Source organism: Gracilinanus agilis, chromosome 4 (assembly GCF_016433145.1).
Source record: "Gracilinanus agilis isolate LMUSP501 chromosome 4, AgileGrace, whole genome shotgun sequence".
NCBI classification, from domain to species: Eukaryota; Metazoa; Chordata; class Mammalia; order Didelphimorphia; family Didelphidae; genus Gracilinanus; species Gracilinanus agilis.
Window position 1 is genome coordinate 480,712,984 of NC_058133.1, and position 69,923 is coordinate 480,782,906.

General features: G+C 37.2%; 1 protein-coding gene and 1 pseudogene across 1 annotated transcript; one reads left to right on the forward strand and one right to left on the reverse strand.

Moving 5' to 3' along the window:
- The first annotated feature begins 37,766 nt into the window (after positions 1-37,766).
- Positions 37,767-39,981, forward strand: LOC123247237 (C-C motif chemokine 13-like). The gene is made up of 3 exons (XM_044676055.1): positions 37,767-37,842; positions 38,636-38,747; positions 39,876-39,981. The coding sequence occupies exons 1-3, from the start codon at positions 37,767-37,769 to the stop codon at positions 39,979-39,981; spliced, it is 294 nt and encodes a 97-aa protein (XP_044531990.1).
- A 12,138-nt stretch (positions 39,982-52,119) lies between these two features.
- LOC123246778 lies at positions 52,120-60,076 on the reverse strand (annotated as a pseudogene).
- Between the last annotated feature and the right edge of the window lie 9,847 nt (positions 60,077-69,923).

Genomic DNA, 69,923 nt, shown 5'->3' on the forward strand with positions numbered 1-69,923 from the left:
CTAACTGTTTAATAAGTCCTTACTAGTTGATTAATTCATGTATCTACTTTAATACAATAATTCTAAAAGGAGAAAACTGAGTTCCAGAAAGATCAAGTGACCTATCCAGTTAATAAGTAGCAAAGTCAGGATTTGAATTTAGGGCCTTTGCCTTTAAATCCAATTTTTCCCAACATGGTTAGCATTATCTTACCATATCAATTCAACAGAATCGGTATGGATAGCTGTCATCGTGGCTAATGATTTTTACCTCAACCCACAGAGTTAAACAGTAGCCTTAACAAATTATTTGTTTATTAAGAGTCAAGCCAGTTTTTTGCTTCCTAAAATGTTTTAACAAATAAAAAAACTGATATAAATATAGAAGTTCTAATTGGCATGGAGTTTTGTATTCATCTTATTTGGAAATGGAAGAACTGAATCTCAGAGACTTGTACTCATGGATAGGTGACTTATTTAGGGTCTGAAGCCAAAAAATATTTGAACACCAGCCTTCTTGACTGCAAGAACAAGCATAAGTCACTTCACACTGTCATATCACTGAAAAATAACAGAAAACTCTAAATCTGATTTCTCCTGCCAACAAAACTTTGAAGACCAATGGAAAGAGACAATATAATTAAAGAGTACTGGATAGTGGGGCAGGAGTCATCTTTCATTTCTAGACCCTGATCTACCACCAACCAACTTGGATACACCATTTCATTTCATTGGACCTGTAAAGTGAGGGTTTGGACTACACAACCTCTGGGGTTCAATAGTCTATGGTTCTAGTTCTATGTATGTGTAATATTGAATACAATGAGATTTTTTTTTTTTACATTTTTTTAAACCCTTAACTTCTGTGTATTGGCTCTTTGGTGGAAGAGTGGTAAGGGTGAGCAATGGGGGTCAAGTGACTTGCCCAGGGTCACACAGCTGAGAAGTGTCTGAGGCCGGATTTGAATCTACCTCCCATCTCTAGGCCTGGCTCTCAATCCACTGAGCTACCCAACTGCCCCTTACAATGAGATTTGCAAAGATACTTAGTGAGTTAACCAGTCAATAAACATTTATTAAATGTACTATATGTCAGGCACTGTGCTAAGAACAGGGGGTACAAAGAAAAGAAAAAAATAGTCCTTGCTCTTGAGGAGCTCACAATCTAATGAGGGAAAGGAAAAACTATGTACAAACAACATATATAGAGGAAGGAAGGAAGGAAGGAAGGAAGGAAGGAAGGAAGGAAGGAAGGAAGGAAGGAAGAGAGGAAGGATGAAAAGAAGGAAGGAAGGAAGGAAGGAAGGAAGGAAGGAAGGAAGGAAGGAAGGAAGGAAGGAAGGAAGGAAGGAAGGAAGGAAGAAAGGAAGGAAGGAAGGAAGTTCCTTTGATGCTTGGTTGTATGATCCTGAACAAGTCACTGAAAGTATCTCAGCCTCAGATTGTTTTCTCATTTGGAAAATGGCAATACTAATAGCACCTACCTCAAATGACTCTTGTGAGGATCAAAAGAGATAACTTATTGTTAATCACTATGCAAATTTTAAAGCACTATTTAAATGGAAGTTTTTACTATTATTATCATGCTTATATAACATATAAAAATAATATAATACTATATAAATATATTACTAATATACTATCAAATCAAACTTTCAAAAGGTGTTGAGCTGTATTGGTAGAGGTAATTTTCTCACCTAGAAACTCCCTGTGTCGATCCTGTCTTTTCCATAGGAGCATGCAGAATGGACCTGTGATTTCACTGCTATTGGGAATCCCCCAGTGAGGTAATTTGGTTGGCACTTTCTCATCTTAGACAGTGCCTACAGCACTGAGAGAGAAATGCCTGCCCTGAGATCACATAGCCAGGTTGTTTTGAAGTTGGGCCTTCAATTCAAGTCATGCTGGCTCTAAGCCCAACTTTTTTTGTAAATTATATCATGCTGCCACTCATTTTCTGAATCTCATGGTTATTCTTGAGCCTGAGTCTAAAAAAGAATCCAGTTACTCCAAATGATTTTAAATTTCTGGGCCTGAATTAATTTCGTTCCAGGACACTGAAATAACTTGTAGTTTTAATCACAAATGTCATTTGGTAAAGGTTATGTTGCTTCCCATCTATGTGTCTCAGTGATATTTGAAGAATCATGAAGAAAAGAAGGAAGAGATATTAGAGTTTTGAAAGAGAATAAATATTTGTATGGTGCCTACTATCTCCCAGTGCTTAGCCTTTAAGCTGAGCACTTAAAAATATTACCTCATTTTATTTTCAAAAAACAAAACAAAACAGAATAAAATAAAACAACCAACAAACAACCTTGTGAGGCAAGTACATTTATTATCCCCATTTTACAACTGAAGAAATTAAGGATAGGTGATTTTCCCAGGGTCACATTTTGCCTCATAAGTGTCTGAGACTGTACCACCAATTGCTTGGAGTCAACCCAAGTCTTAGTTTCCATAAAGGAAAAGAAGGTAGGAATCATCATTGGAATGATGCACCACAAATTGAGGTCTGGTAGTAGAATGGATTATTAATTTATTTATTTGTAAGTGCTTTGAAAAGGAAGTGGTGCTTCCTAGGAATCAGTCATTTAATAATAATTTCATCAGCATCTACTATGTACTGGACAATAGAGGTACAAAGACAAATAAAAAATAAAATAATGCCTGTTCTTAAGGAGCTGAAGGACCTGAGTTCAAATCCCACTTTTGACACTCACAATCTTGGGACTTTGGTCAAATTATTTGGTCTCACTAGACTTCTGTTTCCTCCTCTGTATAATGAATAGATTGGACAAGCTGGTCTTTAAGATACCTTCTAGCCTTAGCGTTATGCTCCTCTGATTCTACCTCTGGATTTACTAAAGACAGGACATTTCAGATAAAGTTTATTAAAATGTAAGTTCCATATTGGTGGGGTCTCTTTCTTATTTTAACTTTGAATCTTCCCTGATATATAGCCAAGTTGTTTTTGTTAGGGGATCTTATAACAGTGGGTGGACCATTTTTAGATTATGAGATCTTTGAGAAAAGAGACTGTCTTTTGCCTTTCTTTGCTAGGTCAAATGCAGCCTCAGACACTTAATAGTTATATGACTCTAGACAAGTCATTTTATCTCTGTTTGCCTCAATTTCTCAACTATAAATTAGGGATAATAGCAGCATGTCTTAGGTTGTTGGGAGTGTTAAATGAGATATTTTTTAAATAATTTTTATTTTTTAGGAAAGTTATCCATGGTTACATGATTCATGTTCTCACTTTCCCTTCACCCCCCCCCCCAGCTTCCCCCCAAGGCTGATGTGCATTTCCACTGATTTTAACATGTGTCATCAATCAAGACCTATTTCCAAATTGTTGATAGTTGCATTGGTGTAGTAGTTTCAAGTCTACATCCCAAAACATGTCCACCTCAAACCATGTGTTCAAGCAGTTGTTTTTCTTCTGTGTTTCCACTCCTGTAGTTCTTCCTTAAATGAGATATTGATAAAAAGCACTTAGCATGTAATAGGTATAATACCAATTATTATTTCCCCTTCTCTTCCTCTCCTTTATATTCCTAGAACTTAATACTGAGAATTGGTACTTAACAGTTCGGTTTAGTTATTTTTCAGTCGAGTTTGATTCTCTGTGATCTCATTTGGAGTTTTCTTAGCAAAGATACTATAGTGGCTTCCCATTTCCTTCTCCAGCTCATTTTACACATGAGGAATTTGAGGTAAACAGGGTTAAGTGACTTGCCCAAGGCCACACAGCTAGTAAATATCTGAGACTGGATTTAATTCAGGAAGATGAGTCTTTCTCACTGCAGGCTCAATACTCTATCCACTGCATCACCTAGCTGTTCTACAGACTAGCGCATAGTAGGTTTTAATACATGTTTGCTTTTACTTGACATATTGATAAATTTATTAACTGGCTAACTCAGAGAAATGCTATAGACAGACATATGGAGTTCAGAAAAATATTTTGACTTTTTTTTCTTGCAATATTCTCCTGTAAAAATGGAGAAATATGGGTGGGGAAAACATTGTTGTACTGGAGTAGGTTCTATTGTACAGTGTATTGGAGTAGATGGACTGAATGCATTGAAGGGTCTCTGGAAACATCTTTATCCATGACATGGATAAAGATTAAAAAGGCAGGCTAATTAAATTTATTGATAACACAGAATTGGGAAGGATACCAAATAGGATGAAGGACAGAATCAGGATTCCCCAAATCCTCCTTGTCTGAAAAAATGAACCAATTCTAAGTAGATTACATTTAATAAGAATAAATGGAAAGTCATGGACTTAAGTTCAAAACATCACCTATTTGAGTGCTGGATGTAGGTAATGTGATTTAACTACAATTTAAATGAAAAGAAAATTGGGAATTTCAATTGTCCACCAGCTTAGTTTGACCCAACATTACCTCCCTATATCTTTCAAAGATAAGAAGAATCTGTGATTTTTTCAGTGTAGGGAACTTCAAAATTGGGAACTCGTTCCATCAGGAGACTGTTAGGTTGTGTAGTGGATTGAATGTTAGATTGGGAGTCAGGAGTTCAGATAACTTACTGGCTTTGTGACTCTGGGCAAGTCATATTTCTTTTCTGTTTCCTTATTTGTCAAATGGGAGAAATAATGGCACCTACCTCTTAGATTTGTGAAGATCAAATAAAATGACATGTATAATGTACTTTGCAAACCCTACATCACTTTATAAGACCCCATCTTTCTGTGTTGTAGGTTATAAATCCTCTGGAGTTGTTTGAGGTTCATAAAAAGTAAAAAAATTGCCAAAAGTCATAACTCCAAGGAGGTAGAATTTGAAACCAGGTCTTCGATTTCATGTTCATACTCTGGACAGCACTATTCCTCTAGGTTCTTAAGATCATAAATTTTGAACTAGAAGAGACATTGATGGAATCTGGTTAAACTCTTTTATTTTATGTTGAGGAAACTGAGGCTCAGGATATTAAGTGACTTTTGCTCAAGTTCACTAAAGATACGATGTCAAAGTCTGGAATTGAACCCAGGTCTTCTGACTCCATACCAAATGCTCTTTCTATTGCATTCTATTGCTTCTCTAGGACAGAAGACGCATTTGGTCTCTATTAACAGAAATATAGTCTAGGGAAGAGAAGTAAAAATTCTAAGGATGCTATGTGCTGGTCAGTATGTATCCAGATTAGTTTGCACTTTTCAGGGCAACCCCATTTAGGAAAGAATTGAAATCTAGAATGGGCCCCAAAGATGGTATATATAATAAATAGGAAATTTACAGGATGATTTATAGGAAGAGATTTTACAAGTTCTTGGAAGAACTAGAAAAGCTCTGTATAGACAAGAGAAAAATCAGAGGGGATAGGATGACTCTTTTCAATATATAGGAAGGCTACCCTCAATGGGATCCTTGAAGGCATAATTGGAAGATTTAAGTAATAGGGATGTTGAATTTGACTTGATGTATGAAAGGTCTTGAACTAGAATTCTGATAAGACTCAGAACTAGAAACAGAATTAAAAATATCCAGCACTATCTTTTAAACATATTTTATTTCCCAATTACATTTAATAACAATTTTCATCATATGTTTTCTGAAATTATAAGATCCAAAGTGTTTCCCTCCCTTCCTTCCCTCCTATGCAAAGATGGTAAGCAGTTTGATCTAGATTATACAAGTATGATCATAAAAAACATTCCTATCTTTTCACTGTTGTGAGACAATATTCATATAAAATCAAAACCCCCAAATAAAAACACAAGTAAAGTAAAAATTAGTAGACTTCAATCTACATTCAGATCCAATCAGTTCTTTTTCTGAGGGTGTTAGCATTCAGTACTTCAGAATTGCCTTGTATCATTTTATTGCTGAGAATAGCTAAATCTTTCACAGTTAGTCATTGTACAATATTGCTGTTTCTATAAACAATATTCTCTTGCTTCTGCTTATTTCACTCTGCATCAGTTCATGTAGGTCTTTAGGGTTTTTTCTTAAATCATTCTACTCATCATTTCTGATAGTGCAATAGTATTCCAGCACAGTCACAAACTATAATGTGTTCAACCATTCCCTAGTACAGTGGTACCTTGACACACAGGTTTAATTCATTCAATGGCCAAGCTTATAATTAAATTTACTCCTGTGTCAAATCAAATTTTCCCATTAAAATTAATGAAAATGCAATTAATCTGTTCCAGCCCTAAAAAAACCACATGGATTTTTTGTTTTATATGCTTTTAAATATGAAAATGTACTTTATAAATAAAAAATAAATGTTTATAGATAATAAGAAAGAATGCAAAGAAATAAACTTGCTTATGAAATGTTATTTACCTTTAAAGCAGGAGAAAATGCTGATGGAGAAGGTTTTCATTTCATTGCCAACTTACTCTCTATACACATAACACTACATTTAAGTGCAAAATTGATGTTACACATTAATTATGATGTGTAACTTTATTGTTAAACTTAATTGCTATTTTCTTACTTTACTTAATTATCATCATTTTCTTCATGAAATTTTGGATGTTTTGCCACACTTTCCTCAATTTCACTTAGAGGCAAACCTTTCCATGGAAGTTTGTTTCTTCTTCCTTTTCAGAATGTTTTGATAATGTATGAAACAAATGTCATTACACAGCTCCAACGTACAACCCGTTGCAACTTTTTCTGGGTTTGTCTTTTCAATAAACTGTTTAGTTCTTTCCTAAATCCTCAACATTTCTTTAATCTTGCTTGTCGCTTGTACCAATTACCTCATCCACCTTGGGCTCCTCCCCATTGATTTCCTGTAAAACCTCCATATTTTGCTGCTGCTGTAACTCCTTCAATTCCTCCATCCACAGGATCCATGGTCAAAAGTTAAGAAATTTGCCGCCAAAAACTGATAATAAAGACAAAAATAAAGAAGAAGGTAAAAGCAATTCAATACAGATGCTCGCACAGCCAGATAAACACTGAACTGAATGAGATAGCCTTGTGTAACTTGTGAAACCAAATTTGGCAGGGTATAGAGTGGAGCAGGGGTCGGCAACCTTTTTGGCCATGAGAGCCATAAACGCCACATTTTTAAAAATGTAATTTCGTGAGAGCCATACAGTGCTCACAGTGTGAGCTCCTGTAACAGTGCCTGAAAAAAAATTGACTTTATGGCTCCTGCAGAAAGAGCCATATCTAGCCCTCAAAAGAGCCAGATATGGCTCGAGAGCCATACGTTGCTGACCCCTGGAGTGGAGGGTGGAGGAAGCTCATGATTCAAATATCCGTTCATGACTTAAAGCAAACAATCCCAATCATTACTACTCATATCTCAAATTGCTTGTGACTTAAGGTGCTCGTGTATTGAGGTACCACTGTATATATTTCTGTCTTATGGGTGAGTTCATATTAGCTAAGCTGATAGGTGTGAGGTGGTACCTCAGACTGTTTTAATTTGTATTTCTCTAATCAGGAGGGATTTAGAACACTTTTATATGATTATTAATAGGTTTGATTTCTTCCCCAGAAACTGCCTTTTCATATCCTTTGGTCATTTATCAATTGGGGAATGACTTGGATTCTTTTAAATTTGACTTAGTTGTTTATGTATTTGAGAAATGAGACCTTTATCAGAGAGATTAGCTATAAATTTCCCCCCAGTTTGTTTCTTCTCTTCTAATCCTGGTTGCATTGGTTTTGTTTGTACAAAACCTTTTTAATTTAATATAATCAAAATTATTCATTTTACATCTTGTAATGTTCTCTATCTCTTGTTTGGTTATAAATTCTTCCCTACTCCATAGATCTGGCACGTAAACCATTGTACATTCTAAAAATTACTTATAATATCACTCTTTATGTTTAAATGATATACCCATTTTGATCTCGGTATGGGGCAGTGATGGTGAACTTTTTAGCGACTGACTGCCCAAACTGCATCATCACACTGCATGTGAACTGCCCACCTTACCCCAAATAGAGGAGGGGGGAAGTGTTCCCACTGGGCTGCAAACTTCAGTTCCATGCTCATAAATGAAAACCAACTACATTTTGGTATTACAAAAAATCCATCCATAGTTGACTCCTATTAATATACTAAAGTTACATCCTTAAACCACCTTATACCTTTTTACAATTTTTATAAATGATAATCAAAATTTCCCAGGGAAAACTCTTTTTAATATAGTGAACATTATTATGTGTTTTAAAACAAAATATACCCTATTAAGTATTTGTCTTCGATTATCTAATTTTATCTGCTCTTTAAAAAACAATTCATAATCTAATAGCACCCAGTTTTAAAAAAGCTTATTATTTTTAAATAGCATTTCTGATACAGTGATTTTCAAATATCACAATATAAGAGAATTTAGAAATACAGTAACATACATAATATCATATATCTAAACATAAAACAAAACTTATTACCAGTCAGATGATATCAGTTCAGCCAAATACTTTTCCAAATTATTCTACATAGAAATCATTAATTTTGTCACCTTTGGCACTTTATAGTAATCATATCTAAAACCATTTTATAGTAATCATATCTAAAACCACTTTAGTTATAATAAACATATCTAAAATCATATCTAAAACCACTAAAAATAGTCAGGTATTGAGCAATTATATTCAATTAAAAATAATAACAACAACAGTAGTCAATATTTATAGAGTGCTTACCATATGCCAGTCACTTTATTAAGCACTTCACAATCATTATATCATTTGAACCTAATAACAATTCTGGGAAGTGGGAATCATTATTTTCATCTTTACAAATCAGAAAACTAAGGCAAATAGAGATAAAATAACTTGCATAAGATCACATAACGAATGAATTTTCTGAGAGTGGAATGTAGTTCAAGTTTCCCAAATTTTTCCAACATTTTAAAAACACTTTTATTTGGGAACCTGATCTGAGATGAGAGGAGTTAATAGGGTAAGAGGGAAAGGGTCTTTAAATTACAGGAGGAGAATAGCAGAGGATAACAATACTTTCCTTTTTCATGGTCAAAAAAGGGGTAAGTATAAGGGAAATTTAAATGGAAAACTTTATATTTTTTCTTCACTTTGTATACCTTTTTTCCCCCTCTCATTCTGGGATGACTTCCAAACTAGCTTTCCTTTATTGCACTTAAACAATGGGACTCTCAATCTTCGGGGGGAGGGGGGAAATAATTAAATGTTATTTATCCCTAAAATATTTGTACAGAATTTAATTCTTTTTTATACTAATTCTACAGAGTAGTACCCCCAAAATTTCACTATGACTATCTCTGTAATTCTAATATGGCCAGGGTTACAATGACAAAGGGAAACTTGCAGGATTTTTTATAACCTATTTTCCCACTGAAAACCTAAGGTAAGAGTAAATTCTGCTCACTGGGACAATTTCTTCTGAAGTATGAAACTTCATTCATTTTTCCCAGCATATTAACTCCTTGACTGATGCTTTTTAGCTGTCTTTCTGACTGCTTGCATTTTTCTCTTTTAGAAATCTTTTGAAGTAACAAAATCTACAAATAACATGAAACAGGACACAAGACAAAGATTTTCCTATATTTCACAAAGATACAAAAATGCAGACAAAATGATGGCACATAGACATACATGGAAATACAGCTAAAGTGACAAGAGACACACAGACAGAACATGAGGAGGAATGCCCTTTAAGGAGCAGGTGGGTGGAAACCATGACTTTATAACAGCCCAGAAAAATCAAAAGTTCACATGATCAGGATAAGATTTTTCAATGATTATTCAATTTAAATTTTTAAAAAATTGCCATAATAGTAATAATCAAATTAACCAAAACAAATTATCATATGTGTTAGCCTTAAATTTTTCAGTTTGCAATAATGAAAAGAACTAATTTTAACTAAAATGAATTATCAGCTGAATTTATGACAAATTATGTCAGCTATCACATAATTCAGTAACATGCTATTTAGTCATTCCTATAATTATCTGGAGTGTTTCCTGGTTCTATGTTATCAAAGATCTATCCAATGGGAGATATGAAGGTACGATACTGTTGTTGGAACCCATCTTTTGTTGCAACTTCAAAAAACAAAACAAAAGAAAACTTCAACTTAATGTAGGCTTAAAACACACTTAAATCCAGGAGCCGATTCTCCAGGGGCAGATCTTTAAATTAAAACAACCCAAATCTTGGAGTTACCTCTCTAAGGGCACTAATCAAATCTTACTGGAAAGAAAAAAAGAAAAAACTAAACTAAACTAAACTAAATCTTACCTTTGCTCAGAATAACTAGAGATTGAGAGCAGGAGTCAGCCCACCAGAGGCAGTCTTCTGAGAAAAATCCTCCTGGTGAAAGATTAACTGGAGAGCCCTAGGGAGTTTCTCTGGAAGACTATCAGCAGGGACCATGCTCCCAACTAGACCTGATTGGCTCTGCCAAAACTGTAATGGGAATTAAACTAGGATTAAAATTAAGCTTGGCTGCAAGGAGTAGAACTGGTCCTCCACTTTGTGCCTTTCTACTTTCATTTTACTTAAGCATTTTTTTTTAACTAAAGCCAAATAATTTTTGGCTTTTATTTTACCTGTTTCTAATTGTCATTTGCTAAAAGCAACTCATTCTAATGGTTGGTTTTCTTTCTTGACTGAGCCAATTTCATTTTTATTTTTAAGAAATTAATTTTGTCATGGTCAAATGTACTCCTTGCTGACCAGCAACAGTGTGGGATTTTTTTAAAGTTAGATTATGCCAATTATTTAAGAAATTTGCAAGTATCCCATCCATGGACAAAATACTTGGTTTCCAAATTTCCCATACCATAATCAAAAGTGAAATCAGCAAAGGTACCTTTTTCCATAAGTCAAAAGACTTCACCAAAAGCCAAAAAGAGTTCAACCAATAGTAAAAACAACAGCAACCACAACAAAAACTTCCAAATTGAAGGGATGAGACAAAATCCTCTCTTCATAAGGGAAGGGACTGAAAGGTCCTCCCTTCAGTTGCAACATTCAACATCCTTTATCTTTAAGAGAAATAGGAAGAGTCAACCAAAAAATGTGGGGAGCTCAGGAATTGGAGAGGGAAAAGGACACTCACGAGGTCATGTGGGCATGAGTCAAGCAAGACACAATGGGTCTTTGTAGGTACCTCATTCCTAATCCTGGGTAGTGAACTTCCCTTCTTAGCCTTTCAATCCCACTTCTGACACCATTTACTGGAGAACACCCACTCAAATGCGACTGGAGAATAACCTGAATTATCCACCGGGTGCTTTAAAGTTTTATTCTGTTAAAGGATAAGGCCAAGTCATGGCATGAGGAGAGACTCTTTCCCAAGTCTAAGCCCAAAATGCCAATGTACAGCTCTGACACAAATAGTTGTGACACTACAAAGAAGGTAGAGCTTTAACAATGGCAAAGTTTGCTAAGTGACAAGACAGAATTTGTCCAGTATTAAAAAGTCTCTTCTTGCAGTTTGTCCAATATCAAAGAGAAAGACAATCATTTTCATTTGGTGATTGAAAATCTATTCATGAGAGATTCATGTTAGCTGGGACGTGGTTCCTGCAGCTATTTTCTATTATTCAGAGCTGATATGATTAGTCTGAGTTGACCAATAGTTCTGGTGTGTGGTTTCAATCGTAATAGTTTGAGAGCAACACATGCAAAGGACTATTGTTATGCCAAGCTCTCTGTATATCTTTATTGGGTAAGAGGATAACTCAGGGAAATGAGAGACATTAGCAAGGGGTTCATTTTGGGGTCCTGACGGCTATTCAGAATTCTGAGAGGTCTGACGCTTTCCATGCCTCTAATCTAGCATCTCAACTCTGCCCACTGCACTGTCTTTTAAGGTAGGGAACTCTTCATCACTGGAAGTCCAAGAAAAGCCAGTGTGGGATAGTGGAATCAGAGCACCAGAGTCTGGTGGAATTTTAGAACTGCCATTTAGCCCTTGTATGACCTTGGGGAAATGGCTTCAGCTCTTGGGGTCTCAGTTTCCTCTTCTGGAAAATGAAAGAGTTTAACCACATAATATGTCAGGTTTCTTCCTACTCTTAATTTATGGTCTTAAGCTAAATAACCTCCCATCAAAGATAGTATAGCATAGATTCTTTCAGAAGATGCACTCATTCAATCAAAACCCATGTATTATGGATCTAATTTTTGCTAGACATAGTGTTAGGCAATGGGCATACGGAAAGAAAAAGGTCACATTCCATGCTACTGTATTCTATAGAGAACACACCATTTAATGATTAATTGAAACATTATATACAAGGTGGGTTTATTAGAAAGGGTTATAGTAGCTGGAGTGGGGGAAATCCAGAAAGATTTTATGTAGAAAGTGGCATATAAGCTGTGTTTTGAAAGATACAAAGTATTTTAAGAGGAAGAAAGAAAAGTGAATTTTTTTTTAAACCCTTGTACTTCGGTGTATTGTCTCATAGGTGGAAGATTGGTAAGGGTGGGCAATGGGGGTCAAGTGACTTGCCCAGGGTCACACAGCTGGGAAGTGGCTGAGGCCAGGTTTGAACCTAGGACCTCCCGTCTCTAGGCCTGACTCTCACTCCACTGAGCTACCCAGCTGCCCCTCAAGAAAAGTGAATTTTAAATGTACTTCAAGCATGGAGTCTGTAGAGATGCCATAATGGGAAATGAAAGGCCATGATTGAGAAATATTGAGAAGGCAAGTCCAGCTAAATGTGGGAAGGGAAATGATATATAACAGGTCTGAAAGGGCAGGTTGTAGCTAGGTTGCGAATGACTTAAGAAACTTAAAAAGAATTTTTTATTTGATCCCAAAGGCAATAGGCAATTTATGGAGTGCCAAGATCAGGCTTGTGCTTTATGGGAAAAACAAAGCACTTTAACTTCTGTATCAAGAATGGATTGGAGTGGATTGAGAGACCTGAGGCATGAAGACCAATTAAAAAGTTATTGTAAATAAGTGAGAGGTGGCAGGGTCTCAACTGGGATGTTAGCTGTAAGAGTAGAGACCAAGGTTCAGACAAGAATGATCTTGTGAAGGTAGAGGCAAAATCTGGCAACTGCCTGGATATGTGGGGTGGGGGAAAGTAAAGAGCTGAAATGATATCAAGATTATGAATCTAGATGGATATTCTTGACAAATGAAGAAGTTTAGAAGAGTTGTGGGTTTTTGAAGCAATAATGATATCTGCTTGGTATCTCTACTTAGTATCAATTCTAAGACAGAAGATAAGGATTTATTTTTTTTAAAAAAGGTAGTTGACATGGCTCTGGAGCCCAGGAGAAGAAAATGGGGCTACAATTATAGATTTAGGGATCATCCTCAGAGAGATGATAATTAGAACAATGGACACCAATGAGATCATCAAGAGGTTACAGAGAGAAAAAAGGTCCAGAGTATGGCCTTGGGGTACAACCTCACCTTGAAGATAGGCAATAGATTAAGCAGCCAAAGGAGACAGAAAAGGAGCATTCAGACAGGTAGGAACAGAACAAGGAGAGCACAATGTCTTGAAAATCCAGAGAGCAGAGTCAGTACAGGAGAGATGGGCTAACAATGACAAAGATAACAGAAAGGATGAGAAAGAAGAATGAAAAAAGTTCATCAGCTTTGGAAATCTGTCTCTCTGGAGAGAACAGTTTTAGTATAATGATGATGTTGGAAACCAGACTGGAGAGTTTAGAAGAGAGAGAGGCAAGCCAGTGGAGGTGACAAGTCTAGACAGCTTTTTCCAGGAGTTTAGCTGATAAAGAGAAGAGAAGTATGGGATAATAGCTTGAGGGGATATTAGAATCTAGTGAAAGTTTTCTTTGTGTGTGTGTGTGTGTGTGTGTGTGTGTGTGTGTGTGTATGTGTATGTGTGTGTGTGTGTGTGTGTGTGTGTGTGAAAGTTTTCAAAGTTTGGAGAAGAGATGGGTGTAATTAAAAAGATTCACACTATGTTAGATGATTATTTGTGAATTTTTATTGCTTAGTTGAAAGCATTTTAAATACCATCTTCAAAGTCAATCAATAAGCATGTAAGTGCCTATTATGTAGTAGGCACAATATTATCTACTGGGGATACAAAGAAAGTCAAAAGACAGTGCCTGCTATTGAGGAGTTCACAGTCAAATGTGGGAGACAACATAAAAACAACAATGTACAAACAAGATATGTATAGAATAGTGGAGATAAAGTCAGGAGTCTAATCTTTCCTAGGCATAAGATCACTCGTGGTTCCATCTGATCTAATTGCTTTTGGTCCTACCTAGGAAAATAATGTGCTTGTGAGAGAGCTAATCTTTCTCCTTCCCATTTCCCCCATCCAGTAATGCAGGAACAGACTTGTTCTCTTTGGGAAAAGAAAATCACTGACTTCTCAGTTTGTAGTCAGTCCTAGAGCTGAGTGATTGTTTCTTCACTTCAGCAAATTCTAGGGATGAACATCAATTCTACAGATATGAGGATAGATAAGAATATGAGAGTCTACCTATCTTTCCTGTTCTTTTACAGCCTCCTCCCTTGCTTAACTTGTTTCTCTGAGTTTATTAATGTAAATGGAACTACCATTTTCCAAGTCATCGAGGGTCTTACCTCTGTAGTCACCTTTTACCCCTCCTTCCTCAACCCTCATAATTATCAATTGCCAAGTTCTGTGGATTCTATTTCCATATTATTTCTTCTATCAACAGCCTCTTCTCCATCTCTGCTGCTAACATTTATCAACTCTATATATTTTCTACAGGTTTTCTTAATCTCTGGCTTGGGAAATTGTAACAACATCCTAATATGCCTCTCTTCTTCTGGTTATTGGTGCTTAATTGAATTTCTTGATACACAGTTCTCTGCTAATGTCTTGCTTCACTGCCTTCTTGGGAAGCAGAGATGACTTTAGATTCTGGAAGCCTATGGAAATGAAACACAGGTTCTGGTAGCATTGAAGGTGAAAGACTGATAGATTTGGAATTGAAATGTCTGGGTTCAAATCCTGGGTTTGATATTTATGGCCTGTGTGACCTTGGGTAAGTTAATCTCTGTGAGTCTTAGCTGACATTAAAGAAAATATTTAAAATGTTAAAATATTCAATCACCTGCTGCTGCAAGCTATGAACCATGGAACTTTCAATCTGACTTGGAGCTGAAAACTTCTGTGTTGATTGTCAACCAATGGTGTCAAACTAAATTAGAGATAGAGGCTACTAACCTATATATAAGTATTTTTGCAGACCACCTTTATTGACTGAGAAAACTACAAATTTGTTTATACATTTTTTGTATACAAAACATATACACAGATATATATGTATTAATACATAAGCACATTAATATCAGATGGAAATTACATTTTAATCTAGTTTAGACTGCATTCAGGAGTGGTGTGTTCTGCAGTCTGCGTTTGACACTTCTGGTCTATGCCATTAGAATATGAGCTCTTTGATAACAAAGACTGTATCACTTTCCTATTTGTATCCCCAGCACTTTGCATATTATGAGCTCTTAATATATGCTATTTCAGGGGGCAGCTGGGTAGCTCAGTAGATTGAGAGCCAGGCCTAGAGAAGAGAGGTACTAGGTTCAAATCTGGCCTCAGACACTTCCCAGCTGTGTGACCCTGGGCAAGTCACTTGACCCCCATTGCCTAGCCTTTACCACTCTTCTGCCTTGGAGCGCAATACACAGTATTGACTCCAAGATTGAAATATATATATATATATATATATATATGCTATTTCATCGATCTATCCATATGCTTGTTTATTCATTCATTCAGTTTTCTTCTCTATAAAATGAGCTATAGGTTGAGCAAGATATCCTCTAATAGCCTATTCATCTCTTTTTCTCATTCCCATTCTTTCCAAGCTGGAAAAACTTTAAATATGGTTTAGAAATGGACTACAATCTAAAGGTCAACCTAACTAAGTTTGGAATGCCTCATCACCAAAATTTTGACTCTTGAGGAATGGCAGGGTTTCAACATGCTACAATAACAGGGCTACTGGTATTGGTGCTATTACAGACATTTTAAAGTTTTGATGCATAATTTTGATGTTACTTGCCTCTTCAGACACTTTTGGTGACTCCCTATTGCTTCTTGAATGAAGGCTAATATCTATAAATTGCAATTTAAAGCCCTTCAAAATCTGAAATCACTCCATAAAAAAAAACAAAACAAAACTCTTCTCTCAAACTTCTCTCTTTGACATTGCTTTCCAATCATTGCTCTTCAAGCTTCTTTCACATTTTCCCACCTCTTCACCTTTACTCAGGATGCTTTTCTCTATCTCTGATACTCCTTTTTTCAACCCCTCATTTATTTTTTCAAACTTTTTAATTTTTTCAATTACATGTAGAAAGAATTTTTGACAATTTTTACCTGACATTTTGTGATTCAGATATTCTCCTTCCCTTTCCCCTCTTCACTGAGGCATTAAATAGTCCCATATAGGTTATACCAATGCTGTCATGCAATACATGTTTCCATATTCTGCATGTTGTAACAGAAGATGCCTATCACATATACAATTTAAAAATTCAAGAAGCAAATATTTTATTATATTTATTTTTATTTTTTTAAACCCTTAACTTCTGTGTATTGACTCATAGTTGAAAGAGTGGTAAGGGTGGGCAATGGGGGTCAAGTGACTTGCCCACGGTCATACAGCTGGGAAGTGTCTGAGGCCAGCTTTGAACGTAGGACCTCCTGTCTCTAGGCCTGACTCTCAATCCACTGAGCTACCAAACTGCCCCTCAAGAAGCAAATAAAGTGAAAAATGGCTTGCTTTGTTCTCAAGTCAGAACTCCAACACATCCTTCTTTGGCTGTGTATAGTATTTTTCATCATGACTTCCTTGGGGTTATCTTTGGAATGTTGCTTGGCTGATAATTTTATTATTATTATTATTATTCCTGTTGACTCCTTAGTTTAGTCCTTCACAGTTGATCATTATTCTCCTGGTTCTGCTCACTTCACTCTGCATCAGTTGGTATGACTTTCCAGGTTTTTCTTAAACATCCTGCTCATCATTTCTTATAGCACAAAATAGTGTTCCATCATAATCATAACACAACTTATTCAGCTTTTTCCTAATTGTTGGACATTCCCTCAGTTTCCAATTCTTTGCCACCGCAAATGGAGTTGCTATAAATATTTTGTATATATAAGTTCATTTCACTTTTCTTTGAGTTCTTCAGGCTAGGGTTGCTGGATCAAAGAGTATGCACAGTTTTAAAGCTCTTTGAGCACAGGCACAAATTATTCCCTAGAATATATAGAACAGTTCACAACTCCACCAATAGTATATTAATGTCACTATATTTCCACATCCCCTCCAGCATTTGTCATTTTTCTTTTCTGTCATTTTAGCCACTCAGTATATCAAAGTTGTTTTAATGTACACTTCTCTGTAATTTGTAGCATTATTTCACATGACTATTGATATTTGATTTCTTCTGAAAATTTCCTCTTCATATCCTTTAACCACTTATCAACTGGGGAATAGCTCTTATTTTTCTGAATCTGACCCAGTTCTCTATGTATTAGAAAAATTATGCCTTTATCAGAGAAGCTGTAAATTTTTCTCCCAGTTTTCTGCTTTTCTTCTCATTTTGGTTGCATTAGTTTTATTTGTGAAAAAGAATTCATATAATCAAATTATCTATTTTATTTTCTGTGATTCTCTCTATCTCTTGTATCTTTGGTCATAAACTCTTCCCTTATCCATATTCTGGCAAGTACATTTTCCCATGTGCCCCTAATTACTTATGTTAACCTTTTTTCTAAATCTTTTATTCAGCTTGACCTTATTTTGGTATATAGCTTGAGATGTTGACCTATGCCTAGTTTCTGACAAACTGCTTTTAGTTTCCTCAACAATTTTTGTCAAAAGGTAAATTCTTTTCTCAAAAACTTAGATCTTTTCGGTTTATCAAACACTAGATTACTAGGGCCATTTACTACTATATATTGTGTACCTATTCTCTTCCATTGGTCCAACATTCTATTCCCTAGCCAGTTCCAAATTGTTTTCATCATTGCCATTTTGTAATATAGTGTTTTTTTAAACCTTTATCTTCCTCCTTGGACTCAATACTGTGTATTGGTTCCAAGGCAGAAGAGTGGTAAGGGCTAGTCGATGGGCGTTAAGTGACTTGCCCAGGGTCACACAGCTGGGAAGTATTTGAGGCCAGATTTGAACTTAAGATCTCCCATCTCTAGGCTTGGCCTTCAATTCACTGAGCTACCCAGTTGCCCTCTTTTACTATAGTTTGAAATGTTACTGCTAGTCCTCTTTTTATCATATTTTTTAATGACTTCCTTAAGGCAGAAGAGCAGTAATGGCTAAGCAATTGAGGGTAAGAGACTTTTCCAGGGTCACATATCTAGGGAGTGTCTGAGGCCAGATTTAAACCCAGGATTTCCCATCTCTAGGGCTGTCTCTCTATCCATGTAACCTTTAGCTGTTCCCCTTAATATTCTTCACCTTTTGTTCTTCCAGTTGAATTTGGTTGTGATTTTCTTCTAGTTCTAAAATAATTCTTTGTTAGTATGATTGGTATGGCACTGAATAAGTAAATTAATTAGATAGTATGATAATTTTTATTATATTGGCTCAGTCTTCCCATGAGTATTTAATTTTTCTCAAATTGCTTGGATTTGTCCTATTTGTTTGAAGAGTATTTTATAATTGTGTTCATATAGTCCCTGAGTTTATCCTGGCAGATAGACTCCCAAGTTATTTATATTTTCTTCAATTATTTTAAATGGAATTTCTCTTTGGTCTCTTGCTGCTGGACCTTGGTGGTTATATATAGAAATGCTAATGATTGATGTGACTTCATTTTATATCCTGAAACAATACTGAAGTTATTGCTTCAACTAATTTTTAAACTGATTCTCTAAGAATGCCATTATATCATCTGCAAAGAGTAATTATTTTGCTTCCACATTACCTATTTTTATTTCTTCAATTTCTTTTTCTTATTTTATTGCTTTAACATTTCCAATACAATATTAAATAATAGTAGTGATAATGGGCATGCTTTCTTCACCTCAATCTTATCAGAAAGGCTTTAATTTTATTGCCATTACAAATAACGCTTTCACTTGGTTTTAGAAAAGCTAATTATTTTAAGAAAGGATCCATTTATTCTCACACTTTCTCATATTTTTAATGTGATTGAATGTTGTATTTTGTCAGAAGCTTATTCTGCTTCTATTGATATGACTTTTTAACTTTTTTTCCTGTTGATTTGGTCAGTTATACTTTCCCTAAGGTTAAAATAGTCCTGTACTTCAGGTACAAATCCTAACTGGTCATACTGCATAATCTTTTTGCTATATTACTATAATCTCCTAATATTTTATTTAAAAGTTTTGCACCAATATTCATTTGGGAACTTGGTCTGGTTTTCTTTCTCTGTCTTTGTTTGCCTTAGTTTAGATAACAAAACCAAATTTATGTAATAAGAGGACTTTGGTAGGACTTCTTTATTTATTTTTCAAATAGCTTATATAGTATTGGGACTAATTGTTACCTAAATATTTGATAGAATCCACTTGTAGATCCATTTGGTCCCCGGGATTTTTCCATACAGAATTCAATCATGATTTCTTCAATTTCTTTGTCTAAAATATAATTATTTAAATAATATAGAGTTATTTATTCCATTTCTTCTCCTGTTAGTCTGGATGATTTATACTTTTGTAAACATTCATTAATTTCACTTAGATTGTCAGTTTAGTGCATAAAAGGGAAAAACAACTCCTACTAATTGCTTTAATTTCATCTTCATCAGTGTACATTCACCCCTTCAATTGTTACTGGCAATTTTTTTCTTTATTTATTTCATTTAATCAAATTAATGAGTGGTTCATCTATTTTTATTGTTTGTTTCATAAAACAAGCTCCTGATTTTATCTGTTAGTTCAATGGCTTTTTTGTTTTACTTTATTAATCTCTCCTTTGATTTTCAGAATTTATATTTTTGGTATTTGACTAGGAATTTTAAATTTGTTCTTTTTCTAGATTTTTTAATAGTTGCACGTCCAATTAATTGATCTATTCATTCTCTTTTATTTTTTTATTGCTGTATGCATTTAAAGACATAAATTTTCCCTTAAATACTGCTTTGACTGTATCCCACAAAATTTGATGTGTTGTCTCACTTGTAATTTTATTTAATGAAATTATTGATTGTTTTTATGATTTGTTCTTTGACCTCATTCTTCAGAATTAGATTATTTAATTTCTCATTAATTTTTAAGCTGTACTTCCATGGCTCATGACTGAATGTAATTTTTATTGTATTATGGACTGAAAAAGGTACATTTAATTTTTCTGCTTTTCTACATTTGGTTGTAGGGTGTTTAATGCCTTAATACAGTCGATTTTATTAAGCTTTCATGTACAGTTGAGAGACAGATATACACTTTTCTATTCCCAGTCAGTCTTTTCCAGAGATTTATCGTATCTAACTTTTCTAAAATTTTACTTACCTCTTAAGTATCTTTCTTATTTATCTTATGATTAGATTTATCTAGTTCTTAGAGAAAAAGTTGAGGTCCTCCATTAGTATATTTTTATTTTCTATTTCCTCCTGTAATTTAACTTAATTTTCTTTAAAGAATTTTGATGCTATGCTACTTGATGCATATGTTTAATATTGAGATTACTTCATTGTCTGTAGTGCCTTTTATTAAGTATAGTTTTTCTGCTTCTCATTTAATTTGGTCTATTTTTGGTCTTGCTTTCTCTGAAATCATGATTGCTACACCTGCCTTTTTCTTTTTAAACTTCATCTGAAGGTTAATACATTCTTCTCCCATCCTGTATTTTAACTCTGCATGTCTCTCTCTGTTTCAAATGTATTTCTTATAAGTTTTCTATTCCATTCTCCTAACTGCTTTCATTTCAGCGGTAAAATTATTGCATTTACATTCACAGTTACAAACTATGAATTTACCTCCATCCTATTTTCTGCTCCTCAGAATTCTGTCTCTCTCTCTCTCCCTTTTGATCTCTCTGTCTGTATCTATATCTTTATCTGTATCTGTCTCTCCCCACCATTCTCTTTCTCTCTTCTCTCCTTTAAAGTCTACTTGCTGATTCATGTAAAACCCAGTGGAATTGTGCATAAGCTATTGGGTGGGGAGGAGTTAGAGGGGAAGGAAAGAACATGAATCATGGAACCATGGAAAAATATTCTAAAAAGTAAAAAAATAAAATAAAATAGTCTATTTTGCTCCTTATTACTGCCTTCCTTTATCTAACTCTCCCTCTTATATCAACCTTCTTTCTCTTATGCCCTTCCACTCTGATTTCCATGTTGAGTATGATAAATTTCTATACCAATTGAATGTGTATAAATGTATCTGTATATACATTTACATGTATGTACGTGTGTATATGGATATATTTATTCTTCCCTATTTGAACCACTTCACATGAAAGTGAGGTTCAAACATTGCCTTTACACTCTACCATTTCCCCCCTACTAAAAAGCTTTCTCGTGTGCCTCTTTTATATAAAATTTCTTCCATTCTCCTGCTCCTTTCCTTCTTGTCTGAATACTTCCCTATTTCTCACCCTTCCATTTATGTCTAGATCATCCCAACATTATCAACTCACTCGCATGCTTTTTCTGTGTAGATTCCTTCTAACTGCCCTAATAATGATAAAGTTCTTAGGAGTCACATGTACCCTCTTCCTATATAGTAATGTAAATAGTTTAAAATTCTTAAGTGCCTTATGATTCCTATTTCATATTTACCTTTTTTTTTTTGCTTCTTTTCTTGAGTCTTTTACTTGAAAGTCAAATTTTTTACTCAGCTTTGATCTTTTCATTAGGAATACTGGAAAGTTCTCTATTTTGTTATTTTTTCCCCTGAAGGATATTTCTCATTTTTCTGGGTGGGTTATTCTTAGTTGTATTCTAATTCTATTACCTTCTGGAATATCATATCCCAAGCCCTTCACTCCTTTAACATGGCATCTGCTAAATCTTGTATGATTCTGGCTGTGAATCTACAATACTTTGAAGGTTTCTTTCTGGATTCTTGAAGTATTTTTTCTTTGATCTAGCAGCTCTGGAATTTGACCATAATATTCCTGGAATTTTTCATTTTGGAATCTCTTTCAGGTAGTGATCAGTGGATTATTTCAATTTTTTTTATCTTCTTGATCTAAGGTATTCAGGCAGTTTCCTTTCATAATTTTTAAAAATATGTGTAGGCTCTTTTTTTTAAAAAATCATGGTTTTAAAGTAGCCCAATAATTCTTTTTCATTAATCATTATACAGTTATTTTATTTTATCAATTATTTGTAATAACAAATTTCCACATAAATTTTCCAAAATTGTGTCCCTCCCTCCTTCCCTTCATCCTCCCAGAGCTAGCAAGCAATTTTGTCTGGGTTATTCATGTATTATTATGCAAAACATATTTCCATATTTTTCATTTTTGTAAGAGAATAATCATATAAAACTGAAACCCCAAAACAAAACACCAAATAAACAAGTGAAAAATTGCATGTATTCCAATTCCAAAAGTTCTTTCCCTGGTAATAGATAGAATTATTTTTCAAAAGTGCCTCAGAATTGACCTGGAAGGATCATTTTATTGCTGAGAGTAGTGAAGGATATCAATGTTGATTCTATATTTCATTCCATAATTCCATGATTCCATAATATTATTGTTGCTATGTGCAATGTTCTCCTAGTTCTTCTTATTTCACTCTACATTAGCCTCATGTAGGTCTTTCCAACTCTTTCTAAAATCATCCTGTTTATCATTTATTACAGCACAATAGTATTCTATTACCACCATATAATACAGTGTGTTCAGCCATATATCAATTGAAGGACAACCCTCCAATTTCCAATTCTTTGCCATCATGAAAAGAGCTGCTATAAATATTTTTGTACAAGTAGGACCTTTCCCCTTTTTTATCTCTTTGGGATATATAACTTGCAGTGGTATGACTTGATCAAAGCATATAAATTATTTAATAGACTTTTGGGCATAGTTCCAAATTGTCCTTGAGAATGTTTGATTAGTTCAAAACTCCACCAAATATGCATTAGTGTCCCACTTTTACCACATACCCTCCAATATTTATCACTTTCTAATGTTTCTTAAATTATGTCTCTTCCAGGCCAATTTTTTTTCAGTGAGATATTTCATCTTCTCTTCTATTTTTCATTCTTCTTTTAAATGGTATCTTGATGTCTCATGGAGTCATTAGCTTCCACTTGCCCAATGCTAATTTGTAATGTATTATTTTTTTCAGTGAGCTTTTATAAATCTTTTTCTACTTGGCCATTTCTGATTTTTTTAAGGTGTTATTTCATTCAACATTTTTGTGCTTCTCTTACTGTGCTATTAATTTTGTTTTCATATTTTTCTTGCATCACTCTAATTTCTTCACCCAATTTTCCTTTATCAGTCTTATTTGATTAAAAAACCTAATAACATAAGTGTTCTCATTTTATTTCTTAGTTTTTTTATTATATATTTATTAAACACTACCATTAGCAAAAAGCATTTAACTAAACAAATATATCTAAAAAAATTATGCACAAAATCACAAAATCCACATTGTTTACAATGTTTACAATATATAGATTATATATGTATGTAAATATAAACACCTTCTACTTTCAACTTCCCTTTGCATTTGTTTTACTTGGATACTTTTTTCTTTTGATTTTTGTGGCTATTTTTTTGTTAGTGTAACCATGTATTCCTCTCTTTTTTCTTTTTTTTTGTCTTTTCAAATATTTCTCTTATATTTTTAATATTTGTCATCTCTAATGAAATAATAAAGTGCATTACATTCAAATATCACAATCTTTTCAGCCATTTCTCCCATTCATTGCATTTGTGTTATTTACAGTTATTTTGTTATAACAAAGAAAGCTTCCATGTATATTTTCACACATACGTAACTTTTTACCTTCTTGGTGATGTTCTTCGGGCCTAATCTTAGTAATGTGATCTCTAGGTCAATGAGCATGAAAAACTTTGTAGCTCCTCATATATTTCCATCTTGTTTTCTAAAAAAAACCACAGGTGTTTTAGCAATGTAATATTAAGCCTATTGCTCCATGTTTCCATCAACATTTTATTTAATCACTTTAATCCATTTGGTTCTAAGTTAACATATACTAATTACTAGTACCATATTTTGCTAGAGCTGTCATTAGGCAGCAGAAAAAAAACCTGTTGTCAGGACTATACTTTTTCTAAATCATATCTTTCCAGTTTGATCATATCCAGTGGAACTTTTGTTTTAGTGCCACAGGGATGCAAGATTACCTTCATAGTATGATGAATGTTGAAGTAAGACTTTTGCAGAATATTTGTGCCCTCTAGGCCATTGTTGTCCTACCAGAAGCTATGTTTGGATTATTTATGCTCAGTCTTAGATCTGCTACTAGGGGTTTGTTTCTATTCATCTCCTTAAACTCTCCTTTGTTTGTTTGTTTGTTTGTTTTTGGTTAGATTTATCTGTTTCTGAAAGGGAAAAAAAGGTCTGCTGCTATTATTATTTTGTCACCTATTCCCATCTGTATCATTTAGTTTTTCCTTTAGAGATCTGAGTGCTATAATACTTGGTGCATACAGGTCCAATATTGATAATGCTTCATTATCCATAGTATACTCACCCCTAACATAACATAGTTATTCTGTTCATTCCTTTCAGTTATATCCATTTAGACCCATCTATGTTAGAAATCATGACTGCTAGTCCTGCCTTCTCTAGATCAGCTGAGGCATGGTATGTTCTGCTCCATCTCCTTGCCTTCACTCTATGTTTGTCTCTCATTTTCAGTATTTCTTGTAGACACCATAGTATCAAGTCTTGTTTTTTTTATCTTTTGGTTACCCATTTTCTTCCCATGTATGAATTCATCTCATTACACTCAATGTCATAGTTACTAGTTGTGCATTTCCATCTACTCCATTCCTCTTTGTTATTTGTCCCCTTCTTCCTTTCTTTCCTATTCCTTCTCACATGTCCAATTTCTTTTGACCAATACCTCTCCTATTCACATCCTTTTCCCCAAATCCTCTCTTATCTTTCCCCACTATTCTCCTATTTCCATGTTGGCCCGTCTTTCCAAAGACCATTCCATTATACCTTTCCCCTTACCATTTAATTCTTATTTTGTCCACCCATCCCTAAATCCCTTGTGTATCCTCCAACTGTGCCCTTCTGATTCCTGATCCTCTAATCCCCTCATCTTAGCCCCATACCTCTTGATATGTACTACCCTCTAAGTATCCCTCCCTTTACTCCTTTTTCTTATCCCTGTATCCTCCTTTTTCTTAACTCTCCCTTCCTTTTCTTATTCCCTCAGTCCCTCAAAGGGATTCGTGGTCCCTCCTTATTCTTTCTCTGCCTTTCCCTTTGGTAACTCTGTACATTAAGAAAATTTTTACCTTTCTAATTGTGTATATTGTTTTCTTTTTATTCTAGGTCTGATGAGAGTTGGGTTCTAGTGCTCTCAGCTCTCCTGCAATTCCACAGATGACATTTCCCCATACAAAATCAGACTATTTGAACTTTTAGTTTACTTATGATTAGTCTTTCATTACCTTTGCATGTTTCTTAAAGATCAAATTTTGTGCTGAGCTTTGGGGTTTTCTCCAGGAATAGTTGAAACTCCTTTATTTTGTTAAATGTCCATTTTTTCCTTTTATAATTAAGATCATCTTTGCTGCATATGTTATTCTGGTTATAAGTCCAGTTCTTTGCTCTGCAAAATGCTATATTTCATATTGTGCATTCTTTTAATGTTGCTTTTATAAAATCATGTTATTCTAACTGTAGCTCTACAATATTTAAGTGGATTTTCCCCATAGCTTGTAGTATTTTTTTCTTTAATGTGGTTCTTAAAAACTTTAGCAATAGTGTTCCTGTGAATTTTCATCTTTGGATCTCCTTAAGGATGTGGTTGATGAATTCTTTCAATTTCTATTTTACTCTCCATTTCTAGAATTTCTGGGCAGTTTTCTTTTATTATTTTTTGGATTATGATGTCTAACCTCTTTTTTTATTGTGACCTTCCAGGAGTTAACTCGTCTTATATTTTCTCTTCTCCATCTATTTTCCAGGTCAGTTGTTTTTGTGATAAGATGCTTCATATTCCCTTCTATTATTTTATTCCTTTTATTTTGCTTTATTATTTCTTCTTGTGTTTGGAAATCATTAGCTTCCCCTTGTCCAATTCTAGTACTTAATACAGTCAAACCTTGGCACTTGACAGTTTCAGCACTCATCAAATTTGGTATTCAATATATTTTGATGAGAAGAATTGTTGTGGTTTTCAATGTTTGCTTGGCACTTGATACAATTGCTAAAGTTGTTGGAATCATGATGTTTGGAAGCATATGCCCTCTCTTTCTAAAAAAAAAAAAAGGAGCATATGTTGGTTCAGGATCATAAAGAAGGGCTAACCACTGAGGAGCTGCAGGAATTTCAGAGGGAGCAACAACAGCTAGTTGTGGTATAAAGGTTAAATTTAGTGGTTGGACTTAAATTATATGAAATAATGTGGTCGCAAGTCAGAAATTTATTTATAAAATATAGGGGAAACAATAAAGTAGAGAAATGTGAGAGAGGGGGGCAGCTGGGTAGCTCAGTGGATTGAGAGCCAGGCCTAGAGACGGGAGGTCCTAGGTTCAAATCTGGCCTCAGACACTTCCCAGCTGTGTGACCCTGGGCAAGTCACTTGACCCCCATTGCCTACCCTTACCACTCTTCTGCCTTGGAGCCAATACACAGTATTGACTCCAAGAGAGAAGGTAAGGATTTAAAAAAAAAAAGAAAGAAGTGTGAGAGAGGTTAGAGAAAATACCAGCCAAGAGGGCTGGTAACTACGAAACCTCCTTCAAGATGGAAGCTAGTCTCTTAGGAAACTAGGAAAGTAGTCAGCCCTTTTCACTCGCCATCTTACTGACCTCCCACCCAGCACTAAGCAGGGTGTGAATTCACCAAGTGGTTCTAGGAGCTCCTCCACCAAGTTCAAGCTTGTGTTGATTCAATCAAAAGGTAGACAAAGGAGAGTTAATCCTTTTGGTTACCCATTTTCTTCCCATGTATGAATTCATCTCATTACACTCAATGTCATAGTTACTAGTTGTGCATTTCCATTTTTGGAATCTTTGTTATTTGTCCCCTTCTTCCTTTCTTTCCTATTCCTTCTCACATGTCCAATTTCTTTTGACCAATACCTCTCCTATTCACATCCTTTTCCCCAAATCTTCTCTTATCCTTCCCCACTATCCTCCTATTTCCTTGTTCCAAGGCAGAAGAGCAGTAAGGGCTAGGCAATGGAGGTTAAGTGACTTGCCCAGGGCTACACAGCGAGGAAGGGTCTGTGGCCAGATTTGAACCTAGGACCTCCCATCTCTAGGCCTGGCTCTCAATCGACTGAGCAACCCAGCTACCCCCTTTAATAATTTTCTTTATTTTCTTGCATTGCTTTATTTTCTCCCTGATTTTTCCTCAACCTTTATCACTTGGTTTTTCAAGTCTTCTTAAAACTCTTCCAAATGCTCTTTTTGAACTTGTGGCCATTTATTGTATTTCTTTGCTGTTTTTTAAGTAGGCTTGTTTATTTCACTGTCCAGAATTTGAACTGAGTTTTTTTCTGTCTTCATAATAGCTATCAATATTTGGGTTCTTTCTCATTTGCTTGCTCATTTTTATTTATTAATTTGTTTTTAAATTTTAGCAGCCAGGCCAATCACCTCAATTTTTTTTTCTGGAGTCCTAGGGTTCCTAGCATGATATTTTTTGTTATTTCAAGTTTTAGGAATTTTTTTGTGTGGGTTGGTTTTCTCCTGGGTTCCATTTAGTTATTATATTTTTTTATAGTCCAGAGTAGAAATGTACTCCCACTTCCCTGCTCAAACCTCAGTCCCTGACTGATCTCAGGTGCTCCAACCAGAGCCCACAGGGACTTCTGCTTCTGTAATTGTGTGCAGCCTGCCTGCCTCCCACTGTGGTAACAATCAAGAACTCCACTTTCCAGGGAGTAACCACAGCTGATGGACCCAATCTCTCTGCAAACACACTCACCAGTGCATGCTCCTTTCTCACTCCTCCACTCCTACCATGGCAACCTGAGTTCAGTCTGTATCTCAGGCCTCCAAAGTCCCTCATTTGTTGGCAATAAGGCTTGAATCCTTGTTTTTAGAGCCTAGTTCCCAGGGCCTTTAAGGTATCTAGCTATAGGCCAGTCAGTCTTCAGAGCCAAAGTGGCAGTAGACATAGCTTCTGCCAGGGTCCTCTGCCTAAAGATTCAGATCCCATTAGCATTCTGAGGGATCCAGGCTCAGCAAACAAGGTGAGGTTGCTAATCCCTCCCTCTAGGGCTGCTTTGTGGATTTTAACTGTTCTCTTCCTGCTCCTAAGGCCTAATTTTTTTCTTGAAAAATTTTTTTAATTAATTTAGAATTTTTTCCATGGTTACAAGATTCATGTTCTTTCCCTTCCTTCCCCTCATCCCCCTCCCATAGCCAACACTCAATTCCACTGGGTTTTACATGTGTCTTTGATCAAGATTTATTTCCATATTATTGATATTTGCACTAGGGTGATTGTTTAGAGTCTATATCCCCAACCATGTCCTCTAATTTTTGGTTTGCCTTTCCCTGTACCCTTGCTAATTATTATTTTTATTGCATTATGATCTGAAAAGGTTGCATTTATTATTTCTGCTTTTTTTGCATTTGTCTGCCATGTTTTTATGCCCTAGTTCATGGTCAATCTTTGTGAATGTACCATGTGCTGCTGAAAAGAAGGTGTATTCCTTTTTGTCCCTATTTATTTTTATCCATATATCTATTAACTCCAATTTTTCTAAGATTTTCTTCACAACTCTTAACTCTTTCTTGTTTATTATTTCATTTGATTTATCTAAATCTGATAGAGTTAGGTTCAGGTCTCCCACTAGTATAGTTTTACTATCTATTTCCTCCTTAAAATCCAATAGTTTCTCCTTTAAAAATCTGAATGCTATATCATTTGGTGCATATATGTTGAGTACTGATATTTCCTCATTATCTATACTACCTTTTATCAGGATGTAATTACCTTCTCTATCTCTTAACTAGATCTAGTTTTGCTTTGGCTTTGTCAGATATCATGATTGCATCCCCTTTTCTCAGTTGAAGTCCAATAGATTGTGCTCCAGCCTTTTACCTTTACTCTGTGCATGTCTATCTGACTCATGTTTGTTTCTTGTAAACAACATATGGTAGGATTTTGGTTTCTAATACACTCTGCTATTTGCTTCTGTTTTATGGGTGAGTTTATCCCATTCACAATCAGAGTTATAATTACAACCTCTATATTCCCCATCTTTTTTATTTCCTCTCCTAGTCCTGCCTTTCCTTCTTTCAGTATTTCCTTGTTTACCAGTGTTTTGCTTTAAATCAGTCCCCCTAATCCTCACCCTTATTTTACTTCCCTTCCCACCCCTCCCTTCTTATTACCCACTTATTTTCCTTTATGGTCTATTAAATTCTCTTCCTCCTCTCTTTCCCTCCCTTTGGTACTCCTAGTCCCACTACCCCACCCCTTGGTTTTTCCCTCCCAGTTTCCCTGTAGGGTAAGAAAGAATTTGATATCCCAGTGGATCTAGGTGCTCTTCTCTCTCAGAACTGATTCCACTAAGAGTAAGGTTTAAGTATTACCTATTAGCACTCTCTTTCTCTGCTTCTTATAATTGTATTCTTCTCCTTCCCCTCCCATACACCTCTTTAAGTGGTATACATTATCCTATTTTTCTTATTCCTTCTAGTTTCTCTTGGAGCCATCTTCTATTCCCCCCATACACACACACACACACACACACACACACACACACACACACACGTGTGTGTGTGTGTATAATCTTAACTCTTAAATCACTTTTTTTATCTTAAAAATATATAATCTTAAATCTTAAATTACTTAAATCATACACACACACATACCTACATATATATATATATATATATATATATATGTATATATATATATATATATATATATATATATATATATAATCTTAAATCACTTAGTACCCCGATCTTCACCTTTGGATAATTCTTCTAACTACTACAACAGTGAATGCAGTTTTGAGAGTTACAAATATTATTTTTCCACATAGGAATATAAACAATTTGACCTTACTGAAGCTCTTAAGAAAAAAAAAATTCCCCTCTTTCTTGTTTACCTTTTCATGTTTCTCTTGAGTTTTGTATTTGGGCACCAAATTTTCCATTTAGTTCTGGTCTTTTCTTTACAAATACTTGGAAATCTTCTATTTTGTTAAATGTCCACACTTTCCCCTAGAAGTATATAGTCAGTTTTGATTGGTAGGTGATCCTTGGTTGTAATTCTCTTGCCTTTCTGAATATCATATTCCAAACCTTGAAGTCCTTTAATGTGGAGGCTACCAGACCCTCTGAAATCCTGATTGGCATTCCTTGATATCTGAATTGTCTCTTTCTGGCTTCTTGTAATATTTTCTCCTTAACTTGGAAGTTCTTGAATTTGGCAATTACATTTCTGGGGGTTGTCTTTTGAGAATTTAATGTAGAGGGTGATTTATGGGTTCTTTCAATGTCTATTTTGCCTTCTTATTCAAGAACATCAGGGAAGTTTTCTTGGGTAATTTCTTGTAGTATGATGTCAAGATTTATGTTTATTTCTGGGTTTTGAGGTAGACCAATGATTCTCAAATTGTGTCTTCTAGATTGATTTTCCTGGTCATTCATTTTCTTGGTGAGAGATTTCATGTTTCCTTCTATTTCATCAGTCTTTTGATTTTGCTTTATTAATTCTTACTGTCTTATGAGATCATTAGCTTCTAATTGCCCAATTTTAGTTTTTAAAGACTGGTTTTTGGTTATAATCTTTTGATTTTCCTTTTTGTCTGGTCTATCCTGATTTTCGTGGCTTCCAGCAGGTCTTCAATTTGCTTATCATTTCATTTGATTCCTGGACTTATAATTCCAAGTGCAAGATTCTGTCTTTTAAACTATTATTTTCTTTTTGAACTATTTTCCACTTTTCTTGCCAAGTTTCTCCTATCTTTTTAACTTGGTTTTCAAATTCCAGCCTGTTTTCTTAGAGAGCTTGTGACCAATTTCCATTTTTTTAAAGTTTGAATGTGTTTGCTTGATTGTCATCCTCTGCTATCTTCTTGGTAGTTTGTTGTTTCTCTATGTAGAAATTATCCAGAGTCAAAGGCTTTTTCTTATTTTTTTTTGATGGTTATAGATTATAGTTCTTGGGCATTGCTAGGCATCACTAGGTTACTTTTCTCTTCCCTTCTCAGCCAGAAGTCTGCCTGAGGAAGGTAGGCAGCTTTCTGTGTATAGAGCTTCAGCAGTTTTGCCCTGGGGCTATTTTTCAAGTCTCAGCAGCATCTGCTGTGAGAAGCCCCTCTCTGCCTGTCTCTTTGCCCAGCCTCTGCATTTCTCAGCCTTCTGGGGTCCTGAGTTTTGCTGCTCTCAGTGGTAGGTGTCCTCAGCCAACCCCACTCCCACCCCCACCAAGAACTTAGTGATTGTACTCACTCTGACTCTGGTGTGGCAGGTGTAATGGGAGAGGGGTGATTAGTTTGCTCTTTGGTGTGAGTAGTTTTATCCCCTTATAGCATGGAAGTGCCCAAATCCTGCCTACCTTTGAGTCAGTACCCTGCAGTAGAGCTCCTTCCATCACCTGATTCTGCTCCTTGACTTTTTTGAGGCTTTTCACATTGGTCAGTGGTGAGGAGAAAGAGCCCCTTGCTACTACTCTGCAGCCATCTTAGCCTGGAAATCCTCCCAAGGCATTTTGCAGTGGGACTGAGGCCAGGGAAGTCACAAACCTTTGTCCCTAGTTGTCCTTAGCTGTCAGCCTTATTTTGGACTCCTATCTTTTTTGCTGCTTTTAGTGTTGATTTTATAGAATTATTTTTGGTTATTTTGCGGGGAATTTTAGAAGGGTGAAAAAGCTTCATATCCACAGTCTTCCCACAATGACTCTTATTTGATTATGAAAATAGTTTTTCAGATCTTCCAGGAATTTTTGTTTTGCTCATGTCCAATTTACATTCCTGCCTCTTGTTTGATCATTTTCCCCAGATTATTCTTGATTTTGAACTTATGTTAAAACTGAGCTTTGTTCCTGCTATTTGTGTGTGTGTGTGTGTGTGTGTGTGTGTGTGTGTGTGTGTGTGTTTAAACTTTCAGGCTTTTTTGAACTTCTTTTTTCAGATTTCATTCTGACAGTGTGGAAGTTTTTGGTATTTCTAAGGTAGTGCGATCCAGTATTAGGTGTGATCACTGCTTCATTTTTATACCTTTGTCTTCTGAGCAAAAGCAATTTTTTCTCTCCTCCAAATGTAAAAAGAATTGGGATATAAGCAGTGGAGTTGTCAATCATTTGTTCCTATAACTAGTGCTAGCACAGTGGTTTTTTGTAACCGCTTGCTGACCAACTGCTCACTCCCCTTACTGTTTCTGGCTTAAGAGTTCCCTAAACTGCTGCTGTTCCCACTACTGGTGTTGTGTTCACCTGGGCTCTGGGCCACTTTCCACCCCCATGTCATAGATCTCTCCTTTAGATTTCCTACATTGTCTTGGATTGGAAGAAAGTTTCACCCTGACATTTTGTTAACTACTGATTCAGAGTTTAAGTTGAGGTACTATTTTAAAGTATTTAAAAAGGAGTATTGAGAGAGTGTAGCAGTAGTCTCTCTGCTCTACAGCCTTTGTCTTCTCCTAATTTCTTGATGTTTCAATTTTATTTTTCTTTCAAGGCTTGAATCAGATGCTACCTCTACCATGGAGCCTACCCAGATCTCTCATTGTGAATAAATATCTGGTTTCCTGGAAGTTTGTGTCTTTCCTATATACTCATTACTTTATAACATGCAAGATAGTTGCTTGTGTACCTTTCTCTTCTCCTCAAACAGATTATAAACCCATTGAAGGCATGAATAAGGAATGCCATATTTACCTTTAAGCACAATGTCTATCATCTTAATAAAAACTTGTTATTGTTCCACTCATAGACTCATAGAATTTCTGAGCTAGAAGGGATCTTAGAGTTCCCCTTTCTCTTCATCCCACTCTTAGATTCATAAATAGTTAGATTCAAGACTCCCCATCATACTGTCTGCATGTCCATGGGTAAGTAACTTAATGTCTCATTACTTCAGATGTCATATTTTCTATGACTTGTTATATTAGAACTCCATTCTCAATGCTATTAAGCTGTATATACACTTTGAACTAGCAATACTGTTACTATGTCTATACCCCAAGGAAATCAAAGAAAAGAAAAGAACTCAAGTGTACACAAATATTTATTTAGTGGCAAAGAATTGAAAACTGAAGAAATGCCCATTAATTAGGAATAGCTGAACAAGTTATGGTATATGAATGTAATGGAATACTAGTGCTATAAGAAATAATGGAGGGTATGGCCTCAGAGAAACCTATGAAGGTTGGCATAAATTGATGAAAAGGGAAATGAGAAGAACCTATAGGGGGCCATGCCTCTATATGATTTTTTGGGGTCCTGAGTGGTGGCATAGGATGGTTAAGGCAGGAGAAAGAAAATATGAGAACAACTAGACTAGTGGTTAGCCCATGATGTTCTGAATTCTGCGGGCATGGAAGTTTATTATATACCTTTCTCAAGTAAAAAGAAGTCACAGTTGGTAAGGGGCAATAAGTCACGCATAATCCATTGAAGTCTAAAGAATACAGATGCAAAGACAAATGGTCAAATTCCAAACCCCAATTTCAGGAGGGGATAATTCCAGGAGAGGAAATATCCCTGGGAGATGCTCACCAGTCAAATCCTAAAGGAGCCAGTTCTAATCTGAATATGCACTCTTATCTAATTAACATTTGTTAGGAAAGGAATCAGTAGATGCTGGTCTGCCACTTCAAAGCTCTCCAATAAGAATTGTAAAAAAGGTGGGGATCAAAGACTGAGTCAAAAGAGGAGCCTCAGATTTTTATCTTAGATGGCCCATTCAGTCTGCATCCTGACATGCAGTGCAGAAAATCATACACACAGTTTTACTTGCCGATGATTTTGCAATGGGATCCAGATAAAATATCTGTTACAGACTCTGTTTCTCTAAATGACTCCTAATAGCCTTCTTGGAGGGATCAAGTTGATTTTGGATTAACCTACCTGCTGGTACCAGAGCCTTTTGGGGCTCAGGTGACCAGGACCAAACACAAAGACTGCCTCAGCCTGAATTGGTCACGTAGGGAATCCAGATAACAGGCCCTAAACTTGATCCTATTTCTCCAAAGGTTTTAATACATAGAACGGCTTCCCACAAGAACCAAGGGAATAGTCTACATAGTAACGACAGTATTGTGAAGAAGATTATTAACTTTGAAAGATGTAGGAATGCTGTTAAATATAATGACCTACCCAAAAGAACTTTTGATGAAACCTCTATCTACTTCCAGATGGAGAAATTGAGACTCAGAATGCAGATTACAGCATATATCTTTTCTATTTCTTTACCCTTTTCTTTAGGGGGGATGGAGTGGAAATATTGATATTTGAAGAGAGATAATTTTGAACTAAAAAAATAAAAAACTTCATTGTAAAATAAAAATAGTAACAAATATCAAATTAAGAAATAATAAAAGGTTTAAAATTTTTTTATATTTATTTAAAATCTGCTCCTCCCCTCTACCAATGAAACTGAGTTCTGTGGAAGAGAAAGACTTTCTGAAGGTACAGCAAGGAATTAGTGAAAGAAACTACTCTAGAACACAGGGTTCCTCTTTCCCAAGTCCAATTATCCTTTTTATTCTCTCTCCTTTTTTTTGTTCTGCCTTTTCCATTCCTCTTGTCTCTTCTCTTTCTTATATTCCTATATCCAGAAGAGAAGAGGCAGATATAGACCTGGAGCAGAAGTGAATTAGATCTAAAAAAAGGAATTAAATAAATATTTGTTACAAAAGGTATTTTAATGGAGATAGGATGGAGGAGGGATATATTTGGAAAACAAAGTGATATAAAAACAAGAGATTTATGTTTCAGTATGTAGCTTTAGATGAGGGAGTTAGGAAGAATCTTTATAATAATAAAATTTGTACAGCACTAGATGCCAGGCATTGTGCTAAGCACATTATAATTATTATCTGATTTGATCTTCAAAACAAGCCTGAGAAGTTGATGCCATTTTTATTCCCATTTTATAGATGTGAAAACAGAAGTGAACAGAAGTTAAATATTTTGAGGTCAAATCTGAACTTGCATCTTCTTTGTTCACATCAGGTGCCCTATCCATTGTGTCATTTAATTGACAGTGGGAAGGAGTTAGACTTGGAGGATAAGAACAAGTAGAACATAGCATCACTTCATTGATTCATTGATTAATTATTTCATTCATTCCCCAATCTACATCCCAAGTTTGCTCATCTGAATTTATATCTATCTACTCCCTCTTGTCTAGTGGCATAGAATATGTAACCTTAGGGAATGTATATGTGAATGTGTTCATAGGAAAGTAATTTCTGAATCAGTGTGGTCCATTCTGGCTCTAAGTCATTCATTTTTCCTATCACTGAATGGACTTCCCTTTCAAAGAAACTCCTCCTCTCCCAGATTTCATTTAGTTATCTGCTAGATTTCTTGTCTTTTCCCATTGATTGATATTGTATTTTCTTCCTTGAGAGCCCCTGACTTGGGACCACAGTAACCTGGATTTAGCAACAGAAATGTCTAATTTTTTTTTTACTCAAAACTATGATTTCAATATTACAGGAAACCCCCTGCCAGGAAACTCCCCCACAAATATAGATTAGCACCTGCTCTGCAATTTAGTCTTAGAGTTGCCCAGGGCACTGAGAGGTTAAATAGCTTGATCAGTTGGTATGTGTCAGAGTGAAGACTTGAACCTGTCTTCTTGATTCTGAGACCAATTCTCACCTTCAAATGAAAGGCTTAAGGCTAAAAAAAAAAGAGCCCAGAAGTCCAACAGTCCTCAAAGAGTAAGTAGGTAATGTTGGAATATAAATCCCTAGGTCATCTGACTCCTGAACATCCCACAGAGGCTCAAAGTACCCTGCTTCCCCAAAAGAACTCAGCATCTACTGCTTTAGCTCCTCTTCCCTCCAAAGAGCCCTACATGAAAACTGTTTCAGAGAAGGGAAATGGGGTAGGTTTTTATGCCCTCTAGTGCCCAAAGCAGAACTCTGCACCCAGTGAAACACTTTAGAGCAGCTGTGCTGGTATTCGATCCCTCTGATGGAAGGAAAGATGCTGGAGGGAATAGAGGAGAAGGAAAATCCCCTGAGATTATGGATGGACAAAAGAGGTTTAAAGCCTTAAATCCTCAGAGTAAAGAGTCATTGACATGAGGTAGTCTACAATAGTGCTCACCTCTCTGTCACACATACATGGACATATATGTGAATGGTGACACAAATGGGTGGAAACACACACATATTTGTGTACATACCCCAGGCATCCTCATCATCTTCCCAACTCTGCTCCCACCTAGAATATACTTGTTCCCTACCTCTATTTCTTAAGATTCTCAACCCTTTTTAAGGACAACTACGTGGCACCAGAGATAGTGTATGAGATCTGGAGTCACAAAGACTCATCTTCCAGAGTTGAAATCTAGCCTTGGATGCTTACTACCTATGTGACTCTGGGCAAGTCACTTAATTCTGCCTCAGTTTCCTCATCTCTGGTGCCACGTAGTTGGAGAAGGAAATGGCAACCACTCCACTATTTTTGCTGGGGTGGCAAAGACTTGGACATGGCCGAGTTGACTAACCAATAATCAAAAGCCCCCGCTGGAGATTAGCTCAAGAACCATTTTCTGCTTGAGACTTTTTCTGATCCCTCTAGTTGTGAATTTCCTTCCTCCCCATTACTTTTTTGTATTTTATATACTTATATGGACACATATGGTCTCCTCCAATAGAACCTAACGTTCCTTGAAGGCAAAATTGAATTCATTTTTATCATTGTATCCCAGCAACCAGAAAAGTGCCTGGCACATAGTAGGCACATTAATAAATGCTTGTGGATTGGTTTTATTCAATGTTTCACATATTGGGGTGTTGTGTCTATGGGATGGACTGGTGGTCAAGAATAGAGTACTAGAAGAAACCACTAGAACATTCCAATGTCTTCTCATCACCCCCAAATTGCCTTGTATTTATTTTATATATGTTTAGATGTAAATATTCCACCTAATCCAATAAGATACAAGCTCTCTAAAGATGGGGATGGTTTTATCTTGTGTAATTGGAAATGCTGTACCTTTGAACTACATTACCCAGGTATTATTAATTTAAATTTTTACAATCTTTGTGTACATTCAAATTCTAGCAAAGTGTGTGGTTAAGAGTAGATGCTCTGTATATGCTTGTTAATTGACTGACAACCTGAATTACACTTCTAATGGGAAGAAGAAAGGGGAGATTGAGAAGGAAGGGAAAAACAAAGAAGAGAAGGCAACTTCCATAGGTAGTTACTCCTTCCCACTGCCCCCCTCCCCCAGTGTTGATTCTCACCACACCCACTTATCTATACCCGGTACCTAACTGCATCACATATCTCTACAAGATCTTTATCTGTCCCATGTTGAGGGCAAGTTTTCCCCAGAGTCTTACTCTCCTCGCAGGGAAAAAGGAGTTTTCCATGTGGTCATTGCGTCATAAGTAACTTCCTTTCCTTTTGTCAGTCCCCCCACCCCTGCAGGGATGGGCAGGGAAAACCCCAAATACTGTATATAAATACCCCAGACCTGGGGAGATGGAGAGCCAGCAGAACTTGAAGGTTCAACATCTTCAGAAGCCACAGCTCACTCCAAGATGCGATACCCTGTCATGTGCCTGGCATGTCTTCTGATTGTTACAATGTGGTTGGAAGGTGGTGTCAGCAAGAGTTGTAAGTATGAGGCTGATTTCTTAGTTTCTCCCTGATTCTGTGCCACTTCTTAATGGAGCAGAACAGATCCCTACATCAGGGAGACTTCCCCAGAGACCCTTGAGTTAATTCCTGGTCAAGATTTCCTCTGAAGAGGAGAAAATCAAAGAGGAGAAGAGGGCACTTCTCAACTTGGGCTGGGAGTAGGTTGTGGGTGAGGGTCTATGACAGACATAAGGAGGAAGGGGCCACCTCCTAGAGAAAGGGGACCTCTTTGGTCCACTCTCCATGTGGCTGATGGACTTATAAATAAAGCTAGAAGGAAGAGTCTTAAGTTTTATACTGAGTCCAATTACTTTATTTTATCCTGAAGGTCTCAGAGAGGTTTGGTGAATTGCTCCATTTTCCATAGTTATTAAGTGAAAGGTGCTTTGCATGGTTAGAAGCTATATTTTCTCATTCCCTTTCCATGGCATCTTGCACAACATGAAACTTGCCATTTTGGTTTATGTAGGTGGTAAAGATTCACCCCAATAGTTTGGGCAAACGCTTGAGCAGCCCTGGGGTTCTGAGCCTCTTGTCTTATCTAGGCAAGGTGCAGGCAATTTCCCCTAGGTATTTTCTTTTCTTCATTTCAACTGCTTAATGGGAAAGGAAGCTGATTCCTTGTCTAGCTGCCCTTGTAGCCTGCCCAGAAAACCCTCAGTAGGGCGCAGCATGGGAGATGCCCACACCACCCCAATGTAGTTGGTGAAGTGAGCTAGCTCTTCAGAAAGAGGCAGGATACAGATTGTCTTCTCTGATTTCCTTACAGTGGTTGATTCGGGGACCACCTGCTGCTATGAATTCCAGACGAAGAAGTTTTCATACTCACACATCAAAAGCTATGAGCTCACTAGCTCTTCCTGCTCCTACAAGGCTGTGAAGTGAGTTTCCTGTCCTATCCATAGTTCCCCATTGATGACGATTCTGTCGATGCCTCCACCTGAAATGAAACTATCCTTGAATAAGGGACAGCCAAGAGAACAGGGAACAGAAGAACACTTTTAGTTGTTTAGAGTGTCCCTCAGCTTAGAATTAGTTCCTCTGCCCTGGAGATCAATGGGATCAAAGCTCCAGGATAGACACTGGAGAGTGGGAACAGGTCCCCCCCACCCCCCAGTACCCTGCTCTGAAGTTTACATATAGAACTCTGGGAAGCTGAGGAGCCAGGTGAGAGGCTAATGAGTTTTGAGAGAGAAGGGTGCTTAGATCTTCTGAATAGTCTCTTTGAGGTAGCCAGAAGTCAGATAAAGTGAAAAGACAGTGTAGAAGGAACATTAGTTCAGGAGTCAGAAGACCTGAGATCAAATCCTACTTCTGACACTTGCTATCCCTATGACTTTACAAAAGCCAAATCAGCTCTCTGAGCCTCAGCTTCTTCCTCAGTAAAATAAAGAGGCTGGCTGGGTTCTGATGTTCCATCCATATGTATGAGGCTAAGACATGGAGGTGGCATGAAGAAAGGAACTGATAGCAAGAGAAAAGGAAAAATCAAAAGGCTTAGGAGGACTTGTGATGAAGGTTGGGGTTTGGAAGAGAAGGCCAATGGGATGTTAAGTTCTGGGGAGAAATAAAGGACTTTGCCTCATATGTGGAGGGCATGAATGGGGGTGATGCTCATTTAGTCATCCTCCATTATTCTAGTGGGGGCACTAGCCCCCAAGGGCCCATCAGGGCATATTCTTGGGTGGGGGAGGGTTAGGTTCCCACATTGGTATCATTCTGTAAAGCAGATATGAGAGGCTACATCTATTAACTGAAACTGGGAAATTAGAGAATGAGAAGGGAGGACAGGAGAGGCAGGTGAGACCTATAGGGAAGGGTGGGGTGTGGGGGTGATAAGGAAAACATAAGAATCCTGTTTTATTGTTCAAAGATTAACTTTGCCTCCCATATATGCTACCCTTGAGGGATTTGATCTCACTGTCTTGTTAGGAATAAAGTCTGAGTATATATGAGGTTTTTCTTTTCTGACAATAGTCTTAAGACTTTCTCTTTGTATCCATTCACAGATTTACCCTGAGGAGGAAAGGCAAAATAATCTGTGCACGTTTTGAAGAAAAATGGGTTCAGGATTACTTGAATAAAAAGAAAAACTCAATTAAAAGCCACATTTGAGGGCTACTTCTAACCAGAAGACTATCCCAATTCTACCAGTTGCCACTATACTCCCCCTTCATTTGTAAATATTGCATATTTAATTGTCTATGTCCTTGATTTGTGTAAACTCCATGAGGAGAGGGAAGGCTTCCTCGCCTTTTTTGTCTTGTATCCCCAGCACCAATTTCACTGTCTGGTATATAACAGAGAAATGAGAAATCCTTGTTGAATTGAATTGAATTGAAAGTGGACTTCCACAAAGAATGAAGGTACCTGGGCATCCTAAAGCCCTGTTTATTCACCAGTCCCTTACTGATCATTTTGCCAGACTCTGAAGCTTAGCCTGGGTCTCAATAAGCTATTGTTGTGTCTTATTTATTGAGGGGTCTAAAACCTCCAGTTTCTGTAACATGTCTATTACTTGGACTATACTTGCAAATGGAAGTATAGCCTCATTTGGCCTCGAACTGGGTGTCAAGGCAACATGGGCCTATTTGACTTGGAATGCACATAACTTATCTAAATTAAGGCAAATAAATGTTTTAACTCCAGTTCCTTTGTCTTCTATGACTCTTATTGGTTCTTGGGCATCATAAATTATTGGACTCTTCTGCTTTAAGCCAAAGGTAGAAACCCTATATCTTCAGGTTGGTGCCCAACTCAGAAGATCTAAAGAGGTGTCAACTGGGGTACAAGGTGAAAGCACACTCCTCTTCACACTGAAAGGATCAAATACCAGAGATAAAATCATCACTCACTCTTCTAACCTGACGAGAGGCTTTATTCTTTCCAACTCAGCCTAGCAAACTCACATGGAAACACAGACAGAACAAAAGCAGAGAATTAGAATTTGAGAGCTAGAAAGGTCCTTAGTGAGTTTAGGGGAAATTATTTCTCTTCTATCAAGCCTCATTTTCCTGACTTGTCAAAGGAGATGTTTAGGTTGCATTATTTCCAAGGATCCTTTTAGTTCTAACATGCAATGAGTGAATGAGTCCTCATTGTGTGATGCTGACTATCCCAACACAGTAGCTAGGTCTAAATGTTCTACTGCACCATTCTCTTGCAGCATCAGGGAAGGACCCCTTCAGTAGTAGAATAATCCCAGGGTACTTCTTTGCAACTTTCCTTTTCCCATTCTGCTTCCAAAGGTTTGGATAACCTAGGAATAATTTTGATGTGTCAAAACATCCCTGAAATGCTGTGTAGTGTAGTCTGAAAGAATATAGAGAAAGAAAGGGTTGTTGTTTGACAGCTTTTCATTTGACCCATGTGCTGTGTAATTAGAAATTTTTTACCTCTGAACTACATTACCCAGAATCCTTTTCCCTTCATCCACATTGCATCTTCACATGTTGTTTATAAATTTGCCATAAGCCCACACTCTTTCCTCCCACGTGCATGTTTGGGGAAATTTCTTTTTCTTTACTGAGGTTTATACTTCCTTTTGCTTTAAATTATTACTAATAAACTTTAAAAAAATATAATACTTGGAGTATTAGATATTAATTTTTAATCTTACAGTGTCAAGTTGAAGTATTCTGATATATTACCTATGTAAAATTAAAATTAATATACAATAACTTCAAATATATTTTATAAGAGTTATTAATAATCACTAGAAATAAAGGAATAAAAAAGTAATTATCTAACAAAATAAAACCACATGCCCAAGCTAATCTACCTGTTCAAAAGCCACTCCACCAAAGCCACCACAAGAAGGAAAAAGAGCTAGACACAGAACTCCACCCAATTTATCTCCTGTCTACGTTAGCACATTACAACAGGAAGTGAGTGGGATTCTGGGAATTGTATGTTTGCTAGGGATTGCAGTCTTGCTGGGAATCATAGCTTTACTGGGGATCATAGTTTTTAGGGTAACAGATTCTAATTTCACACCTCTGTGAGGCCACCCCTCATATGGGGGCCTTTAGAAATGCTATGCATTTGTGGGTTAAAACCATAATCATGAGCCTGTACCTATTTATTTTTTACCAAAAAGTCAGATGGCATAGTAATTCAGAGCAAACAGCATTTAATTAAATAACATAGCTAACATAGAGACAAGAAAAGATTTCCCTACTTTCCTAAACAAAAACAAAAACAAAAACCACTCTTCTATATTGACTTTTCTATGGTGGACTATATTACTAGTGTGGAGAAAGTACACTTGCCAAGGATTTATGTGGCTATAGGAACATACATTTAGGGTGCATACATAAGATATATATTGATCAGAATCACATAGAGAAAGCATGCACTTTGAGGCATGTGTAGACCAAGGTTACGATAGGGTTCCTATAACTCATATTGCTGATTCTATAGTACTGCCAATATCCTCTGGTGGTATCACTTAGTTGCTCTCTCTGACTCTCCTTAGTCTCAGTTACATTGTCTCCTTAGTCTTGTGTCCCTTGACCATCCTTTCTGCCACCATCTATTGGACACTGGCTTCTTGGGTTCTTAAGGTCTATTTGTTGCTCTTTGCTACCATCTACTGGACTGCAGTGGTTAAAATAAAAAAAATCTATCTATGGCAGAGATAGTTAAACCTCCCAGCTAAGTATTCCATATACATCATCCCAATATTCTAGACTAAGATAAAGTTTTTACTACCTTTCTCCTCATCTAGTTCTTGGTTCTTGGTCCCTAGCCCCAGATGGCTACATAAGTTGGGATTGGATTGGTAAATTCCTTCTAACTGCTGTCTGTTTTTCATGAACTTTGCCTTCCTGGCTACTCTTCCACAGAATTCACAAGAGCTATTTAGGGGACTGGGGTTCAAAGGCTCACCTTACTGTTCTTTTTTGAATGGCATGCCAATGAAGGTAGAAGCAAGACTAAAAGGCTAAACATGTAACTATGGGAAAATATTCAAAATATAAATTTAAATTAAAAAAAAAAAGACTAAAAGGCTAGATGAACCAGTTATTACCCCTGTGTACTGTTATGTAGAGATTGCAGCATGGAATCCCTGCAAAATACAGGGTCAGCCTGGAATTCTGGGTGAGGCTGACCCTGTATTTTGCAGGGATTCCATGCTGCAATCTCTACATAACAGTACCTGGGCCACATTCCTTCATTTATTATACATATGAAGTCACTAATTATTCCTAGGTTAGCCAAACCTTTAGAAGTGGAGTGGGGAAACCAAGATGTAAGGAAGAACCCTGGAATTACTTTGATGATGAAGGAGTCCTTCCTTGATGTGGCAGAACATATTGGGGTTAGCTACTATACCAGGACAATCATTGTGTAATTAGAATCTGCTCCCCAGGACTCTCTCTCCCAGTATTCCATGTTCCTTCTCATGTTAGGTGCTAACTGATCACAGCAGCTAAGTGGGCTAGAGAACTTATTCACATGGGTTTACTTTTTGTTAGATAATTAGGTTTTAACTTCTATTTCTTTTAGTTTATTTTCTTTCTACTTTAAGTGATTATTAAAAACTTTATAAAATATAATACTTGGAGTCATTGATATTAATTTAAATCTTGTAATTGACTTTCTCTGGGTCTCAGTTTCCTTCTCTGTACAGTGATGGGGTTGGATGTGATATCATTTCTTTTTTTTTAGGATCTTTTTTTTAACATTTATTAATATTTATTTTTTAGAAAAGTTAACATGGTTACGTGATTCATGCTCTTACTTTCCCCTTGACCCCCCAACCTTTCCCCCCCCCTGCCCATGGCCAATGCTCATTTCCACTGATTTTAATATGTGTCATCAATCAAGACCTATTTCCAAATTGTTGATAGCTGCATTGGTGTGGTAGATTCAAGTCTACATCCCCAATCATGTCTGCCTCAACCCATGAGTTCAAGCACTTGCTTTTCTTCTCTTTCCCCTCCTGCAGTTCTTCCTCTGAATGTGGATAGTGTTCTTTACCATAAGTCCCTCAGAATTGTCTTGAGTCATTGCATTGCTGCTAGTACAGAAGTCCTTTACATTAGATTTTACCATAGTGTATTGGTCTCTGTGTACAGTGTTCTTCTGGCTCTGCTCCTTTCTCTCTGCATCAATTCCTGGAGGTCTTTCCAGTTCACATGGAATTCCTCCAGTTTATTATTCCTTTGAGCGCAATAGTATTCCATCACCAGCATATACCACAATTTGTTCATTCATTCCCCAATTGAAGGACATAACCTCATTTTCCAGTTTTTTGCCACCACAAAAAGCGTGGCTATAAATATTTTCATACAAGTCTGTTTATTTATGATCTCTTTGGGGTACAATCCCAACAATGGTACCGCCGGATCAGAGGGCAGGCATTTTGTCATCATTTCTAAGATCTTTATCAGCTCTAAAATTTTCTACTTTGAGATTTTCTGATTTTAAAATTATGTACATATATAAAGAACTGTAAAAAAAAGTGTCCCTAGAAGTTTTAAGGGACAACTAGGTGGCAAAGTGGGAGAATATAGGGCCTGACATTGGGAAGATTCATCTTCCTGAATTCAAATCTGGACTCGGACACTTACTAGATGCATGATTCTGGCTAAGTCACTTAACCTTATTTGCCTCAGTTTCCTGACTTGAAAATAAGCTGGAGAAGGCAATGGTAAATCACTTCAGTACTTTTGCCAAGAAAATTCCTTGGGGAGAGGACTCATTAAGAGATGGACATAACTGAACAACAATAATCTCCTTTCCTTTGTAATTATTCAAATAAATGGATGATCTCATGGGCATGGGTGACCCCCTTCAGTAATGCAGATATCAACACATACATGCCTTCTCATTCTGTGCAACTCTTGTCAATGTCTTTCTCAAAGTTCATCACAGGATATTCTCCCAATATGCTAAGGTAATTCACTTTCTCTTGACACTACCAGGAGACATCACCAGCAAAATACAAAGTCTGTCTCATTGGTCAGTCCATTAGAAGGGCAGGGGCTATTTTTGCTTGCATCCCTAGAGCTTAGGACTGTCTATAGCACTTAAATACTTGATGGTTGTCGGATTGATCTTTTCCTGTTGCCATGTTAACAGCCCATTTCTTTTTTATTGTATATTTCTTGATGGATTTATTCACTTTTTATTTGTTATAAATCTTAGAAATTGCACCTTTGTGGTATAGAGTGTGTGGAAAAAAGATGTGGAAGGGAAAGACATAAATGAGTGAAACTTGTGTTGGAAGAGACAGTGACAATCATTTAAACAATCAACGAACAAGCATTTATTAAGTTTTTATGACATGCAAAGCACCAAGTTTGATGTTGGGGATACAAAGACAAAAGTAAAATAGTCCCTGCTCTCAAGAAGATTAAATTCTGGCATAGGGGAGTCAGGATTAAGCATATATACCCAGCTGTGTGACCCTAGGCAAGTCACATAACCCCCATTGCCTAGCCCTTACTACTTTTCTGCCTTGGAACCAATACTTAGTATCAATTCTGAGACAGAAGGTAAGGTTTTTAAAATACATATATATGTACATATATTGACATATGATTATAAAGAGAACACATTCAAAATTAATACAGAACTACTTAGGGAGTGAATGCTCTAGCAATCGGGTAGTGCAGTGGGCAAGAACCATGAAACGATTTATGAAGAAGATGGTACTTGAGTTGGTTTTTCATGACAACTGGGAATTCTAAGAGGGAATACATTCCAGGTATGGAGACAGGAGATCAAGTGACTTGCCCAGTGCTATTTCAGGAGCTAGAAAGAAACAATTCAAGTGTCCTGGGGCCACTGTCAGGATCACATAAAACTTACTGGCTTCCATGTTTAAGGAACAGAGGGTTTGGGATATGATAGTTTAGAAGAGAAAGGAGCTAGGATTACAACCTAACAATAACCTACCCAGAAAAACTGAGTGCAATCCTTAAGGGGGAAAATGGATTTTTAGTGAAATAGAAGACTTTCAAGAATTTCTACAGAAAAGGTTAGAGCTGAAGAGAAAATTTGACATTCAAATGTGACTCAAGAGAAGCATAGAAAGAAAAATCATAAAGGACTTAATATGGTTTAACTTTATATACTTTAAGAAATGAAGATGATATTCATCTCCTAAGAACTTTATCATTATTAGAGCAATTAGAAGTATACATAGGCAGAGAGCATGGATGTTAGTTTACTGTGATAGGATGATCTCAAAAAAAATGAATAGGTAACAAAGAGGGAAACACTGGAGAATGGGGAAGGAAGAGGAAAAATGGGAAATTATTTCACATAAAAGAAGTGTGCAAAAAAAGAGCTTGTGGGCAGAAATGCTTGGACCTGACTCTCATTGTAATTTGTTCAAAGAGAAAATAACATACAATCAATTGAATTATAAATCTATTTTATTCAACAGGGAAATAGAAGGGGAAAGGATAAGAGAAGGAGGGACTTATAGTAGGGGTGTATTATTCAGAAGCAAAATAGACTCTTGAGGAGAGATAGAGTGGTTAAGAGGGAGAGACGAGAGGATAAATAGGAAAAAAAGGATGGAGAGAAATATATAATTAGTAATCATAACTGTGATTGAATATGGGATGAACTCACCATTATAATGGAAGCAGATAGCATAATGAATTAGAAACCAGAATCCAACAATATATTCTTTACAATAAACTTGCTTGAAACAGAGATCACAGAGTAAAAATAAGAATCTGGAGCAGAATCTATTATGCCTTAGCCACAGCAAAAAAGGCAGAGGTAGCAATCATTATCCCAGACAAAGAAAAAGCAAAAATAGTCTTAACTAAAACAGATAATGAGAGAAACTACATTTTGCCAAAAGTACCATAGACAATGAAGTAATATCAAGACTAAATATGTTTGCCCAAATGAAATAACATCTAAATTCATAAACATAAAAGTAAATGAGTTACAGGAATAAACAGACAATACTAATAGGGGATCTCAACTTTCCCCTTCAGTAATAGATAAATCTAACCCCATAGTAAATACGAAGTTAAGGAGATAATCCAGCAAAAATTACATTCGGTAAAGGAGCATGGAAGTATAGTTTACAATTAATTTGAAACCAAATAATATAATCCTAGAGAATGAGTGAATCAAAGAATAAATCATAGAAACAATCAATAATTTCATTAAAAAGAATGACAACAATAAGGTAAGATTCCAAAATTTGTAGAATGTAGCCAAAGCAGTATTTAGGAGATATATTGTATATTTAAATACATACGTCAGTAAAAGAAAAAGTAAATAAATGAATTGAAGATAAAATTGTTTAAAAAATAGAAAAAGTAAGTAAAAAATCTTAAATTAAACACCCAAACAAAATTCCTGACAAAGGTGAGATTAATAAAATTGAAAGTAAAAAATGGAACTAATAAAAAAATTAGAAGCTGGTTTTATGAAAAAAAATCAATAAAACAAATAAAGTATTGGAAATTTGATTTAATAAAGAAAGAAGAAAATTAAAAATCAATATCAAAAATGAAAAGGGCAAATGCACAATCAATGAAGATGAAATTAAAGCAATTATTAGGTACTATTTTGCCCAATTATATGCCAATAAATCTAATAATCTAAGTGAAATATATGCATATTTAAAAAATCTAAATTGGCCACATTAACAGAAGAAATACAATATTTAAATATCCTTGTCTTAGAAAGAGAAGTTAATTAGTTCCAAATGAGGTACCTAAGAAAAATCCCCAAGATCAGATGTTTTCACAAATCAATTCTACCAAATATTTAAAGAACAATCAATCCCAATAGTATATAGACTATTTTGAAAAATTTGTATGGAATGAGACCAACCAAATTTCTTTAATGACAAAATATTTATTTATACCTAAACCAGGAAAAGCAAAAGCAGGGAAGGAAAACCATAGACAAATTTCTCTCATGAATATCGATGAAAAAAATTCAAATAAAATGCTAGCAAGAAGACTAGAGAAACAAATTACAAAGACCATATAATATAACCAGATAGGGATTATGCCACAAATGTGTGGCTGGTTTAATATTAGGAAAACTACCAGTATAAAGGACCATACCAATTACAAAAAAATCCCCCATAAAAATCATATAAATATCTCAATAGATGCAGAAATATATCACCTATTCCTATTTTTAAAAACACTAAAAAAAGCATAGGAATAAATGGAACTTTCCTTAAAATGTTGTTAGCTTATTTTATTGTTTTTTTTTTTTAATCAATGTACAACTCTTTATGACCACATGGGTTTTCTTTGCAAAGATACTGGAGAGATTTGCATTTCTTTCTCCAGTATGTCCCCATTTCACAGATTAGAAACTGAGAGGAAAAGGAGCTTAGTGATTTGCTTAGGGCCACATAGCTTGTAAGTATTGTAGAATGGATCAGATCTTTCTAACTCCAGATACAGTGCTCTCTCCACTGTGCCACTTAACTGCCTCCTAATGAATATCCAAATCTATGTAAAACCATCTGCAAACATTATCTGTAATGGGGAAAAGCTAGAAGTCTTTCCCCTAAGATTAGGGATGAAGCAAGTATGTCCATTATCACTACTATTCAGTATTGTGCTAGAAATGCTAACTAGAGCAATAAGAGAAGAAAAAAAGAAATTATACAAATTAGGATAGGAAATGAAGAAATAAAGCTATGACTCTTCGCAGATGATATGATGATATAATTAGACTCCTAGAGATTCAACTAAAACAATAGTTGAAATAATTAATGACTTTGGCAAAGTTGCAGGATATAAAATAAACCTACATAAATATCAGCATTTCTATGTATTACCAACAAAGTTCATTAGGAAGAGATAGAGTAATTTTATTTAAAATAATTGCAGGCAATAAAAAATACTTGGCAGACTATCTGTGAAGACAAACCCAGCAACTATATAAACACAATTACAAAACACTTTTCTTACAAATAAAGACAGATCTTAACAACTGGAGAAATATTACTTGCTCATGGATAGGCCAAGTCAATATAACAAAAATGATGATTCTTTCTAAATTAATTTACTTATTCAGTGCCATATCAAAGTAGCAAAAGTTATGTTGTAGAACTAGAAATAATAACACAAGGACAAATTCAGAGCTTAGTTAACAAGCAGGAGGGTAGTAGTAGAGGTGGTATAGTATAATGGAAAAAGTACTGGTTCTGAAGTCAGGACTCCTAGATTCAAATCTAACTTTGCTTACTTAATATTTGTGTGACCTTGGGCAAATCACTTAAGTTTCCCGTGCCTTCTTTTCCTCACCTGAAAAATGGGTCATATGCCTTTGACTTCCCTTTTATATCTAAATCTAAAGATCCTATTTATTAAGGATATATTATAGTAATCAGTATGATGGCATTTATATTCTTTCCTCTGGGTATTAAAGGGCTCTGTTGTTTATAAATCTCCAGTGTCAGTCAACTATGTCTGTCTGTCTGCCTCTCCCTTTCTCTCATCAAATCATGGTACATGATCCATCTCTCTTTTTCCTCTAGGAAGTTTTCGCCTGATTAAGCCAAACTATTATCACCAGTGTAATTCCTGACTCAGCCTTCCCTTCATAGAGCTTTTGCAATTTTGGCACAGTTTACTTGTGTGTATCTACACTTATCATTTTGATCTCCCTATTATAGTTCCAGCTTCCTTTATTATGCTACTAAGCATGTGCTTTGTGGATACAAACAGGCTTGTTAACTGATTATACTCCTTAATGCCAAAGTACACTAGCTCTAATCTTGATCTACCTGCTACAATTAAATCTCTATTAGCAAATTGCCTGGGAACAAAGGCCTCTTGCCCAACTCTTTTCTTTTATAAGTATAAAAATCCCCACAAAATTGTCCTTAATACTAAGGGAACTGGCACAAGTTAGGATGTACTCAGTATTATGTTAGCAAGAGTTGAGGAAGAGGAGGAAAAAGATGAGGAAGAGGGAGATAAAGGAGCAGAGGTCACAGAGGACTGCCGCCTTATATTATTTTGCTGTCTAATGTCCATTAATCTTATCCAAAAACCCTATCCTAAGAATGCAGGAATAAGGAGGTGAGTCCTGCTGAAGAGATTCTAGATTGCTTAGAATATTTCTGGAGTACTGAGTTTATTTCTAGGAGTTTAATGGGATGTTCAGGGAGGACTAGCACCTCTGTGAGCCCTTTTCAGGGCTGTTCATCCATCTTTAGTGATCACCTTTCACCCAATTGTGGCTCCAAGGAGCACGCGTAGTATCTGGGAAGATGAGTTAAACCAGGTTGAGGGTAGTGGACAAGTCTCAAACCTGACAGTGAGATAGGGAAGTATCTACTCTAAGCATGTGAAGACTTCCCCTGGTAGAATGGGCAAATGAGAACAATTTGTTCCAATGACCATGAAGATGACTAAAGGAATACTTAGAGTTCGGTTAGACATTGAAGTCATCAAATTCATCCACTACATCCAAGGCCATCGCCAATCATCTTGAAATTTGTCCTGCCACTGGATTTTGATGACTCTGGAAGATAAAGTGAGGCTGATAATTTAACTCTCACTCAAATCCATCACACTAGCAAGTAAAGACATAGTCCTTGTGATAGCAATTGTTTGTGATATCATCTCTTTGACATGAAGGATTAACACCAACAACTGGACTCATTTCTGGGCACAATGGTTTAGGAATGTCACTGATAAGTGAGAGAGGGTCCAGTGAAAGATAATAGAAAAAGTGAATAGATGACATGAGGAGTTATTGAAGAAAGTGGAGTCAGCTTGGTGGATCAGTGAGTATGGCACTTGGCTGAATCTAGCCTCAGATACATCCTAAAGTGATCCTGAGAAAGTCTGTCTGCCTCAGTTCTTTAACTATAAAGTAGCCATAATAAGAGCACCTACATCATAGGATGACTGTGAGAATCAAATGAGATTTGTTTGAAGTGCTTAGCACAGTGCTTGGTACACAGTAGATGCTTAATAAAGGTATATTCCCTGTTTAGCCTGGAGAAGACTTAACTCGGAACACAGGATAGTTTTCTCTGGGTATTTGAAGGGATATCTGCTTCCTGGAAGGGGATTAGACATTCTCTGTTTGATCTAAGGGACAGAACCATGAGCAATGGGGGAAGTTACAAGAGGAATATTTCAGCTTGATATGGGGGGAGGGGGAGGGAATACAACTTCAAAACAATGAGAAATGCCCAGATATGGTGTTAAAAGGAAATTCTTTGTTTGGGTTTTGCTTTGATCAATGAGGAAAAAACCTAGACAAAGAGAATTAGAAAGAATTTATTGAAATGTGTCAAGGTAACAACATGCTAATGGTTGACACTAGAGATCAGATGGGGATTCAAGATGGAGCCAACTTTTATTAATAACTTTTGTAATGAGACAAAGACAATTCAGATAGATCCATATCAACAAAAGGGAGAGGTCACTGCATCTCGGCCCCTCCCCAAAGTAGCAGGTCTATGGCATTGCCAGGTACAAACAGATAGAGCAGGGGTAGGCAACATATGGCTCTCTAGCCATATCTGGCTCTTTTGAGGGCCAGATATGGCTCTTTCTGCAGGAGCCATAAAGTCAATTTTTTTCAGGCACTGTTACAGGAGCGCACACTGTGAGCACTGTATGGCTCTCACAAAATTACATTTTAAAAAATGTGGCATTTATGGCTCTCACGGCCAAAAAGGTTGCCGACCCCTGAGATAGAGGATGACTTACTCCACAATTGATAGCAGGTAGTACAAAAGCTACCCCCAACAGAGTATCTCTCAACAGAACCTTCCTCAACACTGATTAACAAACAGGGCTGGGAACAATAGCTTACTGAGTTAGTATAATTTTCAATAATGGAATGAGTTGCCTCAGAAGGTAGTGGGTTGTTTCATTTTTTTTTTTCAGCTTAGTCCATTTTAATGTGGTTAACATTGCTGCTGGAGCAGGAACTATGAGAAAGCATTTGCCTTTTTCCTTTAGAGTAAAAAAAAAGATAAAAACTAAACAAAAAAAAACTACAGATATTTGTAGGAAAAATGATTTTGTAGATGGGGTATAACATTATAAACTCAATAGACTTATAGATAAAAAGATTAACTTCCATATCTATTACTCATCTCTGCAAAAAGCTTATACAGAATACCTATCCAGTCAAAACCAATATATTTTCTTCATGGAAATGTCATCTGGTTTTTTCCTGGACTGCATGTTTCTTTTGAAATGTCCTCAGAAGATTTTGCTAATGTCTAGAATAAAGGATAAAACCTCAGAGGAAAAGAAAATGAAGGAGAAGTTATTCAAACTTCCTCTTCTTTCCTTGTGGCTTGTTGTCTCCTCCTCCTTAACCTTCTAAGAAACCACTCTAACCTTTGAAGTTTCCTTGGCCTCTGCCACCAAAGCCTCCTCAGTTTTCTCCTCTGCCTTCTGGGCCACTAAACTCACAACAACCACCCCTGCCACAATCATCACTATGGCTTACAAAGATACTGGATTTGGTCCAGTTCAGAATTACTTTGTTTCTACCAGCCTTACTATCTAGCCTCTTTCACAGCTTTAAGCAGCTTCTGAATTGAAGTCTCCCAAACCAAACTTTTTAGACAGACCTGTCTTCTTGTTTGTAACTCTCCTGGCTCTAGCAGAGCTGTCAAATGAATCTTTCAATGTTTCTTCTGCCATGACTTTGAACAGACCTGTGATGGACAAAGGACCAGCTCCTTGGTGCTGCATCAGTTGTCTAATGTCCCTTTAGCTCCTGCTGAATGGATCTGCCTTCAATTTCTGTATTGTCAAAATATTTCAAAGCTTCTTTTGTATCTTTCACAGAGGTAAATTCAATGAATGAGTTCCCCTTAGGTCAGCCTTGCTTAGTCTGGGGCAAGCCTATCAACACCTCCTTTTCAAGCACTTTCTGCAGACTTTCTCCAGTGGCATTGAAATCAGTTATTCAGCACCAATGTCTTTGAGTCACCTGGCTTGCAATTATTCCCATTCTAGAAATTATCCTTCCCACCTCTTGAATTCTCTGGATAGTCCTGAGTGAACACTTGATAATCAATCTTTGTTCCTTGTTTCTCTTTACGACTGTCTGCATTCTGCTTCTGTCTTAACTTCAATGTAGGTGATTCCTCGGTGCAGTCCAATATAACTTTAATAGCATCTTCAAACCCTTACTGAGTTACTTTTGTTAAAAAGGAAGGAGGAGTATATATATATATATATATATATATATATATGATCTTCTTTCTTCTTCTTTGTATCCTTCCTTTTACTACTATCTCCCTAGAGATCTTCCTTCTAGATATTAGAGGATGGCTGGTATGTAGATCTTAGGGATAGTATGGATGGTATGGATGAAGGAGGGATCAGGTCCCCAAGGCCTAAGCCAGCTATAGCTTGTGAAGGAGGAACACCCATTTCTTTCACAATAGCTATTGATTTGATCTATCCCTCTTCTCTCTTTCTGACAGGCTTGGTTGGTTAAGCTTTTCAGTGGCTTCCTTCTAACAGTTGCCCAGATTGGGAACTCTTGAGAGGTTAGGTAGATGGGTAACCTCTCCTAGACCCAAATTGAGGTTGGATTAGTTGTTAATAGGCTATTGATTGGCTTTGGAAACATTGGTATCTAACTGCATATTGATTCTCCCTTCCTAAGAGCTGTGATAGAATAACCATTCAGGAAGGTACTTGTTGGTAAATCACTGTATAAGCTATTAATGGGGAAAGAATAACAAGGTAATAGGTTTGGGGATTGGAAACCCTATCGCTATTGTTTGGCTACTACACTAATCATTGAACAGAACTGGAAATTGCTAGGCTGGTAGAGGCTTGAGGTCTTCACCCTCTCACTAACTCTGACCTGACCTGGCCACAGCCAAGTTAGAGAATAGGGAAGGCTATTGATGTAGACGTTGATTGATGATCTGTATATTCTCTCAGCTCTACTACCAATAACATTGATGGATCACTAGCTCTCTCACAGTCAAGCACAGGTTACAGGTTCAGGTTCAGGCCTCTTTGTCTTCTACCACCCTTCACCCTTCAACTCCTCTGTCCCAGTTCTTACTCCAAGAGAAGTTTGCTCAAGTCTCAGCTCTGAGTTCTGAGCCCCAACTGTAGTTCTTAGGGGGTATTCATAGGGTGGAGCCAACTGACTTTTGGCCCTGGCTCACAGCATCTGGGAACATTCCGAATCTCAACTGCCATCCCTGTCAGTCAAGGTGGCATCCATCTTTTCCCAGTGCTTGATGAAGAACATCTTTAAATATCAATCATTTTTGTTTACTTTTGCCTCTTTCAGTTTCATTTCTGAGCCATGGACTTTGGAGCCACATATGTTTTCCCATCTTCAGCTAATTCAAATTCCACATAGCCAAACTTCCTGCTGGTGCCAATGTAAACATCCACAATTCTAAGGTATTTTTTTTTTTTTTTGGCAAAAAAGTTCTTAAGGTCAGTTTTTAGTTCAGAAGCAAGTTCAGGTTATGAGAGAAGAGACTGAAATTTAAAAATGCTTAAGCTTCCAATTTCTGTTTCTTTGCTTTGAAGTCTTTCAGTTTGCCCATTTCCTTTTTCCTTTTCCTTGGGTCTTCTTTGATGGGCATTTACTCTTCTTTCTACTCATTTTCCTCCTCCTCTTCATTTTCATCTTCCTTCTCTGATTCCTTGACTTTCCCAGCTTTCTCTTGTGCAGCTTTCACAAAAACAGCTTTCCCTTTTGTAGGTGTAGTAGCAATAGTTTCTTCAGAGCTATCCTCATCTTCTTCATCCTCATCATCAACTTCCTCCTCATCCTCAGAGTCTTATTTGACTAAAGCTGTTCTCATTTTTGTGGCTTTGGGCGGCCCTTACTCTTCTTTCCCCTCATCTTCCATGTCCTTCAGATTCAATATCCTCTTTTTTGGGATTCTTCCTACTGTTTGCTAACTTGGTTGGTTGGGTGGTTACACTGCTGCTTTTTTATGAGGAGGCTGGAGTGGTTCCTTTCTTGCCTGGTGTGATGACAGCTTTGGCTGGGGTACCCCTTTTCTTAGCAGAGGCCATGGCTGCCTTCTTGTCAAGAGTCATGACTGCTTCTCATGGCAAGAGTGGCTTTTTGACTGGTAGTACTTTCTTTAATGGTGTAGCCATAATCTCTTTCCTTGTCTTCTGAGGGAACACAAGCCCTTCTCCTTTCCCTTCTTCATCTTCTGACATATCTTCATCCTCATTTTCCTCTATGTCTTTTGGAGAAGGAGTCATTTTCTTTGGTTCACTTTGATTTTTAGAAGCCGTCCTAAGTTACACTATGATAGTGGTGTGGGACTAGGAGGTGGAGGATGCAGATCTAATGATAGAGATCCAGGCAACATTCATGGCAGAGGAGAATGTGGGAGGAGTCTATGACCAAGCAGTCCTTTGTTTGTAGATACTGAGACCTCTCCCTCACTTTAAAATGAAGAAATTGGATTAGATGTCCTCTGACATCTCTCCAGCCTGAGAGCTTTGAGCTTGGGAAATATCAAACTCACACCACTCTTCCTACATGAGACCCTTCTTGCTTATCTCAGAGGCTGATGATTCATTTCCCCTTCACCTTGATTTTATTTTGACATGGCATAGTAGTTTGAAAGCTAGGTTTGAGATAAAAAAGACCTTCGTTTCCTGCCTCTGTCATATACTATGCATGTGATACTACCCAAATCACTTAACTTTAGTGTTCTGGACAACTCTTCTAAGAAAACCAGTAGAAGAGAAGGTATCAACCTGAATTAGTGAAGGGAGTTTCCTCACCTGGAACTTCCCTAGAGTAATGAAATCATACTCTCAGTCCCGGTCACTGTTATATTTTATATATATTTACATATTTAGCACATGCATGTTCTGGAGGTCTCTCTAAAACTCCATTCATATTGACAAACATCCACTCTAGGACTTGGTTATTATGCTATATACTCCCTCAGAGTTCTTGGGGTTTCCTTGATACCTTTCTAAGTCTGATTATTAATAGATACCAATGAATTAACCGGATTTAATTAACTTTGAGAAAACAGCATTTACTAAGATGGACAGTAAGAACAACTGGTAGGAAATATTTCTTCCCTGAAGAGTATTTGATACATTCTTTCACAAGTACATACAGAATCCCAAGGAAAGTGGGCTCAAACTTTCATAGCCCATAGTAGCAACAGTGGTCATTCACAGATCCCAAATGCCCTTTTGCTTGAAGATATTTTTCTTAGTTATAATTTATTTTCCCGCTGGGTTTCTTTTAGAACCTTGAATTTGCTAATCATCATCACAGGTAGTCTATCATCAGATTTCAATAAGGATACTTCCATCAGTCTTTCTCTCCCCTCCCCCCCATTCCCCCTTCCACAGGGACTCTAATGGGACACCAATGAAAATTCCTAATCCTCTAATCTCCTGAAATTCAAAAAGCTCTTCTGGACTAGGTGGGAGGGGAGATAAGGTAGGAGATCAATATTTTCCTCTCCCAGTTCCTCCAAGCAATTCCTTCTAAAGGGCTTGCCTAGAGGCTTCCATTAATTGTAAGGTTCAGAATTCTAAATTACAAAGGAACTTGTGTGTTTATACAAAGGCCACAGGGTATTACCAAGTTCTCACACAATAATAATAGATTTCTTATTGACCAGCAGGACATAACCAGTTCTATTGTTCTTTGAAGAATCATCCACCATGGTATATTCTCCCAGGGATATTCCACAGAGTGCCAGGGTGTTGATTCTGTGTAGTTTGTGGCACTTGGCTCTGTAGTAGGGGCCCACTACTGGACCTATCTCTTTCCTGATTAAAGACTTGGTTTTTCTAACTAGTTTAAAAAGAAATGTATCTCCAAAAGGGGATATGTTGGTAGGAAAGGACCCAGATGGATTGGTGATGAAAAACCCACCTAGGGACCTTCCAAGGGCCAGTGAAGCACAAACCCCTATATGAAAGCAATAGTTTATTTTGCTTATTAAGGTTAGGAACTGATAGATAAGATCCAAAGGGTCCCTGTCTCTACAAAGCTCAATCTCTACCCACTTCCTAAGGTCCTCTCAGGAGCAAGCCCTTCTGTTCTTCTTATGCCCTTCTTATCAGTTCCCTGATCTTTCTAAACCCCAAAACCATCTGACTAACTTTCTAGACTAGGAATTCTAGGTTTTAATCTAACCTTAGTTGTCTCTAAAGAGGCTAGGGAGAATTGACACCCAAATGGTTGAGTCCTTTCCCAAGCCTGTGGTTGGCTTCTTTGTTAATGTCGACATGGAATCTAGAGTTCCCAAACTTGTAGCTTAGTGAAATATGATGAACCCCAAGTTTCGAAATAGTTTGTAGGTTGGAGACCCCCAAAGCTTGTGCTTGTTCCCTGTTCCCGTGGGAATCCACCCTGAAGGGAATCTCAGGCTAGCAGTTGCAGACTGAATAATGGACCCCAGGGTAAATGCTAAATACCCTTTTGTCCTAGGTAGTCTTGCCCATTGTATCAGAGGCCCTGTCCCAGGAAGGCATACCTGGGCAGGAACTGTCCTTTAGTATCCATTGTGTAAGTAGCCCCTTCCCCTACACCCTAATGTCAATCATCTCTCCCAGCCCCTGGATCTTCCCAAAAGGTATATAAGTTCCCCAATTTCCTTTGTCCCTAGGAGTGGTCATCTAGCGCGGTGTCACTCCCAGGGGGATCAGGGAGCAGAGCGAAGCAGTGTTCCTTTAGACTCTGCACAAGGCGCAGCTCTGCATAAGAGGCCAAGCAGCCCTCATCCCCCTTTCCCTTGATTAAAAAGTGGTTTTATGACTATTTAATAGTCCCGCGTTTTTTCTAAGTTAACATTAAAAAAGCCAAAGTTCCAGATATTTAACCCTTTGGTTTATCTTAGGCAAATTTGCACAGCTAAATTGTCTATAGCACAGCAGGGAAACCTCCTAGGTATTTTCTAAGCCCAAACCCTCCAACTTTCTCCAGGAAATTAGTCAGGTTACAGGAGTTGATGGAACAGATGTTCTCTCTTCCAGCTCCGAGACAGGACAGTTGTTAATAGCAGTTAATCTCAGTTAACTCCCCAAACCCTCCTCTTCAATGCTTTCTCCTTCTAGAATCTTTTCCCAGGGTGTGGGAAGCAAATAAGAGAAACAGTCTCAAATAGATAAAAATCTGAGATTCCTCTTTTGACTCCTTTTCTGATTCACATCTTTCCTTCATGAAAAGCTTTAAGCTCCTAGCAAGCCAACAGTCAAGAGGTTAACATTCTATCCTTTGGTCAGAAATACAACTGTTTTTGTTTCAAAAGTAGTTCAGACACTCAAAATCAAATTCCTCTAGGAGGGGCATTTCACCCCTGAGAAAATATTCCTTGTCACAGCTTTCTGATATGGACCCAGCCCAAGTTCAACCTTAGCCTTGTTCTATTTTGGAAGTCAATTAGTCAATTTGTTTTGATATGACATAATTTGTGTTTCTGCACAAAGGAGAAGTTTTTTGTTTTTTTTTTGTGGGGGGTGGGTCATGTGAAATGAGTCTTGAAGTACATACAATAAACTCCATGCTGCAAGAGACACAGCAGCAGCATGATGAGCTGACAGAAAGACCTAGAAGTCAGAAAGAAGTGTCTGCCATTATCAAATTATCTGGAGATGATAAAAAGATCTCTTGAGACCAGGGTTCATGGCTAAATTCTCCTCTCTCCCTTTTAAAGACAATTTTGCATTCCCCCCTATTCCTTATCCCTCTATCTTTACATATTTAACAGATAGGATACATGACCCTGAACTCTTCTCTCCTTCTATATGCATGCTCATTGCTTCCTTATTTAGCAATAACCTCTTGGAGGGAAAATAATGTTTCATTTTCATCTTTGTATAGTTATCACTATTAAACTGGACAAAACACTGTAAAACTGAATTATCAAATAGTCAGAAAAACCACATTTTTAATTAAGGTGAGGGGTTCAGCATAATTCCTCAAGGCCTCCACACAAAGTGGTGTGCTACAAACCCACACACAGAATCCCAAGACTAAGGCTGCTCTGGACACTGATCCCTGGGAGTGCCAAATGCTTGAGATTGACAACTCCTACACACTATGGAATTTGGGCAATTTATATACCCTTGTGGGGGAACAGGTGACTAAAGATAGGAGAGAATAGTTGATTGGCTTTACAATGGCAACAAAGAAAAATGAGGAACCCTAGATGGGATTATCTGTGAGAGGCTGATGCTTTACAATGGATACAAAAGGGAAAGATCAAGCCAAGGGCTAAGCTTACCTAGGTAAAGGTCTTTGACCTAAGGGGAGAAACCACTGGGACAAAAGGATACTTAACACCTGATGGGATTTGCTATGTCCAGCCCAACTACTTTAAGGTCTATTGTTAATTTGAACTTGTGAAGTTGGGCTTTCCCTCAGGGAGAGACTCTCATGTGACAAGGTCAAACTTGAGGTCTTCACCTTCAAGCTAAACTAAACTGGGGGGGCCATCAGATGTCTTGAGGCTACAAGTTTGGGGGTTTCTAGATTCCATGTTGACATCACCTAGCACAGAACCTAATATATAACAGGTATAAAAGGAATAGAAATACTCCTGGCTGCTAATTCTTTTCTATCTCCAGCATCACCTTACATAGAATAGGGACACAGAAGACCCATATTCTCTTTAAATGAATAATGAGACTTTCTGAGTAGCTAAAATGAGGCTCAATTTGGCTTCAAGTACTTGGTGATGATGGAGTTCTTACTTATATCTTTCTGAGTGAGCACAAATTGGGTATCTGGAGACTTGGAAAGGAGATCACATCAGTGGTGCTGGGAGTATGTTTTATAGTACATCAAAACAGGTGATTTTCCCAAGGATAGTGGAATAACTTGGAGTGAAGAGATTTCTAAGGTCCCTTCCAGCCCTTTTATTCTTTGGTTTAAAAAAAAACAACTTTGTGTCTGTAAGCCATTCTTGCTTAAAGTGTTTGGAGAAAGTTACCTGACAATTGTGCTCTGTTAAGCCCATCATTGTGTTGGAGTTCATCTCTGTGAATATTTGGGAGAGAAAGCAACAAATAGCCAGGGCAAATGTGTGCCAGGACATGGCCTGGGGAGCCTTGGCTCCTTCTAGTTTTTCATTCTTCAGGTAGGTTATCAGTAGGTTTATAATCAGCTCCAGCAACTCCCCCAGCCAACCAAAAAGATCCAACAAGCTTATTTTGCTGGATCAGTTCTTTTTCTATCACCCACCTCCAACTGGATTCTCATGGGAACCAAAGGCATGCTTTGGGGTCGCCATCTTTCAAGCTGACTAAACTTGGGGTTCTCTTAGATTCCACATTGACAAAGCAATGGATTTAGAAACTAAGTACTTAGTTTTTAATCCCAGATCAGTCTCTTACTGCATATATGCCTTTGGGGAAGTAGTTTCTCACCTTTGGACCTCAATTTCATCATCTATAAAGTATCTTCTAGATCTAAATCAATGATTTCATTCTGACAATTCTTTTCTGGGATTCTTTCACATGGATTCAACAATCCAATATTTCTATTGATAAATATATAGATAGAGGTTGGATTTACAATTTCATCAGCCTAAAGAATCTCAGATGAGGACAATTCCTAAACTAATGCTGGCTGGCAGTTCTTTTGCAACTTATAGAGAACTGCCACTTTGTCCCTTAGTTTCTCATCTGTGAAAAAGAGTCAGATCTGATAGCCTTTAAGGTCTTTTATAGTTCTACATCTATCATAATTATCTTGAGGAGTTTAGAGACTTGCCAAGGTCATGTGGCCTTTCTGTTTCAGAGATGGGATTTGTACCCAAGTCCATGTATGTTTGTGTTTGTGTGTGTGTGTGATAGAATGGAGAGAATTACCCAGTTAGGACCAAAAGCTGGTAGAAAGAAGTAAATTTAAGGGACATGGATGCCTCTTCCTGATCTCCATCTTACATTCCCTCATTCCAAAAGGTCTTTCATTACATTGGTTTATGTATATACATATGTATATTACATGTATACACATAGTAGAATGTAAATCTTTGAGAATAGTGATATCACACTTTAACATGTGAACCTAGTGCCCTCTATACCATAGGAGCATAACAAATGTTTGCTTATTATTGATTTCTTGCTCAATCTCATTCCCCTTAGTTTTGTTAGAGTGAATTCTAAAACCAATACCTCATTTACTCTAACATATGGACTGAATTTAAGATTGATATTAAGGTAACTCAGGCATGAAAATTTCCCAGAATAGTTCAGTAAGTCAGATTCCTGATGAAACACTTCCTCCTGTTTCAGTAAGCAGGATACAAGATATGAAAGCATCACAAAATTCCATGGCCAATTGTCTATCATCATTTCACTTCGTGTCTTTCAAAGATTTTTCACAAAGTCTAAGTGGCATGGGCATTGTACCCCCAAAACCCAGGCAAACTGTAAGCAGAGAAATTCCTTTGCTCCCTTACATCCTCCAGACTCCTCACCCAAAACATCAGACCCTGAGAGGATTATCATCCCTAGATTGTCCCTTAGATTTGAAATGGACAGAGAGACACACCTCCTTGATATCATCAAGTTGCATCTCAGGCATCCATCTGTCCTCCAAACTATGAGGGTCATCCCCTATGCCTTCAGGCAAACCTCCCCAACCCCTTGCTCCAGTGTATACCACCCTGGAGTCACATCCTCACTGTTGAAAAGAATATAAAATCCCCAGAATTGATTGCTTGAGGGACTGGGGGGTGGAAAAGCTTTCCATCCATGCTGCTCCACCTAGAGGAGAATCTTTCACTTATGCTGTCCTCCTGGTCAGATCCAACATTACCTTCTAAACTATTAAATCTCTTTTATTTTTAAGCTAAGTTTCAGAGTCTTGCATTCTTGTAAAAGCTATCCTTCCCAAACCCCAGGGGTTCATTTCAAGCCTTCCCCGCCCCATCACCACCACCACCACAACATAAGAAAAGATTTCTTCCCCCCCCCCCCGTTTTTTTTATTTAGAATATTTTCCCATGGTTACATGATTCATGATTTCTTCCCCCCTGCTTTCTCCTCCCCCCTCCCATAGCTAACAAGCAGTTCCACTGGATTATATATGTATCATTGTTCAAAACCTATTTCCATGCTATTCATATTTGCAGTTGAGTGATCCTTTAACATCAAAACCCCAATCACATCCCTATCACACTATGTGAGAAATCATATTTTTCTAATACATTTCCATTTCCACAGTTCTTTCTCTGGATGTGGATAGCATTCTTTCTTATAAGTTCCTCTGGATTGTCCTGGGTCACTGCATTGCTGCTAGTAGAAAAGTCTAATACATTCGATTGTGCCACCACATATCAGTCTCTGTGTAGAATGTTCTCCTGGTTCTGCTTAAGGAAGGATTTCTTAATATGTATATGTAATGAATGCCTTTGGTAATATGGTTTTCTTATTTTGGTCAGAGTGGGGTTGACCTGAAACTGAGACAATTTCAATTAAACCTAAATGCCTTTAATATCCTTCCTTTTCCCTCTAGTGTCTGCTCTCCCCTCCAGCCTTTCACCTTGGTATCTTCCCAAACTGGATATTTTATTCTCCCTGTATACACATAAGAAAATGCAGTCGACAGATTTTACAAACAAAACTATATTTTCTATGACAATCCAATCATCATAGTGTTGCAGCCTTTCTCATAACATTTTTCTAAAAGGCTCAAACATCATTCAAACACATTCTTACAATTTTTCCTTAAATTAAGGAGGAGAGGAATTGCCCTCATTTTTAAATAAGAAGGCTAAGAGGATAAATTACTTGTCTAAGGGTTGGTTTAAAAAAAAATAAGGACACATATTTATAGCACATTAAATCTAACAATAATAATTTCTATAGGATTAAACAGATTTAAATAACAAAAAAAATGTCTCTGAGAACAGCAATGGAAGGCTAGAGGGAAATAAATTATTCTTCACTCCTTCTTTGGTGTTGAGGTCATGTTGGAGGTCACATTGGAGGTCGTGTTGGAGGTCATGTTGGAAGTCATGGCGGGTGTCATGGTGGAGGTCATGGTGGGTGTCATGGTAGAGATCACAGTGGGGGTCACAGTGGAAGTCATGTTGGAGAACACATTGGAGGTCATGTTGGAAGTCATGGTGGGTGTCATGGTGGGTGTCATGGTGGAGGTCGTGGTAGAGGTCACAGTGGGGGTCCTAGTGGAAGTCATGTTGGAGAACACATTGGAGGTCATGTTGGAAGTCATGGTGGGTGTCATGGTGGAGGTCACAGTGGGTGTCATGGTGGGGGTCACAGTGGAAGTCATGTTGGAGGTCACATTGGAGGTCACGTTGGAGGTCATGTTGGAAGTCATGGTGGGTGTCATGGTAGAGGTCACGGTAGAGGTCACAGTGGGGGTCACAGTGGAAGTCATGTTGGAGGACACATTGAAGGTCATGTTGGAAGTCATGGTGGGTGTCATGGTGGAGGTCATGGTAGAGGTCACAGTGGAAGCCATGTTGGAGGTCACATTGAAGGTCATGTTGGAAGTCATGGTGGGTGTCATGGTGGAGGTCATGGAGGGTGTCATGGTAGAGGTCACAGTGGGGGTCATGGTGGAGGTCACAGTGGAAGTCATGTTGGAGGTCACATTGGAGGTCACATTGGAGGTCATGTTGGAAGTCATGGTGGGTGTCATGGTGGAGGTCATGGAGGGTGTCATGGTAGAGGTCACAGTGGGTGTCATGGTGGAGGTCACAGTGGAAGTCATGTTGGAGGTCACATTGGAGGTCGTGTTGGAGGTCATGTTGGAAGTCATGGTGGGTGTCATGGTGGAGGTCATGGTAGAGGTCACAGTGGGGGTCATGGTAGGGGTCACATTGGAGTAAGAGGAAGTAGTTGGAGCCTTTGTGGACTTCATGGTCTTGCCCTTCATATTATCTAGGTGTTTCATTGTTTCACTGACCCATCGATCCTTGGGGTTAGCACAAAGCTTGTGGCCATCACGTTTGGTTACGAAGCTGTGGAGGAAAGAGCCTTCATGAGAACCTTTGTTGAATATCTTTGTAAATTTAACTAAGGTAGTTGAACCCTAAACCTGTTCTATATCCCCATCTTGACAGACCCTAAAACTGGAATGGGAGAGGAAGGTCCAATAGGAGATGCTCTCAAGAGAATCTCTTGCCTACCTCTGCTAGAGCTTTCCTGGCTCTTGGGATATTCTATAGAAGTATTCCTACAAGTAAGAAATACATGGTTAAAACAGAATGATGGATAGTAACTGAGATATTGGTACATTGAGCTGAGGTGGACGGTTCGGAGATCAGAGGAAAAAACCCAAACAAAATTTGGAGCCCTATTCACTTCATTCCTTTGGGTCTGTCCCATTTTTCACACCAGCTTCTATTGCCCATTTGCATGTCATCTCAATCTAGCTGTGGACCTTTTTGTTCTACTTTGCCTTTCTGTATTTGTAGTCAATAAATCCAAAAGATGTGTCTTTTAGAATTCATTATATAGAATAATAGAATTTTAGAATGTTAGAGTGGAAAGAGACTTCAATGATTTTCATTCCTCATTTTTTTAGATGAGCAAAATGAAGCCCAGAGTAGAAATGCTTTGCTCAAAATGACTCAAAGACAAAGTGGGATTTTAACTTGTAGGGCAGGTCATGGACCTAGAGCCAGAAAGCTCAGATGAGAAAATCAAGGCCTTTGGAAGTTAACTAGGTAATTGTAGTTAGTTGACTTGCCCAGGATCACATATCCACAGAAGTGTCCGGGGCAAGATTTGAACTCAGATCCTTCCAATTACAGACTTGGCTCTCTATCCTGTGAGACACTAGTTGTCCCTTATTCCAGTTCTTTATTTTTTAGTTTTTTTTTAAACACTTAACTTTTTGTGTATTGGCTCATAGGTGGAAGAGTGGTAAGGGTGGGCAATGGGGGTCAAGAGACTTGCCCAGGGTTACACAGCTGGGAAGTGTCTGAGGCTGGATTTGAACACAGGACCTCCTGTCTCTAGGCCTGACTCTCAATCTACTGAGCTACCCAGCTGTCCCTATTCCAGTTCTTTTGTTCCATCATTCTAATATCCTGCTCTTGCCTTGGATTTGCTAATATCAGTAGTTTTGGTATTTTCCAAATGCCTTTTTATTTTTTTCAGTAGAATCAATTACATGGATAAGTCCCCAAACTAGTTCTTAACTAGTGCACACAAAGTCCTAAATCAGCTCTATTTTCACTTCCCCAAGTGCCAAAGCCTGACTCGATAGCCATTTGCTGCTCCTATTCCTTTAACCCCTTATCTGTGTAGTAAATGCAATACTGTGATTAGGGTGCTGTCATATTGGATTAACTTACATCACTCCCTCTTTGGAGCACATGCTGTTGGTCTTCCTATAGTAGGCCAGTAATTTCAAGGGTATCTTCTTCTTGGTAAAGCCAAAGCAGCAAGCGTCGGGAATAGAAATTCCATCTGAATCAAATGAGACAATATTTGTAAAGCACTTATCGCAGCATCTAGCATATGGTGAGTTCTGAATATGTATTTGTTGTCTCTCTAGTTCCTCTCTGAAAAACATCCCAGTGAAAAATGTTTAGGATGCTATATTTCTTCCCCCTTAAATGTGAGTTCTTCAGGAAAGGAATCCAAGAGAAGGGAAGATACAGGGAAAAAACCTTTCATTCACAATCTGTGCTCCCCACCATTCCCCTTTCACTGCCCAGGACAATGGTAAGACCTAGGGCAAGGCTGAGGATGCTTCAGTACAGTGAAGAAGGGACATGATTCATGACCTATTTCAAGGCTTTCTCTTTGTTGCTCTAGCTTATGAAATGGGAAAGCTTCAGAGGAATATTATCTCATTCCTACCTGTCAAGTTTCTGAATGCAATTAGGAGGTGCAAGGTGAATTGAAATTTGGAGTTTCATAACTTTGGATGTTGTTATATGTCCCTTAAAGCCTGAAAGAGCCAGATTTCACAGAGGATAGGACCCTGGCCCTGGAGTCAGGAATAGCTGAGTTAAAATCCAGTCTCAATTGACCTCTGGCTGCCTCAGTTTCCTCAATTGCAAAATTAGGATACTATGCTTCCTACTCCCTAGGTAGTTGTGAGGATAAAGTTTAATAATATTTATAAAGCTCTTATCATAGTGCCTGATGTATAGTAGGTACTTAATGAATGCTTGTTCCCTTCTTTTTCCCCTGCAGATAAATAGGTAATCCAATGTTGAGATTAAAAAAAAATCAACAAACCAACAACTTTTCGGTAACTAATAAAAAGTCAAGTTCTTTCAGAATCAGGCTCAAATTTTGGACTTCCATGCAACATTTTCAAAAGGTCCTAGAACTCGGCTCTGTAAGTTCCTTCTATGTGCATCAGTGGCTTTGTCTTTGAGAAACACTTATCACTGTAGGGAATGATGGGATGGTAGTCATGCTCAGTTTAAGATGGTATGATGTAATAGAAAGAACTTTGGAATGGGAGAAAAGAGAGTTGGAGTCTACTTCAAACTCTGCCCTTAACTAGTTGTTTCCTTAAATAATTTTTTGGGTCCCTGCTAAATAAAAAGATTCCAATGAGGTCTAAGATTCCTTCTGATATTTAATGAAAATGAGATGAGGGCATGTATCCCATGGGAATGTGTAAAGGAGGGAAGGAAGGAGACTAAGGACACTTACCTGGCATTGCATAGATCTGACAGATGAAATAAGCAGTAAAGAGGACCAAGGATGGAAGAGCTCCAGACATCTTCATGGCACTGCTGGGAAGGAAGCAGACTTTTGGATGAGATACGGGAGCTTCTGAGGTTCTGTCTTCTTTACTGACTTTCAGGCTTTGTTTTCCTCCCTTTTAAAGTGAGAGGGAGAGGGCTCTGGAGGGATGAGAGTGGGTCATTGTGGAAAAAATGATGAAGAAATTCCTAAATCTACTGAGCATACATCATGGATCTGGGGTCTTTGCCAAAAAGGGAAGCTGTGGTTTTGAGTTTTGCATGTTTCCAAGTTGGTGCTAAGATGATAAGTACATGGGTGGAAAGAGCCCTGCCCAAGATGACTTCAGGAAATGCTATTCTTAAAGGTCCATTTTTTTCTGAAATTAAGCATTCTCCTCAGAACAGGAAGGAAGTAGGGAAACCAAGGTCAGAAGGGGATTTGTGCAGATTTGAAGATCTTTCTCCTGCTCAATTTTGAAGCAGAAGTTGGAAGCCTTTGGGTGAAGGAAAAAGAAGATCTTCATTGGCCTCTGTTAAAATAATCACAAGTCCTTTATGCTTGCCAGATTAATGGCAGTTAAAATATAGGGAATAGAAGAAATAGGTGTCACCTTCTCTCTTCATCTTGCTTTCTCCAGGAAATAGGTGGAATCCTACAGAGGAGATTCTATTGTGGCATGCTTTGGGTCAGCCTTACTAACAATATCTTGAATACGTTTTCTTTGTTATTCTCAATCTACTACATGCCTTTTCATACCTCCACACTTTTATTCATGCTGATCTCTCTTCCAGGTATCCTTTCTTTCTCTTTACCTATTTAAATCCTAAAAGCCTTGCAGGTATAGTCTAAGTCTCATTTTCTTAATACAGAATTCCTTGAGTATTGCAGTCAAACATAAAAACATCCTTCTAAGAAAGGGTCCACAGGTTTCACTGGTCTTTTAAAGGGTTCCAAGACAAAAAAGAATAAGAACCCTTGTTCTATGTGCTCTCTCTTAGTGATCGCAACCAGTCCTATGGTTTTAATTTTTATCTATCTGTAGATAATTCTTAAAGGTTTATAGCAACCCCACCATTTCCCTCCAGAACTTCAAGACCATCTTTCTAATGACCTGTTGACCATACCCAACTAGATGTCCTCCTGGAATTCAAACACAACATATCACAGACTAAATTCATCTCCAATCCCTTTCCTAAACTCTCTCCTTCTAACCTGCTATGATAGTGACAACCATCTTTCAGGTCACTATGCTTATAACTTTAAAGTTCTCTTTTATCTTCCCTTACCTTCATTCCTGATATGTAAGCAGTCCTATCAATTTTACCACAGGCATCTCTTTTGCCTAATCCCTTTTTAGCTCCTGATGCAACATCCTTATTTTATATCTCCATCTCCTTTTCATTTTGATGATTATATTCCCCTTCCCATCAATATCCTTTTTCCTTTAACTGAATTTTTTCCACTGTTGCCCAAGTTTCGTCTCTCCTTTGTCATTCCTTTATTTGAAAATGTTCATTGACTCTCATTCCCTACTGAATAAAATATAAATTTATGCTATTGCTTAGTTATTTCAGTCTGGCCCAACTTTTGGTGACCCTATTTCAGGTTTACTTAGTGAAGATACTGTAATGGTTTGCCATTTTCTTATCCAGCTCTTTTTACAGATGAGGAAACTGAGGCAAACAGGCTTAAGTGACTTGCTCAGGGTCACACAGCTAGTATCTGATGCAAACGATGAGTCTTCCTGATTTTAAGCCCAGTATTCTGTTCATTGTGCCATCTAACTGATGCCCCTCTACTCCCCAATATAAATGGCTATTGACATTCAATGACCTCCTCTGTCTGGCTGTAATGCATATTTATTATATTATATTCATACTATAGGATCATAGATTACAGATTTAGAGACTTTAGAGCTCATCTAGTCTATATATCCTTCATACCCTGCCCCCAGTTTTATGGCACTATAAACTAAGAATCAAAGAGTAGAAATTATTTTTCAAGGTTACTTGGGAAGTTAGCGACAGAACTGGGATTTCAACCAAGGTCATCTGACTCCAAATCCAACACCATTTCCATAGAACCATGTTGCCTCACACTAACATGATAATTCAATTGGACTGCTCCCCATCTCCTATTCTCATCCTACTTTTTTTTTAAACCCTTACCTTCCATCTTAGAATTAATACTATGTATTGGATCCAAGGCAAAAGAGCAGTAAGAGCTAGGCAATTGGGATTAGGTAACTTACCTGGGGTCATACCACTAGGAAATGTCTAAGGCTAGAATTGAACTTAGAACCCCAATTTCTAGGCCTGGCTCTCAATCTACTGAGCCACCTAGCTACCCCCCCCCCATCCCATTTTCTTACAGCACTTAGCCTTAGGAGGCAGTGTTATATAATATAAAGAACCCCGAAAATGGAAGGTGTTTTGGACAAGAGGAATCTTAAAGCCCTTTGAAACTTTGATTTTCTATGGCCTTTGTGAAACTCAGAGAAAAGAATTTCTATTTCTGGGTTCAGTTGTACCCTAATAAAAAGAAATTCCAAGCCATTTGTAGTAGATAGAGGTTGCTCTTGGCTCTTGCTTGCTGATTAAAAAAAATATATTATTGTTATCATCCTCAGCAGCAGTAACAACATCATTGAATACTGACTGATTATTCATATAAGTGCCTGTTATTTCACTTGCCCTCTCCATTGGGGGTGGGGTATATTCTCAACTCCCACTCTTGGGGAAAGGATCACCACCTCAATATATTTTCCTTTCTCTTGGATTCCCTAGAACAAAGCTTGATTGCTTTCTAGGAAACTTCCTGTGAGATATGGTGCAGGAGTTGATGGTTACCATTTTATACCAAGGTAGAATTGGCTGTTGGGAAGTTATATTAATGGAAGGAAAAAAGATCATTTTGCTAATGTAACTTCACATGTTGTAGAGTTTGCAGAATTTGGAATACCCCAGTGGTTTTAAGGAGTTCCTTCTAAATCTTGATGTTTCCTTAGGACTGAAAGGAAGATATTGGAGCTCCTTTGGGGAAGATAAATGATTTTATGACATATTTTGTTCTCACATCATCTAAATTTTACTTTATTTCTCCTGCTCTCTCCTCTCCCTGGAAAGAGCCATCCTTTATGAGGAAGAATATTTTTTAAAGAAAAAGAGGAAGAAGAGAATGATAAACACCAAAAACCAATCAATTTCTTCTTAAAAATGACAAAATACATGTAATGTTCTGTACATCTGTGAACTCCCTCCCACTATAAAGGAGTTGATGAAGTTATAGTCTCATATCTCTTCTCTGGGGCCAAATTTTTTCTTAATACTTTTGTGATATTCATTTTTTAAATTGTTTTGTGCTTGGTTTATTTCCTTTACATTGTGGTAGTCATTATATATACATATGCATATATATATATATATATATATATATATATATATA

Coding starts and splice junctions, on each gene's coding strand:
- LOC123247237 (XM_044676055.1), top strand. CDS start 37,767: ATGCGATACCCTGTCATGTGCCTGGCATGTCTTCTGATTGTTACAATG. Junction 37,843..38,635: donor AGGTGGTGTCAGCAAGAGTT/GTAAGTATGAGG, acceptor ATTTCCTTACAG/TGGTTGATTCGGGGACCACC. Junction 38,748..39,875: donor TGCTCCTACAAGGCTGTGAA/GTGAGTTTCCTG, acceptor ATCCATTCACAG/ATTTACCCTGAGGAGGAAAG.